This window comes from Mytilus californianus, unplaced genomic scaffold (assembly GCF_021869535.1).
Source record: "Mytilus californianus isolate M0D057914Y unplaced genomic scaffold, xbMytCali1.0.p SCAF_12, whole genome shotgun sequence".
Lineage (NCBI taxonomy): Eukaryota > Metazoa > Mollusca > Bivalvia > Mytilida > Mytilidae > Mytilus > Mytilus californianus.
The window spans coordinates 51,615,803-51,687,891 of NW_026262604.1; the positions used below are offsets into that span (position 1 = coordinate 51,615,803).

Genomic DNA, 72,089 nt, shown 5'->3' on the forward strand with positions numbered 1-72,089 from the left:
TCCTGTCAATATGCACATCTACATAGTATGTCCTTATTATCTACACAGTTTCATGAAATTCTGTTGTGTGGTTTGAGAGGAGTTGCGATGACAAAAGGTTGCAGTAGTATATTGGGCAAATAAGTTCAAAGGGGCGTAACTCCTAGAAAAAAAATTGAATCGTAATTTCCTGTCGATATGCACATCTACGTAGTATGTCCTTATTATCTAAAAAGGTTTCGTGAAATTCTGTTGTGTGGTTTGAGAGGAATTGCGATGACAAGAAACAGGACTGACGGACTGACGGACAGACAAACAGACGGACAGACGGACGGACGGGTCAAAAACATTATACCTTCCGCAACTCGTTGCGTGGGGTATACATACTCAACCAAGAGCAATGATAAACTTTTAAGATTGTAGTTTTGAAACATTTTTAAGCATGTTTTATAAATTAGTTTTTCATCAGTTTTTAAATGGTGATACAGATTAAATGACTGTTTGAAAATAGCTCTAGTATATAAAAACATTCCAGAGTGACATTTAGACATCTGTGGTCAATCAAACATTATTACGTATTTTGTGGCTATACATTTCTTATTAGTAAAACGTTGTAACATAATGTCAATTTGTAATTTTCAGACATATATATCTCTGAATGGTTCTCTAACGTGTTGATTCTCATTATTAACTTAAGTGGCCGATAGAATTGATCGTTAGCTTGATTGGTCGCTAACTTGAGTCTGGTTGCTTCATTACATGTTTAAATGCCATTTCCAGAAAAAAAAAGCAAAGCACAGATTATATTGAAATAAAACGAGTACCTTTGAAATGAAAATAGGCCATTGGAGATTACTCAGCGCCAATGAAATATAACTTTGTACTTTAAAAAAGGAATGCAATCGCCATCGAATACTCGTTATGCCATATTACAAAAAGACCCATAACTGTTATTTCAACACATCTGTCAAAATAGATTGACAGACACATCTGTCAAAATAGATTGACAGATTTTTTTCTGTCAGTTTATACTTAAGGTGGCTGGGGCGTCTTAATTAAAATTGACAGAAGTTTTTAATAATTTGTCAAAATGAAGTTTTTATCATGCTTTTTTCAAAAATATAATAAAATGTATGGGTCACCGGACTTTTTTTCTCGCGACAGGTTGTGCAAAATTGTCAGATTTTGTATAGATTATGCATGGAAAATCAAATTTTGTGTGATAAAAAGAAAACTACCTGATAGAATTTTAAGATATAATGTGAGATGATAGCTCTTATAACATGCTTTCAGATAAGAAAAAGAAAAAATGGGGTCACCGAACTTGTTTTCTTGCTACAGATTAAAATAGGTAAATTCACAACACTTTCTATTATAAAAATTACTTTATCTGAGTTATCTCCCCTTATTTGGCAAAGTTGAAAAAAAATTAATCAAACACAAATAAGGTGTTTTTGAGAAATTACAGCCGTAATTATGATAAAACACACATTTTTTTATATTTACATCAAAAGTCTTACACATAAATTATATCTACTCTCAAAATTTGCACATTTCATCAAAGATCTAGACCAACGTTATCTGCTTCTTCAAAATCCAAGATGGAGGAAGACACCCGAGCCACCTTAATACATATGCAATAAGTTCATGTTAATCTATGTACCCCCATAAGGCTAGAAATGTTGTTTCTAATTTCATATAAAATACACATAAGGTTATCTTAAGTTGGTTTAGCAATTAAAGATAGAAACAGAGATATTTGTTTATTTAACTGAAAAGTATAAAGCATTTTTTAAACTATGCTAGCATACATGACATATGAAGATTTTTCATGAGTTCTTGTATTTTATAAACATAAAGTTTTCTTTTAAGATGAGGAAATGTACTGGCTTCTTGCAACAGTTTGGACGACACGTGTCGTCACGGTGATAACTGTGTTTAATAATTACGTCAATAACGTATTCTATGGCTTATTGTTGGCATGGTTCAACCCACATTGTCCTGGAACTGGTTTAACCCACATTGTCCTGGAACTGTCCAGTAGTATTATACTTTCATTGGTAGATTAAAACTTATTGTCTAACAAAGCCTGCAAAGATCGCGGCTTGTCACATATAAGAAGCATATAGGGAAAACTTTAAAAGGTTCAGCAATTGAAAATAGAAATTTTTAAATTATGCTAACATATGCAGATTTTTCATGAGTTCTAGTCGTTTATAAACATAAAGGTTTCTTTTGAGATGAGGAAATGTGCTAGCTTCTTGCAACAGTTTGGACGAAGTGTCATCACGTTGAAAACCGTGTTTATTCATTACTTCAATAACGTATTCTATTGGCTTATTGTTGACATGGTTCAACCCTCCTTGTCCTGGGACTGCCCAGCTTAATATTATGCCTTCATTGGCATGTCTGAATATATTGTCTAAAAATATCTGCTCATATTCCTTTGGTATATGCTCGGCTACTTCAATGGAAACGACCCAATCATAAACAGGTAGTCCAAAATGTGGAATTGTAAGGTCCATATATTTAACATTTCCTTTGCTTTCCTCTTCAGTAAATGGTCCTCCATCGTATGAATCGTACGACTTTATCTTTCCTAATCCCAAAAGTTTTGTTTTATATTCTCCAGTTCCATCACCAAAACTGGCTACACTTTTGCCCTGTAATAAGTCCGACAATGCCGGAAGTAATGTCTTGTCTGCTCCCAGATGTTGACCTCCTCTGCTACAATATCCCCCGGCCGCTGCGGTACCTCTCTTTCTCTACAAAAAAAAAAACAACACAAAGACAATTAGAAACAATATGTTCACATATACGTTCCGCTCAACCTCATGGAAGTAAAAATGGTCACGATAAATAAATGAAAAGAAGTTAACCGGATAAATAAACTACATATCTAATGAGTTTGTATCACTTATCGTGTATACACGAACTATTGTCAGCAATGGCCGCTCTCCAAATCCGAGCCTATATCGACCGCGTTAATCTTTTTATTTTAAGTTTTCCCTTTTTAATTTTAGGAAACTTTTTGTAATTTTCAAAAGAATTTGTTTCCATGTAAAATTTGAAACTCGACCAATCAGAATCATCATTTCTCTTTGTGGCAAAGATTTTTGTCTAAGAAAAGAAAAGAAGCGAAATTTTTGAAAAAAACTTTACATATGAGCTGCGTCGGATAGAAATCGACCTTATGCAAATGAATATCAATACATCTGTTGTACCTTCTTTCAAGTAGTAATAAAAAACTCCGCTTGGGCGCAGCTTGATACGACCGCAGAGGTCGAACCCTGAACAGTTGGGGCAAGTATGGACACAACATTCAAGCTTGATACAGCACTCAATTTGGATTGTAATTAAATATTTGACACAGCATAGGTTTCTGACACAGAATGAATGTGGTCTAAGAACTTAAAAAATTTTAATTTACCTTTTCAAACCATATCATTATTATTTGCTTTTATATATAAATCAGAAATAACCAATTTAAAATGGAAAATTTTAAAGAAAAAAAAGGAAAAAAAATCCCCCCCCAAATTTTTGGAACCCCCTTATGATTCATCACCCCCAAACTCAATCCCAGCCTTCCCTTTGTGGTATGGTACCTTGCAGTACAATTTCAGAGAGATCCATACACTTGAACACAAGTTATTGTCTGGAAACTAGAAAAATGCTTGTTTTTTGGCCCCTTTTTGGCCCCAAATCCCTACACGTTTAGGGCAATTACCCCCAAACTCAAACCAGCTTTCCCTTTGTGATATGGAACCTTGTAGTACAATTTCATAAAGATCCATACACTTACACACAAGTTATTGTCCTGAAACTAGAAAAATGCTTGTTTTTTTGCCCCTTTATGGCCCCTAATTCCTAAAATTTTGAGGCAATTACCACCAAAATCAATCCCAGCCTTCCTTTTGTGGTATGGTACCTTGCAGTACAATTTCAGAGATATCAATACACTTGAACACGTTATTGTCTGGAAACTAGAAAAATGCTTATTTTTGGCCCCTTATTCCTAAACGCTTTGGGCAATTACCCCCACCTCAATTCCAGCTTTCCCTTTGTGATATGGAACCTTGTAGTACAATTTCATAAAGATCCATGCACTTACTCACAAGTTATTGTCATGAAACTAGAAAAATTTGTAAGGGTTCCGCGGAACCCAGTGTCTCGCCTACTTTTGCTGTTAATCGCAGGCTCAACAAAAATGAGAAAAAAAATTAATAAAAATATTCCTCTCTATACAATCATTTGAATGTAAGTAGCTTCTGTCCAAGTTTGGTAAAAATCCAGGATAATTTATGAATCTAATAAATGTTTTAAAACCTTAAACTGAAGACTGTATGTAATGTTGACTGGAAGAAAAACTAAGTCCATTTATAAGTAAAATACGGAAAAAATGGAACAAAATTTTATCAAAATTTACTTCTAGATACTAGCTCTTGATCATAAGCAAGCTTCTGTCAAAGTGTGGTACAAATCCAGGATAGTTTAAGAAAGTTGTTAAAATTTGAAAAACTTTAACCACAGAGTGAATGTAATGTTAACTGGCAGAAAAACTAAGTCCATTTAAAAGTAAAATACGGAAAAAATGGAATATTTTTTTTACAAAATTTACTTCTGGATACTATCTTATGATCATAAACAAGCTTCTTTCCTAGTTTGGTAGAAATCCAGGATAATTTAAGAAAGTTATTAAAATTTGAAAAACTTTAACCACAGAGTGAATGTAATGTTTCCTGGCAGAAAAACTAAGTCCATTTATAAGTAAAATACGGAAAAAATGGAATTTTTTTTTTTTTAAATTTACTTTTGAATATAATCTTATGATCATAAACAAGCTTCTGTCCAAGTTTGGTAGCAATTCAGGATAGTTTAAGAAAGTTATTAAAAATTTGAAAAACTTTAACCACAGAGTGAATATTTGTGGACGCCGCCGACGACAACGACGACGACGACGACGACGACGCCGACGGAATGTAGGATCGCTATGTCTCGCTTTTTCGACAAAAGTCGAAGGCTCGACAAAAATGCTTGTTTTTGGCCCCTTTTTGGCCCCTTATTCATAAACGCTTTGGGCAATTACCCCCAAACTCAATTCCAGCTTTTCCTTTGTGATATGGAACCTTGTAGTACAATTTCATAAAGATCCATGCAATTACTCACAAGTTATTGTCATGAAACTAGAAAAATGCTTGTTTTTTGCCCCTTTTTTGCCCCTAATTGCTAAAATTTGGAGGCAATTACCCCAAAATCAATCCCAGCATTCCCTTTGTGATATGGAACCTTGTGGTACAATGTCAGAGAGATCCATACACTTAAACACAAAGTTATTGTCATGAAACTAGAAAAATGCTTCTTTTTGGCCCCTAATTCCTAACACACAAGTTAAGTCTGGAAGTTACAAAAATGCTTATTTGTGGCCCCTTTTTGGCCCCTAATTCCTTAACTGTTGGTACCATAACCCCCAAAATCAATCCCCACCTTCCTTTTGTGGTATTGAACCTTATGGTAAAATTTCATAGAGATCCATTCACTTAAACTAAAGTTAGAGTGCAAAAACCAATGTGTCTTCGGACGACGACGACGACGAAGCCAAAGTCATACCAATATACGACCACAAATTTGTTTTGCGGTCGTATAAAAATCACTCTATATGCAAAGTGTGTAACTGTTTGAAAATTGATATAACAACCCTACAAATCAGACCAAAATTTGTCTTTTAATCTGTATTGCAATGTTCCAAAATCCATCAAAGTCTTATACATGTACATGTATACGTGCACTTGCATAAGGTCGATTTCTATTCGACGCAGCTCATATAATGATTTTACTATTTTTTGGTTCGATTTGGCGTCATAAAAAAGAAGAAACACATATGGGTATATCAGATATCATATATATAATATATATTTACATGTTATGGCAGGTGTTGGACATCAATATATCAAATATTGTTATTAAATCGATATTATATTTTTTTCTTCTTCATCAGCCAAAGCAATATCAGTAAAATAAAAGTAAATACTTATCAATTATGGACTTTTGATGAGGTCATTATAGGATTAAACACATTTTTTCTAGAGGTTATTGATGTGTAAACTGGGGCGATTTACTCACAAACTTTCGGACTTTTATGTTAAGTTTGTGAGTCAGCGACCCAGTTTACACACCAATAACCTCTAGAAAAAATGTGTTTACTCCTTATAATTCTTAACCCAAACATTTGCAATTTTTAATTCACAATTTTTAATACATTGGCTACTATTTACCATCAAATGCACAAATGACATTTCGTAACTAAGGAGTGAGCCGCCATTTTGACTTTCTGAAATCCGTTAACATATTAATGTTCGATTAATGCAATAGAATCTAAAACGACTAACAATGCCTCCAAAACTTCATTTTAAATGAGATATTATTTAAATTTGTAACGTACAAGAAACAGAATAATCTTCCTCTTGAGAGTTTTCATTCGTATGACGTCAAGTTTTCCCATGACGTTAATGCACCAAGCTCATTCACGAATTTCGCGGAATTTTACTTTATTGTAAATTTATACAGTTTCCAAGCTTAATGCATTATTTGTTTTTATTATTCATCGGAATATAAATAACAGTTATGAATTTGTTTTTTCAATCTCAATTTGCTTGACTGACCCCTTGATCCCATGCAACTGCATCGCGCATGAATAGATCACAATGAAGGTTACGAAAATAGTTTCGGCAATATGATCTATCGAAGTATAAACCAAGGGAAAAATGCTAACAGACCAATCCAATTCAATTATTTATAGATATGCAAATCATATAAGAATTATTACGTTATATATGGACCTGTCCAGATCATATTGACCGAGGACGCCTTAGATCCTCGAGGGTATGGATGGGGTTACAGAATAGAGAATAATTGGCCAAAAATAAATAGAGAACAATATAGGCCATAAATATAAAGAAAGAGAATAATGGGGTAATAAAATATAAAGAATTGAGAAAAATTGTGAAAAATATAGAGAAAAAGAGAAAATTGAGAAAAAATAGAAATAACGGACCTCGTCCATCCCCCCCCCCCCCCCCTCTTCATGCAGACCTTATTAGTTTTTAATATAAAAACATTTTAAATGTGACATATTTTTCATATTTATTTACCTCACACTGAAGTATCCCAATCCTTTTACTCAATTTATTTAGCATTGCCGATACTGCATTTCTCTGTTGTCTAATAACATCTGTGATATTAGAATTGCTTTGCACTGATCCGATAACTGGTAACACATTTAAGGCACTATCCTGCTCGAATCTTTTGACGTTCACGTTCGTGTCACCTTGACTAACTACTTGTTCGTTGTTGTCACTTTGAACAGCTGTGTCCTTGCCTCTTCCGACCACCAGGTAGAATACATTAAACCCGACGAATACACACGCTGCCAGTATGAGTACTTCTCGTACGTTTAGTTTCGGCATGTTGTTCCACGTTGAGTCTCTGATCTGAAATAAGAAAGAAATAGACAAATGATATATATACAGCTATGTATGTATGAATAAAAGAGTTGCCGTGTTTATGTATATGAGACAGTCACCCAACAACACAAATAACAAATAGACATGCAGCCGTCAACATTGCACGTGTTCACAATACATTATATGAACATATACAACATAGAACATACAAACATGTATAGTCGACCTGAACTTAACAGAAACTTGGTTTGTCACCAAACAGTCATATTCATCTGTTAGAGGATATAGAACAGAAACTTGGTTTGTCACTAAACAGTCATATTCATTTGTTATATGATATAGAACAGAAACTTGGTTTGTCACTAAACAGTCATATTCATCTGTTATAGGATATAGAACAGAAACTTGGTTTGTCACCAAACAGTCATATTCATCTGTTATATGATATAGAACAGAAACTTGGTTTGTCACTAAACAGTCATATTCATCTGTTATAGGATATAGAACAGAAACTTGGTTTGTCACCAAACAGTCATATTCATCTGTTATAGGATATAGAACAGAAACTTGGTTTGTCACTAAACAGTCATATTCATCTGTTATAGGATATAGAACAGAAACTTGGTTTGTCACCAAACAGTCACATTCATCTGTTATAGGATATAGAACAGAAACTTGGTTTGTCACTAAACAGTCATATTCATCTGTTATAGGATATAGAACAGAAACTTGGTTTGTCACTAAACAGTCATATTCATCTGTTATAGGATATAGAACAGAAACTTGGTTTGTCACTAAACAGTCATATTCATCTGTTATAGGATATAGAACAGAAACTTGGTTTGTCACCAAACAGTAATATTCATCTGTTATAGGATATAGAACAGAAACTGGGTTTGTCACCAAACAGTCATATTCATCTGTTATAGGATATAGACAATGTTTTTTTTTATATTGTAGATTTCTCTAATACGATGCGTTCCATTACAGTAAGTTTTTTTTTCATTTTTTCACTCTCTCTTTTCCTTAATTCTTACTCCTAATCAATCTTCTTAATCCTTATTAGTAAAAAATACAGCGTAAAAAGTATTTCCGAAGCAAAGCACACAGGCACTTTTGTCTCTGTATTTTTTTTGTACATATATACCTTAATTTCATTTTAAGGTATATATGATAATTTTCAGAGACAAGTGCCTGTGGCTAAGCAGTCAATATTAAAGACATTGTTTGTATCTATAAGATTGTATGTCCTTTAATAATTGCATTTGTACCAGTAGTGTCAACGATATCTGCATTAGTATGGAAAGCCAACGGGGTCAAAATTCTGAATTCGTAAATTACAAAAGTTACAAAACATCAATATACGAATTTCAGCGTGTCTGTGGCAAATATTTAAGTGACGTGGTTATAAATGAAGAATGGAAAAATAAGAAATAGTATACGAATGTTAGATTTAATGAATTACAAAGTAGCAAATAAAGAATCTCAATGTTCCAAATGTTGAATTTCAAGTTGCAAATTGACAATTTACGAATTAGGTATTTTGAAATTACATAGTTACAAGTGGCAAATTGACAATTTACGAATTAAGAATTTTAAAATTACACAGTTACAAGTTAAAAATTGACAATATACGAATTAACAATTTCGAAATTACAGTTACAAGTTACAAATTGACAATTTACAAATTATAAATTTTGACCCCGTTGGCTTTCCATACATTTGCAATATGTTAAACTTTTCTAAACGTTTTGTATAAACTCTTATTCTCGCATGTTTTATAAAATTATTAGTGAAGTTTATGTATCTTGTCTCAAATTTACGTGTCTTAACACATCACTAGTGGATCATAAGCTGGCAATTATTGCTCATAAAAAATTTCCAACAATGGATTATAAATTTCATTAATAATTCAAAACATGCAAATAGTGGTAACATTTCTCTGAATTCAGTTAATCCGACACCCAATCAAACCCTTAGGATATACATGTGCAGTGGCGGATCCAGAGGGGGCGTAAAGGGCGTACGCCCCCCTCCCCCTTTGGCTTGAACTTTTTTTTTTGTAAAATAACTAATCAGACTAGACTTCGCGATCTTTGCCATTTCCCGTGTATTTAATTTTTATGCGACATTTCTTTACGTATGAAGATATTTTTCGCTCGTATTTACTGTAATATATTATTGATTATGTCAAAGTCATGTGATTCGCTACAGTGGAGTTGACCAGTACGTCGAAAAAAAAAACGTCACTCAGTCATTTTGAAATTCAAATTACAGTAACACATTGCTTAGGCTGAGGATGACAAGCATGACGCCTTCAAAGCGACAAAGTATTGAGCAAGAACGTATTGATTTCTATTTCACAATTCCACCCAACAGAAAGTAATACTCTTAGACTATTACACTCTCATGAAAAAAAAAGTTCGAAAGCAATATTATTTACCTACGAAAACATGTTTAACCCCACACGCCCCAGCCCATTAATAACATTGCTGAATAGTGATCCCCAGTCAGTGAGCTCTAGATATAGATTTAAAGTCTAAGGTACGGACCATTTGATTTGAGGGGGCAGTCTGAGATATTTTAGAGAAAATATTCTGACCCTGATTTTTGCCTTAAACAAAAATGCTGGCCGTATATGGATTGAAAACAATAATCTTGTCCACTTTTTTGCTATTAGAAAAAAATATTTTCAACAAAATTGTTTAGCATTAAATGAACATGATGAATAAATAAACTGTTAACACAGAGATATGTCTTGCCTGTTTGTTATTTTGATAATGCAAATGTTGAAATTAAAATAGCAATACTTTAACATGCAATGTATGCAAATATTCAAAGTCAATGTACCATGACTGAAGGTACAAGGCTAAACAATCTCCATGGAAATGAGATGTGCCAATGCTAATACAACTGCATACCAAATACCATAGACTTATCATGAGTCTTTCCCTTTCAACAAACCTAAACACAAACATTGACTTGTAAACTATGTAAAAGTTTTAAAGTCAATGAACCATGATGAGGGGGTGGGGCTATATAATCCATGGAAACGAGACTTGCAAATGCCAAGACATTTGCATACCAAATATCATTGACTTAACAATAGCGGTTCATCTTAACTGACTGATCTAATCACAAACTAAAACATGTAAACTAAGCAAAAGTTTCAAAGTCAACAGACCATGACTGAGGGGGCGGGACCAAATACCCGGTAATTTCCATGGAAATGAGATGTGCTAAAGCTTATACAACTGCATACCAACTATCATTGACCTACCACTAACGGTTCCCCTTGAACTGACCTAATCACAAACTAATACATGAAAACGAAGCAAAAGTTTGAAAGTCAATAGACCATGAATAAGGGGGCTTGTTCAAATAATCTTCATGGAAATGAGATGTGCCAATGCTTATACAACTGCATACCAAATATCATTGACCTACCACTAGTGGTTCCCCATAAACTGACCTAACCACAAACTAATACATGTAAACGAAGCAAAGTTTCAAAGTTAATAGACCTTGACTGAGGGGGCGGGGCCAAATAATCTCCATGGTAATGAGACGTACCAATGCTAATACAACGGCATACCAAATATCATTGACCTACCACTAGTGGTTCACCATGAACTAGACCTAATCACAAACTAATACATTGTTGACGCCGCCGCCGCCGCCGACGCCGGAAACAGCATACCTATGTCTCGCTTTTTTACTCCGTCAAGGCGAGACAAAAACGGGCGTAATTTTTTTTTGGGGGGGTTGCATGTGAATCCCATATCTGACCGGAATGTCTGTTTCGCCTAACTGATGTACTGAATACTTTTTCAAGGCCCGACTGCAACCTGTTTGCTGGGTGTGGCCTATATGTCTCCATGTGTCGACCGTCATTCACAACTTCATTGTCATTTCCGACTCATTCGTAGCCTTTGGTTGATTTGTAACCCTGCACTTCCCTTGTTGGTTGAAACATTTCATCCAAACATTTGGATAAAAATTGCTTGTTTGTCTTTCTTCGTGTCGGTCGTATTGTAAATTTCATTGAATAGCCGTATATCTTGTTTACAACAAGAAATCTGTGAGATTATGCTAACTAACCATACAACAAACGAGAATTTTCCATGTCCATTTTTTACTGACAAATCCCACATCAAGTATATTAATTAGTACATAGCTTTGGATCCATCCAATCATTTTATAATAGACAATTAATGGAGAAAATACGGCACCAAAAATGTCCAACCCCTACGCTTTAACTATAAAATGCATTTTACACTTATTTTATGTTTTTTAGCTAAAAAAAGGTCCAAAGATTTTTCGCCTCGCTCAGCTCGGCGAACTTTAATACTACGCCCCCTTTCCAAAATCCTGGATCCGCCCCGGCATGTGTGTTAAGTAAAATAAGGCCAAAGTAACGTAATAATAAGCATGTCAACACATATTTTATTCTGCCAATATAACGAAATAAGAGAACTGCTATATTATAGACCACGATACATGATGGGAAATTGGTACGTAAAACAATATTCTTTTTATTATTAATTCTGTCAATTTTAAAGAAACGGCATTACTGGTTTGAAAAAGATTCAAAATAAAGACATCGGGATATTGAATCCAAACTACATAATATTATATAAATAAACTTGATATTTATTCCTGTGGGGACCTTGTAAACAAAATCACTAAATATCCAAGGCGACTCAGGGTATCGATCTGTAAAGTACAAACTATGGTACATACAAATGCTTTTTGTTATTGTCTTATTAATGTCTTATATTGTATTATGCTCCTTGTGAGCACATTTAATGGAAATAAAACATCTTCTTCTTCTGTAGATTAACGAGAAATAAGGTAATGCAGTCTTATAGTTACGGATGGCCGATTTAAAATAAATAAATAAATAAAATAAATAATTTAAAGCTGATATTAATCAGAATTTAAAGCTGATATTGACCGATATATTATAACTTGAATAAAATAAAAAGATCCACATGAGAACTGAACATTTGTGTCAAATAGTATCTTAAATAGATTTCAATACAATTTTCGCGTTGAGTTACTCGTTCAACTTACAATTTTGGAATGCTCATAATTTTTTCTAACATTTTCCTTCCCTCTTCAAAATGATGTAATAATTTATGATAGTTTACAACAAAACATGGTTTTACCTGGATAAGTGTGGATCGATATTAAATGGAACAAAATTTAATTTTATAATGTCAATAGTTTGTTATAACAACACTCAGAACGCACATATTGCTAGAATTAGACCAAAGTTGTTTTCCACGTGTTTAACGTACGATCGCTAGGGTCGCTAGTAATTTTTGATATTATCAGTATGAGGTAAAACAAAATACCAATCAAAGCGCTGTAAGCGCTGTAGGCAGTTAACCAAAAACCAAGGTAAAACGTAATTATGAAAACTAAGGCAGTGTTGCTTCAATTTTTTTAAGATTTGAAAGAACAAACTTTAACATTCGTATACTAGTATTGTACATTTATGTTCATTAAATGAACTGATTATTAAGGCAAATTAATTAATATTTCATCAAGGTTTTCAAAAGCAACTCATATATCAATGTAAATGACCCCCATCTTCACCCCCAAGTGCATGATGTTACTCCATACCAATTTTGGAATAAAATGACAGGTGATTATAAAACAGTTGGTCAAACATTCTCGGGCTTTACACTGATTGAAAGATTTATATGTTTTCTTTAAAATGGGCCATAAATGAAAATTATTATAGGCCCAGAAATAATTTAATAAAAAATTAAAGTAAATTCAATTAACCTAGACTCATTTTTGCATCAATAAAATTTTATAATAAACAAGAAATAATTGTAACAGGATGCCGTTACGAAGTCTCCCAATCAAAGCCCCCATAATTCGTCATTCCCATGGTCTCCTAACATTGGGCAAAGTCCAGTTCATTTTGGTTTGGTCTAGTAAAGTGATATGCATATGTGACACCTAGGAGATTGACCCTGTATGTCATTCAAATCTTTTTGAAATGATGAACAGGAATAAATATGGTTTAGGTGTGGGTATCTCGACCGTTTACAAGTTCTCAAACAGGAGGGGATTGGGTGTCCCCATGGACTCCCCCTATATTTCATATGATTTGTTTTATTGTCCCATACTTGAATATATATGGTTTAGGGGTGGGGATCTCGACCATTTCCAAGTTTTCAAACAGGAGGGGGTGGGATGACCCGAGGAACTCCCCATATATTTCATTTGATTTGTTATATTGTCCCATACATGAATATATATGGTTTAGGGTGGGGATCTTGGCTGTGTACAAGTTCTCAAACAGGAGGGGGTGGGTGTCCCCATGGAGAGACAGAACGAACATCACTCAGATGGAACAGCTGGGTTACAGCAACAACAGCAGCTAAAGACCGTGTAAAATGGAAAAAAAAATGTATCAGGGCCTTAAATACCGACCGGCATGAAGAGGATAGGTGAGGTGAGGTGACACTAATACGGTCAACTAAAAGGGTTTAGCCTTCCTTTGTTGGTTGTTTGTAGCTCGTTATACGGCTTTGGGAAGGCTTAAAGGTGGAGAAAACTGATCGGATACATACTAGTATATACATGCAATGTATAGTTTACTGTTAAACATGTAGTTGTACTATACTGTCTATTGCTACTAAGAGTTCATGCTAATGGCAAAAACACATTACATTGTCATTTTTTTTATCAAGAGCAAGTTAACGTGTCATGAGGTTAACATGAGGTTTAATACAGTATACCTTAATTATAAGAATTGGCTGCACGACTCCTTCCGCAAAAACCATTCCCGTAATATGACTTTTGACAAAACAAAATTGTAGTAAGAATGCAGCGACTCATTTCACAAAAAACTTACGAGAAAAAATACTCGTGCAAGTCATGAACATTTCAGTATAACTTACGATCAATTTTTGCTGTAAGATTTTTTGTGAAAAGAGCCCCTGGAAGAAATCTCCATTTTTATATTTTTCGATTAAAAAAATATTTAAAATTTCGAGTTATGTAGTTTGAGAAGTTGTATTGTACAGTTATAGTTGTAATATCTTATTGACGAATATTATATTACATTTAGCATGTCTTGTGTGCCCAACTTCCACGGAGAACAATCACTTTATGGGATATCAACATTCAAATAAGGAAAATAATTCGAAATATTAAAGAATATTCAAAACAAATCTTGAACATTAACAAAATAAAAAAAGGGGTTTGGGGGGGGGGGGGGGGGGATTCGCAAAACCCCTGTGCAGCATGTGCATAAAAAATCTTCATGTTACATTTCGCCAGGTCCTAAATTTTCACAGCATGCAGTGTTTTCATTAGGGATGTAAATGTTTGAACCGGTTTGAATATGCCATGTTTCCGGTTGAGATTACACAGTTGTACCCTACCCTTACAGTTAAGTCTATAGAACCCTCATCCCTTCTACAACACCACTTGGTTATAAATTTCAATATTCCATACACAAGGACAATATTCCGTACACAAGGCCAATATCCCATACACAAGGACAACATTCCATACACAAGGACAATATTCCATACACAAGGACAACATTCCATAAACGACAATATTCTGTACACAAGGCCAATATTCCATACACAAGGACAATATTCCGTACACAAGGCCAATATTCCATACACAATACAACGAAATAAGAAAACTGCTATATTATAGATCACGATACATGAGGGGAAATTTGTAGGTACACCAATAATTTTCATTAATTCTGTCAAATTTTAAGAAATGGCATTACTGATTTGAAAAAAAGATTCAAAATAAAGACATCGGGATATTGAATTCAAACTACATATTTTATAAATAAACTTGATATTTATTCCTGTGGACTTTGACCATGTAAGCTAAAACACTAAATATCCAAGGCGACTCAGGGTGTCTGTAAAGTACAAACTATGGTACGTACAAATGCTATTGTATTGCGTAAGCATGCAAATGTTCCTAATGGGCGTTAACAGTCAAATACACTTGATCACGATGGTGGTTTTTGTTTAACTTCCAGTGGCAAATATTAATAAAATTGAGAATGGAAATGGGGAATGTGTCAAAGAGACAACAACCCGACCATAGAACAGACAACAGCAGAAGGTCACCAACAGGTCTTCAATGCAGCGAGAAATTCCCGCACCCGGAGTCGTCCTTCAGCTGGCCCCTAAACAAATATATATACTAGTTCAGTGATAATGAACCCATATCAGGACGAGAACATGTAAATGTGATAAGGTCTCATTGTAACATGGCTATTAAATATTGTAATATTGTAAATCTATCACTTATGTTGTGTTTTTTTTATATTCTGTTTTGTTTTTATTTTGTTGTTTATTGTTTGTTTAAATTTGTATTGCCAGAAACATACTGTTAATGTTTAATGACAATAAAATTGATTTGATCTGATAAGAATACGAATCCTGCTTTGTACTAGACCGACACGTTGAGCCAGAATTTTAACGTGCTTGTTCATAATGTATACGTCCACAGGAAGACGTCATTGTACCCAGACACATTATTCTAACTCTGAATCGACCTGTATTTGCTCGTACTCCAACAAGCTGCGTTCTTAGTGGAGAAACAGCAAATACCAGTTTTGTATTTTTTGGTTTTACCCAATATATCTTGCACTCGCCACGAGAATACAACGAGAGCGGCAGTATACGCTGACGTCTTGTCCATGTATGTATATTTGTATGAAATAACAACCTGGCCACCGTTTCACAAAGCCTTCTTAACTTACGACCACCGTATCATTTTACGATCCGTTTACGTGTGGTTCTACGTTCCCGTTACGTGTGTTTCACAAAGGCATCGTAAAGGACTACTAAGTTGATCGCAAGTTACGCACTGTGTATCATCGTAAGTGTATCGTAAAACGGAACTCTAGCTGTAAACAGGAGGTGTGAATCGTAGTTTATTTACATCGGAATATGGTACACTCTTCTTTCACAGATCGATGAGTCGAGCATGCCGATGAGAGCGGACGTGAAAATGTTTGCAGAGAGAATCCTTCAACATCATTGAAATTGTTTTGCCAAATTGGTTTCATGGATAAATATTGTTATCCTTACATCTTATATTTTATGTTTTGGATTATATTTTTTTGTTGAGGAAAGTTTCTGCAGATATTTTCAGGTTTGTTTGAGACATGTGGTCAGATGGAATCCATTAGTAGTTTCCAAGTGGGAAACTATCAGACCAATCTATTTGATGTCTGAGGGTTTTAGCTGTTGTTCCCCTAATGGATCGGTAGTTTCTTTCCGAGATGCTTTATTGTAGGATTTTCGGCTTTCCTCTACCAGGAATACAACTGGGCATTTAGCGGTATCGGTTTGGAATCCAAGTATGTCCTTTCCGGTTTCTCGTTCGTTGCCTTGGCATTTGTGCGACATCCGGGGTGACCTTATCCTTTATTTTGTATATAATTGTTTTTATATTTTGAATTTTTATATTTGTGAGGACGAGCGAATCAGGTGAGTGGGTGTGTTCGTATATTTTTCATTTGTAGACGAAACACAAGCCTTATATCTTTGATGGGTTACTTCCTTTGAAATTCAATAATACTTTTTTTCTTTGTATCGGAAATTTGAAATAATAGAGTGACGAGACGTGTTTATATCTGATCAACGGATTAAACGAATTTTTTAACAATTATTTGATAATGTCTAAAGTTATTATAGTACTGCAATTTTAGAGGAGATATGATTGATTGATTGTTGTTTTCTGAACGTACAGTGGCAAATATTTCATGCAGATTTATGACCAAGTCTGAAGAGAAGAATTTTCAAACAAGAAATAAGAAGTTGCATGCGTTGTCGTTGAAAAAGAATTAGAAAGTCCAATAAAAATAAACAAAACCAGTGTATATAATGTGTGAATCCTGAAATACCATTTTCACTGTATCCGTTATGAATTTCTAATGTAGAATTATAAATAAACAGAAGACAAATTCATGATTTTTTAATAGAATAAGAAATAAATGTGTACTGTTTTTATAAATTCATGATTTAGGTATGAGATGCGGACGGGTTTTCATTAAATTCCACTATGCTGTTTTCGTTATGCGATTCATGTTTACTGTCGAATAATGATACTAGACTTTCATTTTCACTGTAGGGGCGATTCATTTCTATTGTACATGCGACGCATTTTCACGGAAGGAAACTAATTGATTTTCATCATATAACGTCTTAATTCAGCCGACTCTCTAACAAAATTTATGAAGTCAGAAGGATTGATTATATGTGACCCGCCACGACATTTCCAGGCTTATGGAGGTAGAACATCATTGTGAGAAAAACGCCGTTAACGATATGTGACTAGCCACTTCCAGGCTTATGAGGGTACATTGTCTAAAATTTGCTTTTTGTATATTTATCTAGAACATTCTGAAGCAAAAAAACTCTGTCATGTTATTATGACCTATTTTTTGTAATAACAATGAAACGAGTCATTTCGAATACCGACACGATAATGAGACTGTTCGATGACGATTTTTTCATTATCGAAGACACTAATTTATAAAATACAAAATTATTGTATTTTATTGGCGCTTAGTTATCTTCAACAGCGTATTTGAATAAAAATTTCAAACGAATTAAATTTACAACATTACAAACAGTTCTTAGCTCTATTTTAGAAAATGTAATTTAAACTTGTTAAAATGAAGTTAGTATAAAATTTGTCAAACAAAGCTTTTAGAATTCCTTTTTTTTAAATTTGTCTTTTAACTTAGATTTATGATGCATGTCTCTATACATAGTATGCGACGCGTAGCAGTTTATAAGTAGTTGTTCTCATATATGCATTTGATACGGTTCATTTATGATGCATGTTTCTATACATAGTATGCGACGCGTCGCAGTTTTTAAGTAGTTGTTCTCATATATGCATTTGATACGGTGCATTTATTATGGATATATTTTAATGAAAGAAAGTATTTTTAAAAAAGCTTCTCTCCCTGTGCAATATGACTTATTAAACTCATTAGACAGAGCAATTTTTATGACTACTTGCATAATTGTTTAATCGTATTAAATTCTGTATCAAATTTATATTAATAATAAAAGTTTCAAGATCTTTAATAGTGAAAACGGGTTAAAATTATTTACTTGCATTAATATTGATATAAAAACATCCAGTTCGTTTTTTTGTGTTTTTTTTGTAGATCTAAGAAAAAAAGCAACTCTGTTACACTAAAACAATTGACTAATTAAAATTGTCACATGGTGTCTTCTTATGTCGTCTGAATTACAATGTAAGTTATTGATCTGTAATTATGATTCATTTTTTTGTGACATATCCAACTATCGCGGTCATCACGTGACTTTTACAATTCAGTTGTATATCATTAATGGCCGATTGATTATCAATGAAAATGAACGGGCTACATAGATTAAACAATCATACCTTTTTTGTTACATTGTGTATTTTACCTTCCAACCCCGCGTTTTATGGTATTTTCATTTTTAAAATTAAAAATATTTTAAGTTTCAGTTCAGAAATATGATTTCTTGCTTCAAATTAAGTTTGAAAATGGAGGTGACATAACCACACAGCCTCCGTTGACTTCTTCGTTAAAACTCAATAAAATTGCAATGGGACCTTCTTATATGATCAATTTTCTCAACTTATTATTTGTTAATAATATCCTTCCAACCCCTAAAAAGATCGACAACACATTCATTTAAATGAAATCGAAACCCAAATCAGTTTAGGTAACAAACTTTTTGCTTCAAAATTTGATTGAAAAGTTTACATTTTGGCATTCGTTAACAATATTTTGAAAATGGCGGCCGATGTCGGAAGTGAACAAAGACACGACATGTATTTATTTAGCAATTAATTAAAAAGTAATTTGTGAAATATTTATTAAAGTATGTCTTATTGTTTTAAGAAGTTTCTTATTTCACCTTTAATTTAATATATGTATTAGAAATAGTCTCTCGCACTCAAAACAAAGATTTATATGCATCAACCATGCATTGTTTACATTGACCATGTTGACAGCGTAGGTCGATTTGTTAAAATATATATTGTTATATTTTTACGATGAAAATCAAAAAACTGTTGGATGCATGCGTTTTCAGTTTTTGTCTTACCTCAAAGCAGCATAGAATCAAATATTTTGTCTTTTTGATAAAGTGGATACATGCTTTTTGTTTTGATAAAACTTCGAAGTTACGAAAAAAAATGGCGACCAAACAATTTTCAAACGTAGACGATGTTCGACACTAATTTTTCCCATGCAAATAACACAATTTAATTTCACTGTTTATATTGCAATTAAATATGACACTTTATTGTCACTCTAATAATACCCAAGGACATAGCTTGATTAAGGAGATATTAAGTCATCAACGTGATCAAAGAAAACAAACACGGCACCTAATCACGATGTAAGATCATGTAAGTTTTGACAAGACTTATGTAGATTAGTATGGTCCGATTCTTATAGAAATTATTTTATGGTATTATTTTATATTAATAAAAAAAAACCTCGAAACCCCGAGGTGAAATGTCTATATTTTTCAATTTTCTAAATCATTCATCAAACGGGTTACCAGTAAATTTTTCATAATCCTAATTAAACCAGTAACATGCAGAGTTATCGAACGTAATTATGACTGATATAGTTGCATATGAAAGAGAAAAAAAAAGTTAATATAAATCATCATGAAAATGTGAATATATAAATGGGATTTAATGTTATCATGGGGAATTATTTATCAAATTTAAAGAATAAAGATACATACATTTAATATATAATTAAAGAACCTTAGTGAGCGCACTCACATACCCCACGTCCCCACATTGTCACTGGAGAAATAAAATAACTGTAAGAAAAGAAAATTGTATAAGAAAAAAAAATTGAATCATAATTTCCTGTCGATATGCACATCTACATAGTATGTCCTTATTATCTACAAAGTTTCATGAAATTCTGTTGTGTGGTTTCAGAGGAGTTGCGATGACAAACTGTTGCAGAGGTATATTGGGCAAATAAGTTCAAAGGAGCGTAACTCCTGGAAAAAAAATTGAACCGTTATTTCCTGTCGATATGCACATCTACGTAGTATGTCCTTATTATCTACAAAGTGTCATGAAATTTTGTTATGTGGTTTCAGAGGATTTAAGATGACAAACTGTTGCAGTAGTACATTAAAGTAAATAAGTTCAAAGGGGCGTAACTCCTAGAAAAAAAATTGAATCGTAATTTCCTGTCGATATGCACATCTACATAGTATGTCCTTATTATCTGAAAAGGTTTCATGAAATTCTGTTGTGTGGTTTGAGAGGAGTTGCGATGACAAAAGGTTGCAGTAGTATATTGGGCAAATAAGTTCAAAGGGGCGTAACTCCTGGAAAAAAAATTGAATTGTAATTTCCTGTCGATATGCACATCTACGTAGTATGTCCTTATTATCTACAAAGTTTCATGGAATTTTGTTGTGTGGTTTCAGAGGAGTTGAGATGACAAACTGTTGCAGTAGTACATTAAAGTAAATAAGTTCAAAGGGGCGTAACTCCTAGAAAAAAAATTGAATCGTAATTTTCTGTCGATATGCACAACTACATAGTATGTCCTTATTATCTAAAAAAGTTTCGTGAAATTCTGTTGTGTGGTTTGAAAGGAGTTGCGATGACAAGAAACAGGACTGACGGACTGACGGACGGACGGACAGACGGACGTACGGGTCAAAAACATTATACCCCCACAACTCGTTGCGTGGGGTATAATAAGTGACGTCCTCGCTAGTAAGTTTTTTTTATAGTAACAGTATGAGGAAATAAAAAAATACCAAAAATAACATATTTCAATATTTAAGATACTATTATGTATTAGTTTGTATTTGTGTTAATAAGAATACTTATGATGGGCTTTGCTCATTGTTGAAGACCGTACGGTGACCTATAGTTGTTAATTTCTGTGTCATTTGGTCTATTGTATTGACTATTTTATCTTGTACGTTTAGAAAGCCAAATGAACAATTTGAGCATCGAAACTGAATTAATGCATATAAACAGGACAGTCATATCCCCGCACCGACAACTTAATTTGACAGTAACACTCAATGTGGTTCTATATTTTGTTCATTAAAATGTACGTATTGAGTTACTAATTTAACTTACAACATAATGTTTCAACATTAAACATCCCTTACATTTTATAAGGGATTATGGGAATGTGGTAGGATTGCAAATGAGACAACTATTAATAAAGACCAAAATGATTAATATTTGTATTAAAAAGAAATATTCATTGGTGCTATTTAATTCAGACCTTGGTGCTAGGGGATTCAGATTCAAACAGATAAAGTTTTACTTTTATTTTCTATTCATCAAAATATTTCCTATAGTTGTGCTATGGAGCATACATATATACCTTATTTCAAATGGCACAATTTCCATGATTGCTTACTTTTGTATCATAATTTCTGTGTCATTTGGTCTCTTGTGGAGAGTTGTCTCATTGGCAATCATACCACATCTTCTCTTTATATATATGTGCTAGGCCATCAATTGATTTTACCTTTTAAAATAGCATACACTAATACATTTTTTCAAAAAGAACGTTGGACGTCCCAAAACCACCTGGAGACGGACTGTAGAGACAGAACGAACATCACTCGGATGGAACAGCTGGGCTACAGCAAAAACAGCAGCTAGAGACCGTGTAAAATGGAAAGAAAAATGTATCAGGGCCTTAAATACCGACCGGCATGAAGAGGATAGGTGAGGTGAGGTGATACTAATACATTAAACTAAAAGGGTTTAGCCTTCCTTTGTTGGTTGTTTGTAGCTCGTTATACGGCTTTGGGAAGGCTTAAAGGTGGAGAAAACTGATCGGATACATACTAGTATATACATGCAATGTATAGTTTACTGTTAAACATGTAGTTGTACTATACTGGCTATTGCTACTAAGAGTTCATGCTAATGGCAAAAACACATTATATTGTCAATTTTTTTATCAAGAGCAAGTTAACGTGTCATGAGGTTAACATGAGGTTTAATACAGTATACCTTAATTTTAAGAATTGGCTGCACGACTCTTTCCGCAAGAACCATTCCCGTAAAATGACTTTTGACAAAACAAAATTGTAGTAAGAATGCAGCGACTCATTTCACAAAAAACTTACGAGAAAAAATACTCGTGCAAGTCATGAACATTTCAGCATAACTTACGATCAATTTTTGCTGTAAGATTTTTTTGTGAAAAGAGCCCCTGGAAAAAAACTCCATTTATATATTTTTCGATTAAAAAAATATTTAAAATTTCGAGTTGTGTAGTTTGAGAAGTTGTATTGTACAGTTATAGTTGTAATATCTTATTGACGAATATTATATTACATTTAGCATGTCTTGTGTGCCGAACTTCCAAAACGCAAAACCCCTGTGCTGCATGTGCATAAAAATCTTCATGTTACATTTCGCCAGGTCCTAAATTTTCACAGCATTGCAGTGTTTTCATTAGGGATCACTGTGTATCATCGCCACCGGAAATTGGGTACTAACGAAGCGGAGAGAAATGGAAAAAAAAGTAAACAAGGTAAGAATTAATTCAATTTAAAGCATTTCTACTGATTTGACGAGGGTACCGCTTAAGAAATGATTTTCTGATATATAATTCTTTAAATTATTAGTCCGATAAGTATAAAATTAAGACAAGATTTTGTGTTATACTCAAGAACTTGCCACTTAGTACCTGAAAATTTCGAGGTCGATCGTCCTCTGTCGCCCCATTGGCAAGATATTCAACTGTTTTTCATTATTTTTCCAGACACTTTTTTTAGATTGTTATAGTGTGGCATCATATTTACTGAAATTTGTTGTCAAAATGAACGTTTTTAAAGAATATAGACCATAAAAAATAAAGTCTAGGGTACGGCAACTTGCTCATGTTGACAAATTTACTGTATGGCAACTTGTTTTCAACTGAATGGCAACTTGCTAATTTCAAAATATTTATTTGCCGTCTTTTTAAAGAAAATAAAGTATTAGGTTCAAATATCTAATTATGCATTTGATAAAAATACAATTCGCTTGACACCATTTAAGATGTATACATAATATAAGGCTTGAACACAGTCCTATTACATCTTAAACATACCTGATGTATACAATATGAATACGGCATATACAAAAGCTGGCAAATGTTGTAACTTTCGGAAAGGCATGTCACTGTTTTACTGACCCGTTGTTCTGCCCTGACGTAGCGTTAAATGTTACCCATGTCCGTCCGACCCGTCTCTCCCGTCCGTTCAGAAAGTCCCAATAATTGGTTTCCGTTCTCTAACTTTAGTATGCCTTAACCAAATGTTTTAAAACTTACACGAAATGCTTATCACCACAAAACACAGACCAAGTTATAAATTGGGTAGCGTCACTGTTACCGTTCTTGAGTTATGCCCTTTTATAAATGAAAAAAAGGTAAAGCTGTCGCTTCTGTTCTCAAACTTTAGATTGCCTCAACCAAATGTTTTAACCATACAACATTAGTCAGCATTTGCATATAAGTGATGAACATTTCGGGGATGGGTTGTGGGTGGAGGGAAGGAAGGAGGTAATGGCAGGAAAAATTTTCCGCATTGAATATTTAGAACCATTAAGTGAATGAATTCTCTTTCAACTTTCAGATAAAATGAAATATAAATGAATTATCATTCTCTGCAAAAAAAAATGTTGTATTACTACACCACGGCACCATCTTAAGGGAGGTTTGAGTGCTCACAAACATGTTTAAGCCCGCCTCAATATATATGTGTCTGTCCCTAATCAGTAACATGTAATATAGCGGCTGTCGTAAGTTGCTGCCTGACATATTTGTTTATGATTTTGTCATAAATCAGGCAATTTTGATACGGTATGGGTTTTGTTCATTGTGAAGTGTATAGTAACCAATAGTTGGTCAAATCTATTTCATTTGGACTTTGTTTGAAAGTCCTCTCAGTGAAAACCATTCCACGTCTCCTTTTTCAATTAATGTTATTGTCTTATTTGTAAAAGGCAGATACAGCCAATATATTAGAATAAAGAACATTTATTTTCTAAAAATAACTTCATCTCTATATAGTAAGAAATGAACAAGCTCGGTGGCTAACACTGTTTAAATTAAAAAAAATATATTAACCTTAGATTAATCATTTTTGGAAAGAATGAAAGAAGAATCCGATACAAGGGATACAAATCCGGCTGTGGCTACGGCATAAACTATTTATATAAACTTTCTACTTGAGAATAAAGATGACCTTGTATGAAGTTTTTTTTGGTTGTCATCTTAATATTATATACTTATTAATACAATTCACAAAAGCTAGCATCTTCGACTTGTAAGTTTAAAGAATTATAATGAAATAACATCTAATAAGGACAGGTTGAAATATTTTTGAATCCTGATGGTGCATACTCATAAATTCTTTTGGAAAAATCCACGTAAATTTAAATGTTGATTTGATAGCGTTCATTTATTTATTTGCCCTCGTAAACAGTTTTGTTAAAATACCGAAAATCGTGAACGAATAAGTCGGGTACACCTTTTTACATTCAGGCGTGCTTAAGTTGCTCTTTTTTCTTCTTATTAAGAAAAATGATTTTAATTTTAGCATCTATCTGAAGATTAGATTATTTACACACACACAAAAATATGGGTTACTGTTGATTTTGAAACTCTATGAATTCACATTTATATTCAACCAAACAGATAGGCCGAGATCCATACTTTAATAAGTTTCAAAACAGAGAAGGTGTGTTTGAAAATAACTAATCACGTACTGCTATATCTTTTAAGGCAAATGCAAGTCTTACATGTATTAATTATATAATTTTAATTGGCACAATATCACATTAAAATTTACTGAGAAATATTATACATAGTAATCATGAAAATGTACTACTGTAACAATGAAAATTCGGATGAATACACTCCTTTTCACTACCCCTCCATCTACTCATTTAAGTTTAGGCCAAACAGTCTTAGCAACAGTCTTTTATTATTTTTTCAATAAGAAACAAGGAAATTAATTCGAAACACAATTCATGATTTATTTCTCCTAATTTTCAATGAAAACAAAGTATTTTCTTCACTTTTCTATTAACAAATTATTCATTTCAGAAATTTAAAAAATAAACAATAAACAATGTTGAAGACTGTACCTTGACCTATAATGGTTTACTTTTACTGTATAAATTGTGACTTGGATGGAGAGTTGTCTCATTGGCACGCATACCACATCTTCCTATGTCTATTTAACCCAGCACATTCTTTATGTGTCTGTCCGAAGCCACGAGCCTGTAGTTTGGTGCTTGTCGTTGGTTCATCTCTATCATATTTGTTATTTTTCGTAAATTGTTTTGTTATGAGTTAGGCCGTTAGTTTTCTTGTTGAATCCTTCCACAATTTTCATGTCGAGGCTTTTTCTAGCCGACTGTAAGGTACGATTTTTCGTTGTTGAAGGCCAACCGATAGCATATAATTGCTTACATACACTTTATTTGACCCTGGTGGATAGTTATCTTATTTGCAATCATACAACATCTCCACTGTTTATATTTAAAAAAAAAACAGCACCAACAAAAGATGAATGGTCGTTTTTTTTTTATTGAACTTACAAAATTTCACCCTGACAACAAATAAGACAACAGTCGTTAGAATTATAACGATATATGAATGTATTTAGGATAATATGGTTGAAAAAAACCTTTTTGTCTTTAAAAACACAAAGTCAAATAGAGGTATACGCAACGACGACTTCTGAACGAAATTAACGGCATATATTTTATAATATTTGATAAGTAGTTTATTTTGTATATTTGTAAGCCGGTAAAGCTTTGATACAGCCAACATTTCGTCACTTGATATTATTTAAACAGTGATTAATTTCATCTTTAAATTACAATATATTGCAAGACGCCGTACAGACAAAAGTTGTTATTTTGCAATTCGCCGTACAACGTCCTGCAATTCGCCGTACAATAAACAAACAATGTTTTGGTCCATATTCTTTAAAAACATCTTTATGACAACAGATTTCAGTCAATATGATGTCACACTATCATAATCTAAAAACGTGTCTGGAAAAATAATGAAAAACAGTTGAATATCTTGCCAATGGGGCGACAGAGGACAATCGACCTCGAAATTTTCAGGTTCTAAATGGCAAGCTTTGGAGTATAACACAAAATATTGTCTTAATTTTGTACTTATCGGCCTAATAATTTAAAGAATTATATATCAGAAAATCATTTCTTAAGCGGTACCCTCGTCAAATCAGTAGAAATGCTTTAAATTGAATGAATTCTTACCTTGTTTACTTTTTTTTCCATTTCTCTCCGCTTCGTTAGTACCCAATTTCCGGTGGCGATGATACACAGTGGGGATGTAAATGTTTGAACCGGTTTGAATATGCCATGTTTCCGGTTGAGATTACACAGTTGTACCCTATCCTTACAGTTAAGTCTATAGAACTCTCATCCCTTCCACAACACCACTTAGTTATAAATTTCAATATTCCATACACAAGGACAATATTCCGTACACAAGGCCAATATTTAATACACAAGGACAACATTCCATACACAAGGACAATATTCCATACACAAGGACAACATTCCATACACAAGGACAATATTCCGTACACAAGGCCAATATTCCATACACAAGGACAATATTCCGTACACAAGGCCAATATTTCATACACAAGGGCAATATTCCGTAATACAAGGACGAAAGATAAACATTCTGCAGAAAGAAGAGAAATAATAGAGAGATAAATTTAGTTGATATACACAACTAAATACATATATTTTCTTATCGTTCCGCTAGAATAGAATACACGGAATACCATAGCATATATAATACCAGTTTCTTACTATAAAAAGTCTCATTACTTACGTTTTTCAACTTTCATGGAATGTACTATCGACCGCGTCCGCCATCTTTTTGAACGCCTATAGTTGATCTGTTGTTCAGAATACGGGTAGCGACATGGTTTTATGGGTGAATAGGTTTTCATAATAGCGATCAAAAATAGTTGTAAAATATTTAAATGGAAAGGTATAAATAGGATAAAGGTAGTTGATTGAATGTTTTATGAAACAATAGATGAAGTAAATATTTAGACATTTTAGACAATTTGTTTCATGATTTTTTTATTTATTTTCTTGGCATATTTATTCTCATTGTTAAGTTCGAAACCGAGGTTATATATATTTTATTTTGTGTGGCTGCTTCTATCATCTATGAAGTGTATCTCTTTGTGCATACTATATCGATTTGATTTGATTTTGATTTTTGGTGTTTTAACTTCTTTTTTAAGCACCGCTTTTGGGCTATTTCGTGGCGGCCAGTTTTTATTGGTGGAGGAAGCCGGAGTGCCCGGAGAAAACCACTGACCTTCGATAGGAAAACTGACAATCCTAGTCAATTAAGATTGGAGTCATACTATATCGAAGATCAATAAATAAAACTATTCTGCATATTTTAACACGATTTTGACTTATGGATATATGAAAGAGTATTAAGTAATTAAATGATTCGCATTAGTGATTTTATTAATTGACATATCACTAGGATCGATAAAATGACATTGTAAATGTTAAATTCATCATGGATATATCAATTCAATTCAATTCTTTATTAACCAAATGTTTTACAAGACAAGACAAGACAAGACAAGACAAGACAATATTTTATTTAAGTCTCACCTCTTCATTATATAAAACATACAAATAGTTAATAAAACAACATCATAAAACATACAAGAGCCACTCTAAAAAGAGTTATGAGAGACTATCTAAAATGTATATACATTATTTACACTGAAATTAGCTATATAAAATACATTTTCTTTTCAATAAAATGTCATTGCAGATTTTGGCAGTATAAAAGTACATATTTTCATCTGTGAATAAAAATATAAATTTATCGTCATCAGACAATTGCATAAAATAACATTACAACATATAGGTACATGTATAATCAATATATACTAAATATAGATTACAAAAATATACGATCATGACAAAACAGACAGAAGTATTAAATACACAAAAAATAAATACTTATAAATATAATTCCAAAAAGCAAATATATGTAACAAATGAATTACAAATCAACTTACTGAAAACAGTCATTTCTGAGCTTCAGTACTCTAAATATATATTTTCCTTAGTTGCACAAGTCTAGGAATATATATAACCCATAGAGATAGATATAACTGGACCTTTTTAATAATCCATCTAATTGGCAGTGTTTGATTTAAAGTCGTGAAAGAGATTAGAGCAATGGGCGGATCCTTGCTTTTTTATCTTACTATAATAATAATTTACAAGATGCTGAGATGACCAAGTGTTGGTCGATGTTTCTCTGTTGCCGTAATACTCTATTTTCCGTTTGTTTGTTTGTTGATAAGATAAGATAATTTTATCAACCTATCATGGTGCCCAAAATTTGAGCTATACAATCAAATGAGTTACAAAATAAAGCACAGTAAATGATTAGAATGATCAGAATGATTAAAGTACAATTAAACAAAAACATGTATACACATTAAAACAAAGTAACATAATTATAAACCATGTTATTGACAAAACATTAAGTTATTTTGGAAGCCACTGTGACCTGGAGAAATTACATTTCTTAATCAATTTATAGCCCTAGGCCTATGGGAGACAACTCCTGATCGATTTTATTATTATTTTTTTCAATTTTTTCAAACAACATTGATATTTTCTAAGAGTTTCTTTCGTTCTTCAAAAAGGGAGTGCAATAATTTAGATAAGTTTGAAGTAACAAACAAATCTTCAGATGAAAGAATCCAAACAAATTTCATTAATCAGATAACTTAAAAATTTTTTTAATTTAGAATTTAAATTAGACAGATGTTGAGATCTTGTATCTTTAAGAACAGGACACTTTAAATGGAAATGTAAATATTGTATAATCGAAGATCATACATAATTCATGATTACAAAATCACATTGCTTCCTCCGGGACTCGAACCCCGGGCCTCTGTGTTCAAAGTCTGAGCTCTAACCGACTGAGTCAAAGAAATACTTCTCTATCGAAACCGCTTACGCCTAACTACGTATCTACTAGTCAAGGGAAACAATCCTGTCACAAGTATCCTTAGATTTTTAAGACCAACCTACCAGGCAAAAAACTCATTTAGATGGCATTATGTTGCTGGGATGCTGTATCATTAACATAGAATACATTCGCGCGATATCTTTTTGCGCCAAAAATGAACTCATTTGCGGCACAACTTATTTGCGCTAATGCTACTTCTGCGCCACTCCATTTTAAAAACTACAGGTATCATTTGTGCCAATAAAAAATCATCTAATTGCGCCAATTTAATGAATGTATTTATTTTTACTTATACTATATATATATATACATATATAATCTCAACTAAATGATTGACTTCCCTCCTCCTTTATCCGGGCTTGGGACCGTCAGTTTTCAAATTTTTCTTTTCTAAATGTTCTTCGTCAATTTTGAAGAGCTCTGAATTAATTATTTTAGAAGGTCGCTCAGATAACATATCAGTTGCTCTTTGTTTGCATGCTGTTCTCAAAATCTGTCTTTCTAGTTTCTGGGTATTATTTCCATGTATATGATTTAATTTCCCACTCAAAATAACTGTACAAGATTCATCTGTAAATAGCATAGCACAACACGACTTAACTGTAGGATAAGTGTATCTGTCATATGCCTTCTTAATTCGGGTAAAATTGAAGTCATTGAAAGCTCCATTTCTTTACATTTGGACTTCAAGATAAACGTTGTACTTGTTGAATAAATTATATATTGTTTTCAATGTTTTTGGTTTCATTCATTTAGATATTTATATAGCGCTTTTACATTTGGCATCCATTGTCTCCGTTTAAATCAGTTCACAAACTAGAACAAGCTTTTGGTCTGCATCCCCGAATCTCCAGCAGAATTGCTCCTGCTACACTTTCCTCTATTAAGAGAGTTAATGAACAGCTATATGTAAACAGATTAAATTACAAAAGTTTGCAAAACAGGATGACAAAATATAATATTACAATATGTACCATAACTATAGTTATGTAATCATATATTACCAAAGAAAATTTCAGGAAAATTTGTCTCACTAACGATGGTTCATGCACTAGCACGTTAACGAATCGTCGTTCTCATCAATCTGCTATATTCAGCCTCACAGTGTGCAACCTGTACGCTGCAAAGCTTTAGAAAACTGTCGGTGTCGATATATTGACTGTTGTTACGTGCTTGCCCAAAAGAATGCAATTAACTGTTCATTGTCGTATGAATAAAGTTCAACAGATAACTGTAATGGCCATGTTTAGTTATGAACTCCCACCACACATCTCTGATTTATTATAGTACATGTTACATGTATGATATAGGTAAAAAATATACAGGTAAATGTGGCGCAATTTGATTCCATTTATTTGCACAATTAATACCATCAGAAAAATAGAGATTGGCGCAATTGATACCTTTTCAAAGCTGTAATTTGCGCAAATTGATTCTGCCCATACTTTAAATCTTGTTTTCCACGATCGATGTATACAAGTTTGTATTACATGTAACAGTGGAGTATAAATTAACTATATATGTCAAAAGATATTACTGTTTTGGATGTTATGATGTATTTAATTGACGAAGATTAGATAGACACATAAATACGAAAATATATATAAACTTCTTTACATAATGTTTAATTCAAGTGACTTTAATATTTCTTGTTGGAATTTAAAAAAGAACGAGTTTACGCCATTTGTATAGACAAAATCCCAATAAATCTAGTTCGTTTGACACTAATTATGGTATCAGCAACTAAAAGAGGTGTTTCCACCGACACTAATATTCGGATTATAGTTCTTCATAATCTAATTATGTTCATGTACGACCACGCGAGTTAATATAGGTCTGAATTTTAATCAGATTGTGTTCTTCCATTTATTTAGTCCCATAGTTTTAATCTTCATATGTAGAGTTAACACAACATACTATGAAACCAGTACAGGAAAAGCTCTTTTTGAAAACCTCTTTAATTCCCCGTTTGTCTCTGGTGGATACACGAAGTTGTCTTATTTACAATCGTAATATATCGTTTTTTTTTGGTTTTCATTTAAGGGTTCGTTGTTCGTGCTGTGTAATGCAATAGAATGTGTCCCCATGCTTTTGCTTTCATAATTTACAGCTTGTGTTTGTTTGCTTGTGAAATAGCTGTCCCTTTTCAAATCTAATTTTCACATGTGTGCCATTTGTATACATTTATTACCGTGACACACTCGTCATTTGGTCTTTGGTCTCTGGTCAATAGTTATCTCATTGACAATCAGACCACACCTCCTTATTTCTATATGCGAATGGCCAATAATTTAAAATGAGGGGCACTCCAGATGCAACCATAAGATTAATATTCTAATGCATGCATTTTTTTCTGCTTTACAAAAAAATTAAAAAACCTGACATCTGTACTATATTGTTAAAAATCCGAAGGTTGGGGCAAGGTTGGTTTTTAAGCTACAATGAGAGGATGTACCGGGCGTAGGAACACCTTTTGAAATGCCATAGAAATTTCATTTTCAGACTTCTACCTCAAAACGTGGTTGTTCCAAATACATTTCGCTATTGATACTTGACGTCACACTCGACTAAGTGGCCAAAAAAAACCTGCACAATTACGGACAATAAATTAAAAATCTGCATATTTACTGACAAGAAAACCCTGCACAATTACGGACAATAAAATCCTAGAAGTTCACAGTTACCGGCTAGAAAAAAAACCCTGCATAAACATGGTTATTGTAAGATTTGCCATATGCATTGATATGGATTAAGAAATGGTTATAGCTGCAGTGACATTTCATATCCAAGCAAAATAAGATGTTCAGCTTTCAAAGAATCACCATTCAAAGAGAAACATGTATATTTAAGGCAATGTTTACTTGTATTTTAAACTGTGTGACATTCCTTGATCTGGTGCAAACATTTTTAATGGAATTTGTATCTCTGGATTTATAAATGATACATACCGGTATTTATTTTTCGATATTCATCTGTTGTTCAATGAGCTCTACATGTAAATGGAGACAAATTTCATAAAATCCAGAAATACCGGTAATCTATCGAGGACAATAACACTGTCTCCAATAATTAAAAATATTGGGTCAAATACGACAAAATACATCTCAATGACCTCATAGTCACGAAAAGGAAAAATTATGTCATTGAACAGATGTATTGCAATAAAAAATATTCCGTATCCGCAAATGATATAAAACGGTTTATATTTCTGTTTTTTTTTTCGAAGTTTGAGGACAAGTTCTATCCAACATTCTACCTACAAGGAATATTTATTGATTTCGGTTTCAAACTCCAGAAGCGTTAAAAATAATGACCTCCTTGTCACCCTGAAGATAAGTCACACCGGTTCAATATGTAGAACATTTTGCATTCTCATAGAAGTTTAATTTGTCATCGCTATTTGTGTACAATGATAGGTGAACGTCAAATGGGTCGGTATCTTTTGCCGATGATTTGTTTTGTTTATCTTGCTAAAACAGGTATGTATAATTGTAATTAGTAAACGTAGAAGATAAGTATGATTATATAAGAGGAGATGTCGGATATATATGTCAACAAGACAACAACCTTAACGTAAGTCGTCATGCATTCCCGGTCATATTTTAAACTGTCGTAAATTAGTATTAATCAAATAAAGCTATATTATAAGGATGAACTTGTGGTAGCTGATGCCTTTTAGAATATAGAGACATATTTAATAGTGTCAGACCACGGTTTTACTAATGTCATAAAGTGAATCAGTGTCATTTTAGATTTTAGACTATTTTTAACGAAGTATCAAAGTGAATAACTTTTAATATCGTCCGTGTACAATAAGCCCATCGTATTTTAATATATGCAATTGCGTTTTATACTGGGAAATAACAAAGTGATTTTAGCTGTATAAGTCCGTGTAATATAAGCCCATTGTGTATAATCAAGAAATTGATGTGCTCCTAACCACAGGAGGAAGTTACTGAAAGAAGAAGAAGACTTGTCTGCTTAAAAAAATCCAAGCTCCGATTGTGTTGCCAAAAAGCAACGAACATTAATCAATAATGTCTCGATTCCCAATTGGAAAGGACTGTGAATATGTATATTCTATATATATTATTCTGGAAAAAACGTTGCTTATATATTTGTGATAATATCAAACTAGAGTATGGGTACAATATAGATTACCTGAACTACATATCCGTATAATTACTCCATTTTATCCAATCATCTCATCAATGACCGCTTTTGTTCTCTTTTTCTTTTATTTATGTCTATTGAAAATTGAAATTAATAGCAAATCTTTTTATAGTTTCCGTTGAAGTAATTTACAACTGTCATCATTCCGCTGACCTAGAGCTTCATTTTTTTAGAAAATATATCCTCATGGCTTGCGAGTGATGTTTTTGGCACATGTTTGTGCAACTGCGTGCTACAGCTATATAATGTATAGGAGGCTGTGAAAAATCACCAACTATTTTTTTTTTATATATTATATGGTTTGTTTTATTTCAGCGAGTGGTGCCAATGGCTGTCAAAATGGGTGGGAATCTTTCAAAGACAAATGCTTTCTGTTCTCAGAAGATCAGAAATCTTGGGGTGATGCAAAGGTATTAAAATCTTTTTAATATATACAAATCAGAAGATGATTGCTAATGACACAACTCTCCACCAGAGACCAAATGACGTAGAAGTTAACAACTATATATATAGGTCACCGTACGGTCTTCAACAATGAGCAAAACCCATACCGCATAGTCAGCTTTAAAAGGCCCCGAAATATTTCGACAAATGTAGAACAATTCAAACGGGTAAACCAACGGCCTGATTTATGTTAAAAAACAGCAACAAACGACAATCACTGAATTAGAGTTTTTTTTTTTTGGCTTACTCATAGCTAACGAAGACACGTAAAAACAAGCTGGCGTAGATCGATGTATATTAAAGTCATTTTAGCATATGGTAGCACCGACGTTTACAAAAGTTATCATAACATATGACCACACATAGGTTATTACTATGTAATGGGTAGTAGGGTAGGGAAGAGCTGCTCGAATAGGTCACCATTACCATAAGGTCGAGAAATTAAGATGAAACATATGACAAGGTTGCTGATTAAGTCATATTAAGTATAGAACACTATTTGTTCACAGATGTCACGAAAACCACTCTCGTAAATGCAACAGATAATTGTCAAAACTATTTATAACTCTGTCAAATAGCGTGATCATGATAGCTATAAGTATATTTTTTGTCAAAAAATATATTATATTTAGGTATGTACTTTTGTTTTTCAAAATATATGAAAAGGGTTGGATATTTAATACCTCAGCTGCCCACTTTTACCACAAACGGATAAAACCATTTAACCTTTGAAAACAAAGTAAAAACAAAAATACCGAACTCCAAGGTAAATTAAAAAATGGGAAGTTCATTAGACCTAACAAAATCAAACGTTTGACTATATCAACCAACCGAACGAATAGAAAACAACTGTCATCATCCTGACTTGGTACAGAAATTTTCCGAAGAAAATGGTGGGTTGAACGGGGTTTATAGCTAGCTAAACCTCCCGGTTGTATGACATTTGTTTATAGTTCCGTTATATTGACAAAATAAGGTGAGTAACCCAAACAGACAATAATATGGAACTAAGTGCAAAGAGCAGGGGTTCAAATTAACATTTGGTACTGGAAGGTCCAGGACCTTTGACACTCCAAACTGAAAGGTCCACAACCTAAATTCCAGGTCCTATTTTTACTTGAAATATTTCCTAACATAGTAAGATACAAGTAACAAAATTAATGTGCTGTTGGTGTTAGGTCAACTTGTTTCATTGTCAAAGTCACTGTTGTATAAAATATTTAATAACAATTGTAATTGTCTTGTATATTATAAATTCAGATAATCATTTTTTTTGTTATTGAGGAGGGTGTCACCATGGGTGGGTGTCTTGTCTCAACTATTGGTAATTTATTACTACTTAGTACTTAAACCTTTTTATAAAACAGTTCAAATTCAAAGCTCTTTAAGCAGAGACGTATATACATGTGTATATATGTCTCTGGTTTAAGTGTATCATATCTAGTTGCACTATTATAATGCATTAGTTCCTCTGTGAAAATAAGATAAGAAACTTCCAGATTTGTACTGGTCCTTTAAAATTGAGAAGACATTACCTCTTGGAATTGAAGTAATACGTTTACACTATACAAAAATCTACATGTAATATCAATATTTATTAATGATAAAGAAAATTACTGTCACATTTTTTTGGATTTTGAGATGAAAATTTATGAACTAAAAGTAATTTTGAGTTTCTGTAAAAAAATATTTCCTACTTTTTCTTTCTTTTCAATATATCTTTTGGTTTTCAATTCTAGTGTTTATATTTTATCATCATAGATGTATTTTGTCAACTGCCTGGAATTATTATTTTTTCATTGTATTTGATCGGCAAACCCGGAATTACCCTTATCCGCTCGGAATCGGTTCCTTTTTTTGTTATTTTCTTAATTTCCGGTTTTTATGGCATCCCATGTTTTTCAATGTTGTTTTGTCAGTCAGATACGATTTTACTCGGATTTACACATTACTAGTTGGCAATTTTCGGTATAAAGCTAGCGGTTGAACAAAATGAACAGCGCTGTCATGAATAATAATGATGAAAATAAATTTTGAGATTGTTTGGAAATTTTTGTTTAAAAAGGTCGGCAAAGATTATTTTTATTTTCTTTCAAACCGAAAGTCCGTCGAGCGTAGCTTGTAACCAAAACGAGAGTCCGACTGCAAAAATGGAAGGTCGCGGACCTCGGACCACCGCTAATTTGAACCCCTGAAGAGAAAGCGGAGTGGTTGGTATGGCAATGCACATGTATAATCTAGGCAGGATAATTTTTTTTTTTAACTTCAGTAAGATTTTTTTTTATATATATTTCTATAGATAGTATTATACATTGCATTCTTATTTCAAAACACAAAACAGAAGACCAAAAATACCAAGAACGACACAAACAAATTCAATTTGAGGCTGCTACTTTGGCTGTTCTTCACAGTTCAATTACGAATTCCATACTGCAAACATCATTATCATCAATGTTTCTTTTTATTTCCAGAGCCATTGTAAATCCCTAGGAGCACAATTAGCAGAACTGAAAGACTTTGACACAAATGAATTTGCAAAACATTTTCTCAATCTCAAGTACCTTTTTCATGATGGTGAGAAATATTTGAAATAGTACACTAAGTCTTTATATTGATATTTTTCATCAACCGTCTACGATTCTTAAACTATCTTGTGAGCTGGTCCCTGTATAGCAAGCGGAGTCCCTGTCTAAGGAAAGTAAAAGATGAACATGACGACAATGTATGAGAAAGTCAATTTCTTAGAAGTGCTCTTTTTAGAATTGATGAATTTTATATCAATAATGAAATGTATACCAAGGCAGGAACCTGTAATTCAGTGGTTGTCGTTTTTTGCTGTATATCATATTTGTTTATCTTTTATTGTTTTGTACACAAACCAGGCCTTAAGTTTTCTCGTTTGAATGGTTTTACATTTGTCAAATCGGGATGGTTTCAAAATTGCTATGTGGTATATGTTTTGCTCATTGCTGAAGGTCGTACGATGACCTGTAGTTGCTAACTTCTACGTCATTTAGTTTCTAGTGAAGAGTATACACGTCGCAATCTTCAAAATCGCTTATCTAAATACACTACAATCGCTAATATTTTTACAAATAGTAGCCCTTTGTTAATTTATGTTATCATTGCCATGTTGCTTACTAGTCTCTTCTGTTACCTATTTTAACATAGGACTCGGACTTCTTTTAAACTGAGTTTTGTTGTGCGTATTGCTGTGTGTTTCTTCTACACGGACTAGAAGTATAGGAGAGGGCTGAGATCTCACAAAACGTGTTTAACCCCGCCTCATTTTTGCGCCTGTCCCAAGTCAGGAACCTCTGGCAAATATTTATGTTTAGGGGCCAGCTGAAGCCCGCCTCTGGGTGCGGGATTTTCTCGCTGTGTTGAAGACCCATTGATGGTCTTTGGCTGTTCGCTACTCTTTGGTCTGGTTGTTATCTCTTTGACACCTTCCCCGTTTCCATTCTCATTTTGATCAGATATACCTTCGCTCATCTTTGACATGTTCCTAGTTAATCGGAAACGGTTGAATAGTCTAAAAGACACAGAATAGTACACGAAAGGTCAAACTTAGTTTGTCAAAACTATTAAAATGCATTTTAATATGTAAGTGCAAATTAAACCGAATTATGAATGAGAGCGTCATCGTCTTCGCATTTATACTTCTGTTTTCTGTCCGTCTTCTTAAAAGACGTAATAAATTGATGTGGACAAAAGAAAACTGTTAAAACGCATTTCAAAACCATGACACAATACCCACAAGACAAACACAAGACAAAGATCCAGCGCTTTCATTGGGTCCGGATTGGGTCCTTTATTTCTTTATTATTGAATTGTTTAGACTTATTTATTCTCTATTCTTAATATTTTGCACCCCATTATTCTCTATTCTTTATATTATGCATTCCATAATTCTTTATTCTCTATATTGTGCAACCAATTATTTACTCTTTATTCTTTTTATTTTTGCACCCCATTATTCTCTATCCCTTATTTTTGCACCCCATTATTTTCTATTCCTTATTTTATGCACCCAATTATTCTCTATTATTTATAGTATATACCCTTTATTCTGCACTCCTTGCCCATTATTCTGCAGTTTATGTCCATTATTCTCTATTATTTATTGTTTAATATGTTCTTTATTCTGCATTTGTTGCCCATTATTCTCTATTCTTTATTGTCTATGTCCCATATTCTGCACTTTTTGTCCATTCTTCTGCAATCTCTGGATTTCAATATGAGTATGTTTAGATCAAGAATCGTATACAAGAGACGAATTCAAATTTGAATATTATTTCATTATTATGATCTGGTTGCACATGTATCAAACGGTTGCAATGGACGGAATTTAAAGTAAATCCTTAAACAAGATATTCTCTCATCGTCCAATTACAATCACCAACAGTACAGAACCTTATAACCAACTATTGAGTTGTTGTCCTTTATTACTTCCCCTTAGACAGATGTGTCTTATTATATATGAGGGTCTGCATTCTTTATTTTTTAGGCCATTTTTCCCTATTCGTTATACATTTTCGTCTTGCGATTCTTCATGTACAATCGACAAGAAAGATATCCGATCTGCAAAAATGCCAACAAAAGGGGATTACAATTATTTAACAACCACGTGTGTAGAACATATTTATGTTCTGATAAAAAATTCATCTGCTTTTAAGTAGGTAAGTCTTGTTTAATGAGGGACGCATTTTGCTAATCGCATCATTCTGGAATATTTAGTGAATGTCCTGCGTGAGCTTTGATTTGTTTGTCAAAACCCGTACAAAATAAGTAGTAGGATTCCACCTAGAAACTAGTAGGAATGTAGTAGGAATCTACCTAGAATCAAAAATTATATATAGAAAGTAGGCGGACAGGGAAAATGAACAAAATTCTGACTGGATTTTTTTTATATTCCCGCTAGCAAAATCCTAATTTGTAGCTGGAATTTTTAAAGGCTGTATGGATTTTTTCCTGTTTTGAAAATCTTTAGTGGGAAAAAATATGATTAGATTATTCATTTTTCCTACTACAAGATTCCTACCAGAATTAATATATTCCTACCAGATAATCTTTCTATTTGGAATCTTTTTAAGTATCTGAAACTGGATTCCTGTTTGCTAATGACACACATTTTGCTGTGTTTAATGCAACCAAGTTGGGGGGGGGGGGGGGGGGGGGGGGGGGAAATAATGAAAAGTTGTGTTGAAACACAGTGCTGCAAGGTTCAAACAACTACAATATAGAATGTTAGAAAATATGGCTCATGTAGACTGAAGGTAATTTTAATATTTTTAAGTGAAATTTGTTATATGTCTGCCAAATATATTGAGTAATCAATTAAACAATAGTGCATAATTTTACTCATCATTTGTTCATAACTCTTCGCAACATGTTTGCTAATCTACAAGAACATGTACAATTTCTAGCTTGCATATATTGCAGTTTCCTCATACATTTCAAAAGTCCATTTTTTTTAAAAATGAATATATTCCATGCATTTCCTTTGTTCTTTGTAGTTAAGATTCAAACTTAATTGATTGACCCAGTTGTGTATTTGTTAATCTACACTTACATTTTGTGTATTTTTAGATTCCTACTAGAACATTATTTTCTGGGTGGAATTTTGAAAAATTCCTACCAGGTTTTCTAGTAGGAATTTTATTTTTCTGCCAAATTATTCCTGCTAATTTGCATATTCCAGGTAGGAATATACAATAGGTATTACTACTAAGAAATTCCTGCTAATTTAGATAATTCGGCTATTTTCTGTGTGGATTCCTACTACTGTCTGACTAGAATATAACTCTTTTCTGGTAGGAATTCAATGCAATATTCCTAGTATATTCCGTGTACTTTCTGTGTGGAATATTTCATACAGGAAAGTTGAGATTATTATAACTGCTTATAATTTCAAACTATATGACGTATAATGATTACTTTTGAAATAACTTAATTATACAAAACTGTTAGTTTGTCAGTTAAAACTAGTCAAAGACACTTGGCCTATAATTTAGTATGTCAGACGCGCGTTTTGTCTACATCAGAATCGTCAGTGACACTCGAATCAAAACAGTTGGATAGGTAAATTAAATACGAAGTTGAAGAGCATTAAAAGCGAACATTCCGAAAAGTTAGACAAAAGCCGTCTATGAAGATCAATTTGATTGGCTAAATGACATAGACTAAACACAAGTAACACATGTCATGCATGTAGCTAGAAATTATAGCAAAACATATCAATGACAAAAAATAACAATTATCCAATACATTATTTTTCTAGAACAAACAAGACACAATTTTTTCATCGGTTTATCGGACCAAGACCATACAAATATTTGGAAATGGGCCAGAAGTGGTGAAACAGTTGATTTTACCGACTGGACCTCCGGTGAACCTTCAGGAGGAACAGAACATTGTACTGTTTTATGGGGATACATTGGTTATTGGTGGAATGATGAAGAATGTCAAAAGAAATTCCAGTATATTTGTGAAGCTGATAAGACATTGCCTGTTGTTGGAAAATGATAAGAAAACTTTTGTCCGCTTTGTTTATTTATTGTTTAAATAAGTTTTTTCCGTTCACAAAATCGTGAAGAGTTAACAAAAATAATTAATAAAACGTCAATTAAATTTCACAACCAGGACATGGTTAACTGCAACTAATAATGAAAGAAAATAAAACTATAAAGTTCATGCGTCCGATTTCTGTTTCACCTTCATAAGGAACGCACAAACATTAAGATTTGAAAAGCCAGACACTTATGTTTGGAGCTAAACAACCAAAAAAATAGATCTTAAGGATGTTCGCTACTCTATTTCAAAATAACAACCTTTTCAAAAGACTGTTTTAAATTAATAGTTTTTAAATAAAGAAACTAAAAAAGCAGAAAAAAATGAAGGGTCCGTGTGCTTGTTTTCGAGATATAAGCCATTGAAAAATTTGGCGGGAAATAATTCTTCCTAGGCTTTTCATACATTAAACATTGGCACCCTTTTTCTTTCAAAAATTATGAAAAAATAACAAGGATTTAATTGCATTTTTTCATGTTTTTTTTTAAATATAATTATGTAATAAAATTATGAAAAGAAAAGTAGGGGTTAGCGGGGAATTTTTTTTAATGGCACTACATGGATAAAATCAGAGGATTCCGAATATCTGGCAAAAATTCAAAAACAAGAGGAGCGAACATCCTTAATATGATAGTCAAATACATCTATGGTCATCTATGAGATTTGACCAGTTTGAAATGAATTTGTTTTAATCACGAGATCAAAATCCTGAAGAAGATGACACTAATCAAGTGCAAAATTAATATACTTTTGATTTGTTTTTAAATTGTCAACATATCTACATAAATATACAAAAAAGACATTTAGAATTCTGCGCTTTCAATTGTTGTTTAGGACATTTTATAAACAAAATTGCAAATTTTGGGTAATCATCTCCAATGTTTTCCTGGGTTTATCATACAGCTTTCCTGACTATCGTACCGCAGCACAAAAAATTCACAACTTTTATAGACCCAGGACGTTTAGAGCTTGAAATAATGTTTAAACATATGTAAAATATTGAAAACTGTAGGTTGCTCTCTAGATGTCTTTTGGTTAAGTTTGCTGTCTTATTGACGCATACCACATACATGTATGTCCTTGTATCCTTGCTATACATGTTTTCACTGTGTTAAATGGTTTCTGTCATATTAAAACTTGACATCAGTTTGTTTGACATTTTACCATTTTAAGAAAAACAGGTATCTTTGTGATATATCGACATCTTTTGTTGATTTTGAAAGGCATCGTGGTTTGATTAAAATATAACAAAGCAATGGTATATAAAAAAGTTTTCTTTTGTAATAATGTAGATAGGTATTATACATCAATGTTATAGGCAAAAAAAGTATACAAAAGAAAAAGACTTCTAGAGTTTTTTTTATTATAAAATACAGAAATAAACAAAAGTTGTAATTAAGATTTCTCTCTCAAAACTCATAGTCGTCCTCAATATGTATGAAATATTTGCCACTGGACGTTTAAGGACCAAGAATCAATCAATCAAAACTCATAGCGAGGGAAACAGTTTGCAGTTTCCGATCAAAGTCTACTTTTGTGTTTCCCACTGTGTGCAGAACTAACCATCAAGGTGGCTTGTGCCTCCAAATTCAAATCGGTTAAAGAATTTATTGATGCGATGAAGGCTGTATGTTTATCGTGAAAAACCTTAAATACACAAAAAAAAAAAAAAAAAAAAAAAAAACACAAAAAACACGTGATTTATTATCGTGAAAATTTAGGTTTATAATGAACTTGTCATTGAGTACATAAACATTCCTATCTACAATGTGACCTTTTCGATACGATTTTCATTATGAGAAATAAAAGGACGTACGAGGGCAACACAGTGTGACTGAGGTTGGGCACATTTTCAAACAGAGAAATATTATCGTTCCAAATGGGATTCTTAACAATAAAATGAGAAAATATTTCCTGTATCGATAATTGAAATGAAGTTTTGTCCGTGTTTCTTTTTGCTTGTATCGGCCTAGTGTCTGTTTACGAGGTATGCTTTCCGTTAGATCTATATATTTGTCCAGTGAAGGGTCAAGAGTAATAAACAATTATCATCTTATCGCAACTACATTTTTCATTTACTGTAATATGTAGTTGCGATCTGATGTGAATCAATTAAATAATAAAAAAAATAATTGTCTTACACTATGTTTTCTTTATTTTGTTTTGTTTTGATTTTTTTCTTTATTATGTTGGAAAATGTTGAACGTAAATATTCCATTTATTCTTGGCGCCGTGATCGGCAAATAAAATATTTGCCTGTTTTTTTTTTGTTTTTTTTTTTGTTTGTTTGTTTGTTTTTTTTTTTTTTCATCGGTTTTGCTATAGTTGTCTTATCATGACAAAATATCGTCATGATTAAACGTTTGACCAATATAGTCATAACATTAATACAACTAAATGTAAATAGGTCAGTCGAACTTTAATTCCTTTTATCTATAAATTGTAGTAAGCATTGCCCAATACAGACATTGTTGCAAATTTACAACGATTTTCGGAAAGTTATTTAAGTTTAAAACAATTCTTATCCGTTAAGTACTTTTGGAGGTGACTATACTGAAATATTGCCTTGGTGCAAAGACCTTTGTATGAAAAACCTAGGTTTTACAGTGAACCAATAAACACAGAATTGTCATTTCATTTCTAATTCTTTGTTTTACTTCCATGAAATGTGACTTTCATTTGTTTTTACACCATTTATTTTTCTTTGCAAACATTAAAATTGAAAACAAAACAAAAAAATCAATGAGACTTAATACCGAAAGTATACTTACCATATGAGCAACTCGACGGATGCCAAAAGGGAAGCAGGGTCTTCTTACTATTCCGGGACACCACAGATCATCCCCAGTTTTTGATGGGGTTCTTGTTGGTCTTTTGTTTATTATGAAGTGTTTGTACACAGTCTTTGTTTCGACGTTTTTGTTTTATTTTCCCATGGTTCTGTCGGTTTATCTTCCATTGATGAGTTTTACTTCACCCTTTGGTATCAATGGCCTCTTTTTAAGGCCGTAATTGCCCATTTGCTATATAAGGGAAATGTCAGAGAAATCGAGATAATTACCTCATGACTATTTTAACTTCAGAGAAAACGAAGTATTTGCCTCATTACAATGTAAAGAAAAGTCAGAGATCGAGATAATTTTCTCATTACAATTTAAGTAATAGTGCATGTACAATGTAGATGCCTCGTTACCATGTAAATAAAACGTCAGGGAGGTCGAGGTATGTCTCATTTCCATATACAGAAACGCCAGAGAGATAGAGGTTATTTTCTTATATCTGTGTAAAAGAAAACGTCCCAGATACCGAGATAATTATCTCTTTACAATGTAACGAAAAAGTCCGAGAGATAGAGGTAATTGTCTTATTTATATATAAAGAAAACTTCAGAAAGATAGAGGTAATTGTCTCATTCTCATTATAAGGCCACACCAATTTGATTTTTAGTTCTTCGGACAAAAGCTCCAAAAAATATGGGGCGAGCGAGCGAAATTTTTTTGATTGTATTTATTTCTTGAAATGAGTTTTGTTGAGACGGGTGCTCTACAAGTGGAGCTAGCGGTATAATTTTTTTTTAAATTGTGCGATTGTACATGTTAAAACTGGGTTACTTCAAAGAATAAAATGCTCCGCTGAGCGCAGCTTGATACGACCGCAGAGGTCGAACCCTGAACAGTTAGGGCAAGTATGGACACAACATTCAAGCTTGATACAGCACTGAATTTGGATTGTGATTAAATATTTGACACAGCATAGGTTTCTGACACAGAATGAATGTGGTCTCAGAACTTAAATTTTTTTAATTTACCTATTCAAACCATATCATTATTATTATTTGCTTTTATATATAAATCAGAAATAACCAATTTAAAACAGAAAATTTTAAAGAAAAAAAAAGGAAAAAAAGGAAGAAAAAAATCCCTCCCCTAAATTTTTTGAACCCCCTTATGATTCATCACCCCCAAACTCAATCCCAGCCTTCCCTTTGTGGTATGGTACCTTGCAGTACAATTTCAGAGAGATCCATACACTTGATCACAAGTTATTGTCTGGAAACTAGAAAAATGCTTGTTTTTAGGCCCCTTTTTGGCCCCAAATTCCTATACGTTTAAGGCAATTAACCCCCAAACTCAAACCCAGCTTTCCCTTTGTGATATGGAACCTTGTTTTACAATTTCATAAAAATCCATACACTAACACACAAGTTATTATCATGAAACTAGAAAAATGCTTGTTTTTTTGCCCCTTTTTTGGCCCCTAATTCCTAAAATTTTGAGGCAATTACCCCCAAAATCAATCCCAGCCTTCCCCTTGTGGTATGGTACCTTGCAGTACAATTTCAGAGAGATCCATACACTTGAACATAAGTTATTGTCTGGAAACTAAAAAAATGCTTATTTTTGCCCTCTTTTTGGCCCCTTATTCCTAAACGTTTTGAGCAATTACCCCCAAACTCAATTCCAGCTTTTCCTTTGTGATATGGAACCTTGTAGTACAATTTCAGAAAGATCCATACACTTACACACAAGTTATTATCTTGAAACTAGAAAAATGCTTGTTTTTTGCCCCTTTTTTGGCCCCTAATTCCTAAAATTTTGAGGCAATTACCCCCAAAATCAATCCCAGCATTCCCTTTGTGATATGGAACCTTGTGGTACAATGTCAGAGAGATCCATACACTAACACACAAGTTATGTCTGGAAGTTACAAACATGCTTATTTTTGGCCACTTTTTGGCCCCTAATTCCTTAACTGTTGGTACCATAACCCCCAAAATCAATCCCAACCTTCCTTTTGTAGTATTAAACCTTATGGTAAAATTTCATAGAGATCCATTCACTTAAACTAAAGTTAGAGTGCGAAAACCAATGTGTCTTCGGACGACGACGCAGGACGACGACGACTACGACGACGAGACGCCAACGTCATACCAATATACGACCGCAAAATGTTTTTGCGGTCGTATAAAAAGGAGGATAAACATGCTCTTATGTATATAATTTAAGTTGATGTATTTGTGCCTGTAGTACAGTCTGTACCATACCCAACCTTTTGGTTCGCTTTGGTTTAGTATAATTTTGATTATTTTCGTCAAATAAGCTTTGACTGCGTGAATTTTCATTTAAATTCATACATGTGTATATATTAAGGAAGCATATCAGATGCAGTTTAGCAAGAGGAATTATGTTAGTTGGGTAAATGAAATGTGTTGAATACAATTAAAATATGTGTATGTATTCCAAAAAAATGCCCATGAATAATATTAAATATCTTTTGATATAGTTGTTTTCATTATATGGTAATGATTGTTTATTGGCTGCTTGACATCCAGTTGGAACTATTTATCAGTAATAGGATCAACATAGTGAGTGAGGTGAATATTTCAACAACATCCTGAGTAAGATAATTATATTGCTATGCATGCAGATCTCAATGTATTAAAACATTTAATCCCGCTGCAAATGTTTGCACCTGTCCTAAGTCAGGAATCTGATGTACAGTAGTTGTCGTCTGTTTATGTAGTTCATACGTGTTTCTCGTTTCTCGTTTTTATATAGATAAGACCGCTGGTTTTCCCGTTTGAATGGTTTTACACTAGTAATTTTTGGGGCCCTTTATAGCTTGCTGTTCGGTGTGAGCCAAGGCTCCGTGTTGAAGGCCGTACCTTGACCTATAATGGTTTACTTTTATAAATTGTTACTTGGATGGAGAGTTGTCTCATTGGCACTCATACCACATCTTCCTATATCTATTCCCTTAAAATACATTTAACCATATTCACATGCATATTCTGACTTAGCAAAATACTTTTTCCTTTTGCCCCTGAAACCTGCAATTAATGTATTTCAAACTGGAAGTGGTTGCACCAATAACACATACCTAATTATTATTAGCAGGCCATCCCAATACCACCACTTTGGTCTCGTATGTTGGAACTCTTAAATTTTCCCTTACTAAAGAGTTCTGATTGCATGTCAATAGACTAACAAGGGGATATGGAGTTTTCATTAAAATAAGATAAATCTGTCATTTTTTCAAAAATTCATGTGAATTTAATATTAATTTCATCCAAGACAGATAGCTCTAGATACCAATGTCTGTTGTAGTCCGAGATTACTCTGACGTCCAACGGCTGTTTTGCCAGTCAAGCTCGGGCCGTGGGACAACAGCCCCCGCAACAGCCCCCCCCCCCCCCCCCCCCCCATCTTGTCTGGCAAACAGCTGTTGGACGTCGGAGTAATCTCGGACTATGTCTGTTGAAACAATGATCGGGGATGACAATGGTTCTAACACGTACTGATGTGATCGTGGTCATCTAACGAAAGATTTTTTTTATTTTTGTCTCCTAGAACAGGTAAAACGAAATGCATTTCAAATAACTGTGTGTTTAATAACTACGTGTCCTCTGCAATGATCTGACACAACTTCATGTTGGCATCCCGATTTTTGACCTTTTATTTACAAATCGATTTATCACACGTGCGTTTGAATCGCTCGGAGCAATATATGCACGAGAAAAACGTCTAAGAGAAAACAAAATGTCAAGGATAAACTAATTTTGGAGCGGCATTCGGCCCAAAAATTGGCGGAAGCGGTAATTATTTTTTTTTTATTGAAAAGTCAATTTCTCCAAAACAGGAGTGGGAAAATCCAAAGAACTATTAATCAAATTGGTGTGGCTTAATGTAACGAAAATGTCAGAGAAATAGAGATACTTGTCTTATTTCTATGTACAGAAACGTCAGATATATCCCGAATCCAACATCAAAAGTCAAACAGAATAAATGTTCAGAAAGAAATTGAACATAAAAAGTAAGTAGACGTGGTATTCTTGCCATAAAGATAGATATAAGCCAAAGACAATGATGCTTTATATTATCAATACAGGAAAACTTAAACAAAGTTTATTAACTATGTTGATCCATTTAAAAGTTTTACGGACACCATTACGAGTTTGTTGACCGTTAGGGAACACCAGTTTCACAGACACCGACGGTTATGTGTCAATTGTCGTAACAACAATCCCGTCCTCATTTGCTCGATTTAGACCTACCGAATAAGAGTTATCATCGGGTTTGTACGTACATGAGCAACACCACGGGTCCCACGTGTGGAGTAAAATCTGCTTACTCGTCCGGAGCACTTTGAAGCACCACCTTTTTTGCGGGGTTCGTGTAGCTCAGTATTCAAAATTTTTACTGACATCATTACGAGTTTGTTGGCCGTTATGGAACACCAGTTTCACAGACACCGACGGTTATGTGTCAATTGTCGTAACAACAATCCCGTCCTCTTTTACTTGATTTAGACCTACCGAATAAAAATCATCATCGGGTTTGTATTTACATGAGCAACACGACTTGTCCCACGTGTTGAGCAAAATTTGCTTACTCTTACAGAGCACTTTAGAGCACCCTCTCTTTTCGCGAGATTCGTGTAACTCAGTATTTAGTTTATTATGTTGTGTACTGTTTTTTTTTTTATCTTTTCGCCGTTTTTCGTTTTTCGTCATGGCATTGTGAACATAAAAAATAAGAAAATGTGGTAAAATTGCCAATAAGACAACTCTTATCTTTACAACTATAGTTCACCGTACGGCCTTCAACAATGTGCAAACCCATACCGCATAGTCAGCTATAAAAGGCCTCGAAGTAACAAATGTATAACAGTTCAAACAAGACAGCTAACGATCTGAATTATTTACAAAACAATGAACGAAAAACAAATATCATATACAGCAACAAACAACCACTGAATTACAGGCTCCTAACTAGAAACAGGCACATGTAGAATGTGGCGGTTTTCAACTAGTTTGTTGGCGTCAAAGCCTCTGGATTATATAAACTGTGTATATAAACACAATCCACCAAAAACAGATGCAAAACTTCGTAAATATTTTTAATGTGCAGATCTCTGTGTATTGTATAAAATCAACACTTGATATAAAATTTTACGCTTATTATAATAAATTGATAGATAAAGCAAAATAAGAGGGAAGTACTTGATAATGTGAAGATTATGCATAAATATCTTTATTTGGAAATAGCTATCCCTCATAGTAACACAACTTTTAATCACTACTTGTTTTATCATTAGTTCAATGTAATAAGGTTAAATTGATATTCTTTTTTTGTTTGCATTTAGAAAACACAACTTAAGAGAAAGTTTATATAAACAAAATTTAATATAAATATCTATTATACTTTTATATCTATTTATGACTTTTGTTTGAACGTATAGATAAAATAAAAACAGAACAAACCTTCAAATTTTTCCCTTTTGGTGCCCCATAAGGACAATACTGAGATTTTTGGAAAAGTCATTAACTGATATTTCGTTGACCCTATTTATCCGAAATTGTTCAAAGGAATATAATGCTTTTAATTCTAGTCTCTGTGAGTATTTACTTTGAATAAAAAATCTTTAAGCATTCGGGTATTCGTCTGTAAAAATTGTACATTGAATTAATATGCTTAATATTAATTTTATGTAAAAATGTCGGACTCTTTTTATATTGAAATTTATTTGTTTCTTTTCCCTTTTTTGACGAATTTTGGTCACTCTAGCTTATTGAAATATGTTGTAGGACTGCATTTTAAATATGCATTTTTCCGAGCATATCTCAATCAATCAATCAATCAAGCAAGCAATCAATCAATCAAGCAGTCAAGCAATCAAACAAGCAAGCAAGCAAGCAAGCAAAACAATGACATTTGATATTTTTTTTATTAGCAAACAACACACACGCATTTTGATGTGTAACATAAGGTTAAATACAATGTATATAGATGGCATGACAAATGAACATTAACATTTTAAAGTCGAGTCATGTTATTGGTTTTAAAACGCTAAACAGTGTTAATCATTATGAATATAATTACAAAACATTACGGACCAATATGAAATAGTTCCAATAAAACTTTTATGATGAACAAGCGAATAGTTTTGTATAGTTCAGTATAAACATGATAAAAGAGGGTCAAAAGATACCAGAGATACATTCAAACTAATAGATCGAAAACAAACTAACAACGCCATGGCTAAAACAGAAAAAGACAAACAGACAAATAATAGTACACAGGACACAACATCGAAAACTAAAGACTAAGCAACACGAACCCCACCAAAAACTGGGGGGTGATCTCAAATGCTCTGGAAGGGTAACCAGATCCTGCTCCACATGTCGTGTTGCTCATATCGATTTATGAATTTCGAACAGCGATATACTACTGTTGCCTTTATTCATGTTATTAAAAACCCAGTAAATAGTATAACATGTATGCAGTAAACCTTCAAACTGGACAATGTTCGGATAGATATTGTGTGTTCTTATGTACTTAAGTATTTCTTAATGATTTACAGATTAGTTGCGTCTTTTTGAATGGAATATCTGCATTTTGGTATGATAATGGTAAGTTAATAGTACATTCTAAGAAGGTCGGGAAAAAATCAATTAATTCTTAAGACAAATAATAGTACACAAGACACAACATAGAAAACTAAAGATCACAATCTTTATGTGATTACCTAGTTTTGGTTCTTTTTATTTAATAAGAAAATAAGGATATGTCGGTGCTTTGCTTTACCGCCAATCAGCATTTCATTTAAGCACAAATATCTTTCAGTTGCGCCACGAACTATATTTTGTTTGGGTCATTTATACAGGTGTGAATCATAAGTATATGTAGAAAAGAGACTGTTTATAGTAACTTTAAAACATATATTAAATAAAACATATTGGTCATCAATCTCTACATCACGTACATCCGCTCTTTTTTTCGGTAAACCAGGATAATCTTTAATATTTTTTCAGGAAGGTCACAGTTGCTTTTTCTGATTCTGGTTCTTCATTACTGATATTCGAACGTATGTTGATCTACATCGTAGATGTGTTCATTCAATTTTTTTTATAATGATTTATTGTCCACATCGGTTGTAAGTCTAGCTTTTCAAGGATGTTTTTTTTTTGACACATGATCAAATATGGGATAATCTTTATTATTATACCTCAGTAGCGCTATTTCAAAAGTACGAAATATTTACACTAATTAATTTAATAATTCGTTTGCGGACTATTTTCCAATCGATAGTTTGAAAGACATTTCAACACCAAATTATTGTTTCCAAATGTTTCGCAACTGTAATTATAACATTTTATACTGTACTTCATTTTTATCTCAAAAATCATGTCATTGACCAATTGCGTTACCTTTTCGCTTTAGAAGGTAAAACAAACCCTTAAAAACGACTGATAACTGCTTATTTATAAATGTTTCGTCGTCATTTTATAGGGCTGAGTGTTTCAAAGTAATAAATTATTCAGCAATGTTTTAATTTGAAAAAAAAATATATATAATATACTTGAATCATGACAATTATATATGAGAACGAGGTCCTCAATAACAGATCTAGAAGATTAGTCAATATACATATAGATTTTTACATTCATGCTAGTGAATTATTGAACTTATTCAATAGAGTTAGTTTAATTATCGAACTTTAAAATTCGATAATTCAACTATCGAGATTGAATAAATCCGATGATATACGAGTAACTATGTATGAATCCTAATAAAAGTTTTTAAAAAAATGAAGGGGTTTAATTGATCAAGGATTAGAGCAAATTTGATATGTACAAATAATTCCAAAATCGATATTATTCTTTTAGACTTCCGCATTTTGGCAGAATTACAAAAATCCACTTTGACTCCATTCTCCAAAATTCCTGTAATTATACCCTGAAAAAGAGGAAATAGCACAATATCATGCAGAGGGATGGATCGTGGTGTCAATCACCCAAATAGAACTTCTTAATGGGGGATTTAAAGATTAGATTATAAAAACACTGCATTGTACTATAGGCTCAAATTGTCAAACATGGACACGATTGAAGTGTATTCCCTTCCAGACAACTTGTAATCATCAGTTGAAGTCTTGGGGCAACTTTTTGGCTATACTTTATTTATGTATCTTATTTATTTATTTGTTCACATGTTATATAACACTGACTGATCAGCTATTTTACATTCTTGTATTTGATAAATAAACATGAGTTAAATTCAACCATAGAGAACCTCACTCGGAAAGCAATTTTAGAATCGCACCTCGGCGATGTCTTTGAAACGGGAAAAAGAAATGGATAAACCTCTATGAATGTGTTCCAACTAGTACTTCAATCGAAAGGTTTTTTTAACAGTGAATCTAAATTTTTTCAATTATTTGTTCAAGGTCCCACAACAGAAGTTCCATCAAACATATCTACACGTAAGTAATATAATTTTTACAATAGATACACACAGATATTTCAATTTTATATTTATCTAACACAGATTCCATTGTGACATATTAGCTATATATATAGATTTTACCACTGCATCGAGTGTGATACGATATTTATTCACTCGAGACAGTTAAATTTTAAAATTTAAAACGCGAGGCTCGCCGAGCGTTTTAAATATTTAAAATTTAACTGTCGAGAGTGGTTAAATATCGTATTACACGAGATTTGATGGTGGAATCTGTTTCTCTAATGATTTTCAAACAATACGCAGGCAAATTTGTTCCTTCTTTTCGAATGATCTGTAAAAATTTGTTTATTTTCTATGTGACGTCATCAGTTATGGTCGCCTTTTTTCATGCCGTCACAATAGGAAATTCAGAGGACAGCAAGAAAATTGAACGTCATAATCGGATTTTAACCAATAAAGAACTGAGATCAAACGAACCACACGTTGATTTTTTTTATACAATGAGTGCAGAAAGGGATAAATTGACGAAGAATTAGAGAAATATATATATAGTATCATATGAAGGAAACCAATAAGCCAATATTTTTTTCTTTTTCTTTTTGACCCAAATTAATCGAGATGTAGTGATAATGTGTATTGATACAGACAAACACATTCGTCTTATTCTAGATCTAATGTAAGTATTTATAGATATATGAAATTACTTCAACACCATGTTTAAAAATATCGTTAATCACAAATGGTTGAAGTCTAATTGCTATTTTAAGTCTTGTAATTGGAACAGGCGGTGAAAAAATACAATAATGCGTGCCGAACTATGGACATGCGACTGAAGCTACCAAGGGTACATTACTTCTCTACTCATAAGTTAGATGAAAACCGTCGATGGCATGTAAAAAAAAACAAACGACGTTTTAAGACAAACAAGCCCACGTAACACTACATAACAAACTAAAAATTGAGCATCACGAACCCACAAAAAAACCGGGTCGGGGGACTGCTCAGGTTTTCCAAAAGAGTAAGAACATTCTGCTCGCACAATTTCAGCCTACACTTTCAATTGTAATTTTTAGCTCACTGTAAGATACTTATATAAACCTAAATCGACATATTGTTTTAGCAATTAGACTTGTTGGAGGCAGGTTTCCATGGGAAGGACGAGTAGAGATTGAATACAACGGCCAGTGGGGTACAATATGTGATGATATGTTTGACATAAATGATACCACAGTTGTGTGTAGAATGTTGGGATACAATGATACTGATGGGTAATCAATATTTATAAAAGTCTAACAAGTGTTGATCGCATTGCAAAGATGTTCGATATAAAAAAGAAGATGTGGTATTATTGCCAATGAGACAACTCTTCACAAGAGAATAAATTACACAGATAGTAACAACTATACAATGCTCATTACAGGTATCATTCAGCATTTATACAAATACAAAAAATAGCTCATAAACAATATTACACATATTTAAACAAATTCTTTTTAACACTTTGGCTTTACACATTTTTTTATATTTTGTATCGTCACATTTAGATCCCTTCCAGAGCAACTGAATTCATCTCTGGATCTGAGTTGTGTATGTGGTGCTCAATCTTTAAGTTTTTCGGTATATTTTTTTTATTTTTGTCTGTCTTTTTGGCGTTTTTCTTTACCTTTGCGTTGTCTGCATATTTTTGCTTAATGGTTGAAGTCGTTCTAAATCCAATCAACTGCAATCGTGATATTTATTTCAATATTTTTTTCATTGAAATTTAATGTTTATTTCATAACAACCTGATTGGAATCCAGGTCATATGTCCAAGATTCGCTTACAAGCATCTGGCCACTACTTTCTACTATATGCTCTGGTATATATAACATCAGCCAATGAAATTTCATCTTTTATATTTTTAAGGTGTGTATCAATACGACAAAATTTGAGGATCTTTATATTTGCGTATGCTATATTGCTTTACAGATCAATAGAATACTACAGTAGGGCTCATTTTGGAGGCGGGTATGGTCCAATTATTATAGATGATCTAGACTGCTCTGGAGAAGAAGATGATGTATCTGAGTGTAATCGCACACCTTGGTTTAAGAACAATTGTAACCATGATGAAGACGTCAGTGTCAACTGTGGAGTAGGTTCGTAGTATATATACATATACATACATATATGTACATGTACTATACTTACTTTCGCGTTCGCTTTCTTATATCTATTAGAGCTTATACGAGTCATGATATATTCGTTGTTTTGTATCGTATGGGCTTTGCGCATTGTTAAAGGCCGTACGGTTACATATAGTTGTTAATTTCTGTTTCATTTGGTGTCTTGTGAAGAGTTGTCCCAATAGCAATCATACCACATCTCCTTATTCACAATTGTAAGAGCTTTTTATCCACATGACATATGACAGTTATATAACAGTAAATAATGCAACAAACTTAAAAAATGAAGGCTATTAACAACCTTATAAAATATTTAAGCAAAAAGCTAAATTACCCCGGGCCTATTTTTGACATTTTCAACTTGTTTATCCTTCACAATGACGATCACTAAGACGCTTGCTGAACGTTAATAGTGCAAGGATACAGGCTACCCCTCTATCTGGTAAATGACGTCATAAAGGCGCGCATAACTGAAGACTTTTTTCCGGTGAAGGACAAACTCGAAAGTTTTCTATTGGTTTAAAATATTTAAGAAATAATTCATTTGGGGTTGGATTGTCGGGCTGGCCATTGTAAAATGCCACTGTCCAATGCAGGAGGTTTGTTGTGTATCGCTTCCAACAAGTAGTAGTTGTTTTTTGGGAAACCGTAAATAGATATTTTAAAGCTGTATCGGTTTCATTCGTATAAATACTTACTTGATTACAGATTTCTGTTATTTTTAACAAGAAGAAGGAGCATTACACTTATATTTTAATTAAACTATATAACGAGAGATGATAACTATCGTTAATGTTGCTGTTACAGTGATAACATATGTTTATGTTTTCAGACGTTCTGATGTAATGGTAAACGTAAACGTTCTTGATCAATGATCTGCATAAGTTTTTGTAATGGCGTCACTGAAAAAATATACACATTTAGTGACGTTAAATGTTAATTTCGATACCTAGCCTACAGGAGTTGTCCTCATGCTTTCCTGTTACATTTCACTTATAGCCGAGGTAGACAAACAACAAGTAAAACAATTGAGCCAGGTAGAACCAACCATTGTGCTTGTTTGAAATATGCGTTATTACATTTATGGTACCAATGTTATTGTACTGGTTATGCATTGCAACAACTAACGACTCATAAGTAATGCTTGAGATCAAAATATATGAATGTACGGAACCTACTAAAACGTTTAAAAGTGTAGAAAATTAAAATAAATCATAAATCACACGAACAGAGGTATGCTAGAGAGAGATATATTCCTTAAGTTAACATGAGTTTGGCATAATATAAACAGCACATTTAGATTTTGGTTACCTACTTTGTGGTAGGACAACCAAGTACTCGATCAGTTACGAGCAACACAAAGAAGTACAATCAAATATATACTCGGTGCAATATTTGGTGGGGAGGGGTGGTACTGTTTGCCGAAGATTCAGTCATGTATAGTCAGCATTGAACACTTAACTTTCCCTCTAAATTGCACCGATTAAAAGCCTGAATTTACTTATTTACGTTGCTCTTGCTTGACCAAGTACCAGGATGTCTTACCACAGAGAAGGTAACCTGTCGAAAAAATATGATGCCGGAGTCAAAAGTCGGTAATATGGTCTATTACATGTATTATGTGAAGGCAAAAAGGATCATGAGGACAATATCTATAAATGAGTCAACATAGCCGAAATTATCAGCCGAGTTACTAAAAAAGTTCTTGTACTTAAATGATGATGTTTACTCTTTTTTATTCTTCTTTAACAGAAACTTTAGAATATAGAGCGAAACCATAAAACCTTTTTTTTTAGATATACCAGGAGGTCAATTGACTGAGAGAGTTGGGCCACTCCTTATATGAGTTGCTGTCGCGGATAGCATTTTTGTTAACACGTTGTGTTACTAAGCATTAAGTGTTTCTAATTTTGTGGACTGTTTGTCATTGTACTTTCGTTCATGTTGTTGTCTGTGGATACTCAACTTATTATACAGATTTCCTTTTGGAAAACAATCATATTGAAGATATCACTCTAGGTTTTACTTTGAAATTTTCACAAATAATTCTAAAGTGTAGAAACATAAACATTGTATCAGAAACTTGTTTATATGAATCTAATGTTTAAAGGTAACAGATCCGAGCAAACAACAAATGACTGGAGTACTTCAGTAGGTAAGATTATTTAAATGTAACGTTAAGGAGACAAGTACATACATCTTTAGATTATATTTCAGAATATTATTTTTATGTTACCTTTATCATGCAAGATTATGCAAATGTGATAACAACTCGTGTATTAGCATAAGGATTTAAGTAAGATTTTGTTTCTTAAACATGAAAAAACATATCGTATCTTTTTCCCATTGTACTACATGTAGGTTTATATGCATCAATATTTAGAATAGATTTGAATAAAGTCTAATCGAAAGCATTTTTTGCAATATTTTAAATTATAATTTGTTGTCATATTATTGATTGATAAAACTGCACATTGGTTCTTCACAATTTGATAAATGACGTTTGTTGTAAATGGGAATGCAAACAACTAGTTATTAAACATATTTGACTTCCAAGACTTTAGTATATTTTGAGAGTCAGGTTCCTGATAAAGTTGAAGGAAAAAGATCTAAACATATCGACACCTAGTTAAGTATGCATTTTATTTCCGTGTATTCTCTCCTTTCTAGTGAGAAGTTAAGCTAGTTATAAACTTGGTTGAATCCATCATTTTCAACACAAGGAAATGAATGTACTAAGTCAGGAATATGACAGTTATTTTTCCATTCGTTTGATTTGTTTGAGATTTTGATTTTGCCATTTGATAAATGACTTTTCGTTATGAATTTTCCTGGAGTTCGGTATTTTTGCTATATATTTTTCTATTTTAGACTCGTTAATCACTGAAGAATCAATCACAAAGCCTCTCTTTTCAGGTATGTATTTCGTTATAAGTTAATATTTCTAATTATTTCAAGATTTTAAATTGTCCTTTAACAGAAGAAGATATATTATTCTTGAACAGTCTAACACATTTAGGCGAATGTTTATGCAAAACTGTGGTAATGAATTGATGATATGACAGACAAAGTATTCAATCAGTATCAGAGTCGTTACCTCAAATGACGCAGATTGATTAATACTCCACTACAAACACCATTTTAGGTTTTTCAAAGGGTTCGAAGTTTATGCTTTACGTGTGATTTTTTAAAGCTACTTATGTTAAAGCTTCAGTGGAACATCATACACAGTCAAAAGCTAGGCATTATGCATAGCAGGCTAATAGATATGGTACGTAATAATTCTACCATTTAGCGTCACTCTATACATCAGCTACCGTCACATTTAAAATTAAATCTTTAGATATGTTTCATGATAAAATGGTTAAGCTGAAACAGAATTAAGACAAAGGCTTAAACAAGTCTGTTCCCAAACATATTAGATTCTAACGTTAGAAAAATGTAAATATCTAAAATGTAGCAGTGAAATCAAATGCAAAAGTAGCACACTAACATATATGAATAGCTTGATGCTGAGGATGTCGATTTGTTTCTGACCTCCATTTAGTTCCAAGTCAGGAATGTGACAGTTGTTATCCATTCGTTTGATGCGTTTGAGCTTTTGATTTTGCTATTTGATTACGGACTTTCCGTTTTGAACTTTCCTCGGAGTTCTGTATTTTTGTAATTTTATTTTTTTCATAGTCTCAATGTAAGTTTAAACCTTATAAGTTAATTCTTCAATAGTGTTTTTGGAAAACTTAATAATAAACTGTCATCATTGATGAAACACGTTCTTAGTTATCTATGACAGAGCATTTATCTCAGATGGTGCCATTAAAACAAAATACATATATGGATTGGCGATATCTGGCCACAGCTTTTATTCATAATATAGATTCATATAATATATATATATATATATATATAGATAGATAGATAGATTGTATGTAAATAGATGAATGGTTGGTTACCTGAATATAATATGGCAACCTTGCTAGATATATGGAAATGTAAAGATGCACCATGGGATACACGGGTGCTTTAAATTTAGAATGCACCGTGGGATACACAGGTGTAAATATCCAAAAACCTAAAATGTCATAGCTAAAATTAAGATTATATGCAACGAATTCTGCGATTTACTTGGAATCTATTTATGATACTTAAAGTTCAAATAAAGTCACTAGTGTGAACGGCAAACAAGTCAAGATCATCACAGTCTAATCTAGATTACCACTTCCACAGACAGAAACCTGAAAAATAAATACAAAAGAGCAGTATCTCGCACAAAAAAGGAGTTGGAGGGCGGGTTTTCAATTTTACCACTAACGGAATAAACAGCTTGCTTGCTTGGAATTTCTACAAAGGACTAAATTACGCGACATAATATGACGTCACTCATGTTTGGTAAAGCTAAAACATGAAACACTATCCGACAGAGACCCCACCGATACCTGAATTTAAGTCTATTTACTTGATTTTCATTATCTCAGATGGTGCCATTAAAAAAAAATACATATATGGATTGGCGATATCTAGCCACGGCTTTTATTCATAGTATAGATTCACATAATATATATATATATAGATAGATAGATGTATATGTAGATAGATGAATGGTTGGTTACCTGAATATAATATGGCAACCTTGCAGATAGATTCTAGATACACGAAAGTGTAAAGATGCACCGTGGGATACACGGGTGCTTTAAATTTAGAATGCACCGTTGGATACACAGGACGTGTAAATATCCAAAAACCTAAAATGTCATAGTTAAAATTAAGATTATATGCAGCAAATTCTGCCACATTGACGGAGGAAAACAGAGACTCTGTCAACCGCCATAAAAAGGGCGGTTCGCTGCAAAGCTGTGAACCAGATAATTATGCTAGATAATCTCTTTGTTTTTATGCGAACAACTGTTCGAAAAATATTTACATGAACAGGTAAAAATAGTAACCAAAACTACAACAAGCCACAATATAGATGATTGTATCTGTATTTGTATATCATTTACTATATTATTAACACGGAAAAGTGGAAGCACAGTCTTTCTTTAGAATGAAATGTTCCATTGCACTTTGCAAAATGTTTAACCACAATTCATTTCCTAAGGGTGACAAATGAACACCATCCGGTTGAAAAAATTTCTGATCTGCTCGAATATCTTGGTATTTTATGTAGTAACCCCCACAGCTAATTATAAAGGCAGCAACAGAGTTGTTAATTATATAGCGACACAGGTCCATTGCTTTGCGGTCATCTAAATGACGCCATTTCAACTTGGTCAAAATTTGAAACCATACTAACTTAGAGTTGGGGAACTCCTTCATAATCCATCTGATCACGTTCTTTATCTCATTACGCAAAAAATCTACTCTAGAACTTCCTATGTCATTACCCGCTACGTGTAATATTAAGAAATGTGGTGGATCCTCATATTTTTTTATTGTTCTGAGTTGACTTCACAATCATGCCACCCTTGCCCTGCCACCACAAAGAGGCGTTCAACCGACCTAGACCTAAGTTAACCCCACCTGGACGATCTCGAGCTGCTACAAAAGCGTGCTTTACTATAGAGGATCCAACTATCCAAACATTTACAGGATCTCCTACAATACTTATATAGCAATTTGCTACATGAAAGTATTAAGTTACATATATAATACAAATACAATAAACAATTTAAGGCATAATAGTTGAAACTAAATTCGTATGTAACCCTTGTAAGCATTGGAACTCCAGCAACCCAACCTCATTATTTCACAATCAGATACCCCTTCCATTGACAAGGTGGTTGCTGCCCCATTACGAAAAGAATGGGAACTATATCTGGTTTTATCAATACTAGACAAATTAATAGCCTTTTTTGATAAAGACACGAACTGATACCTAAATAAAGGACTACCGTCAAAATGACAAAAGAGAGGAACCAAAACAAGGGGTCTCAACTTAATAAACTCACTTACCAATTTAAAAGGATAAATCATCAAATCTGACTGAGAATTAGTCCAAATGTTTGAACCTTTGCCCAACTGGTCTGTTTTGGACGAAGAAATGCACACCTGAAGCAAACCACTTGAAAACTGTATGTCTGATATCTGTAATGTATGGCTCTGTAAACTATTGGTAACAACCAATTCTCCTACCCTAAATAATCCATGAAAAGCAAGTGAAAAGGCAGTTTTAAACAAACTTAATTCATACTGAGTTTTACAAACACAAGATAAGGAAAAAATGATAGATTTCAGCATGACTCTGGTTATTTGTAAACGTAAATCGTTTTTCTTAGGCCTTGAGCGTTTAATACCTTCTTAAGGCTTCCAAACCACACATTTTGCGACACATCCTCATAATTGTTAACCTTACTAAAAAAAAATTTCTTGAACAAGTAAGCAATAAAACTTAATAACTCACAGAGAGGAATAGGCCATGTATTCATTAAACCATTAAGAGATCTAAACTCGTAAAAAAAATACTGCCCTCTTTGGTATACCTGTAATGTACTGGGTGCTACGAAACTTTCGATCAAACTGGTTACTAAAGGTCTGAAATAACAGTCATAAATTCTAGTGGAATTGGAGTAGGGTAAATATCTGCTGTTGGGGCCAAACATCTGAAACGATCCATCTGAAAACGAGAAATGGCATCAGCTATTTTATTTTCAGAACCCTTTATATGCACAGCAGTAAACTGAACGTTATTAAGCATGGTTATCAACACCAGGGGACGAATAAATTTCATTATTTACTTGTCCTTAGAAGTTCTCTTGTTAACTATACTCACTAGAGCAAGGTTGTCTATGTTGAAGCGAATTTTCTTATTACGTAACAAATCTCCCCATAAATACAAAGCAAGAATAACTGGAATCAACTCAAGCATGGCAAAATTTTTCAATATGGGCGAAGTACACCAAATTTGAAGCCACTTTAACTGAGCCAACTTACCATTAAAGAAAGCCCCACAACCTAAATTTTTATTACCAGAACTATCGGTGAAAAGCTGCAGAATATCATTCGATAACAAAACTCTTTCAGGGAAAAAACACTGACCATTGAAAGTGTCTATAAAACTGTAACCAATGTATAGCGTTAGCTTTAATCTCTTTATTTATTCTGACCTTTTAGTGATGCTTTTTACACTTAACTGTTGCAATGAGATCATAAAACATACGTATAAAAGCTCGGGAAGAAGGAATTGCTCTTGCACAAAATGACATTAAGCCTGTGATGGATTCCAGCTCTCTCAACATTATCGTTTTCCTATGTAATAAAGAACTCAGCTCTGATTGCAGTTTTTCCAATTTCTCCTGAGGAATAATAACCATCATATGAACAGTATCAATGACAAAACCCAAAAAGGGAATGATTGTAGCAGGTCCAATTGTTTTATTTTCCGCAATAGGAACCCCAAATTCATTGCAAACCTTGCTGAAAGCTTCCATTAAAATACTACAATGGCCAGTTGATTTGGCACCAATAAAAATAAAGTAATCTAAGTAATGATCAACTGAATGTAACCTACTCAAATCCTCGACAAGCCACTTAAGAAAAGACGCAAATTTTTCAAATAAATTACAACCAAAAGGAAGAGATTTGTCTATGTAAAAGTGGCCATTAAATTCAATTCCAAGCAAATCAAAGTCTGCAGGATTTACTATTAAATTCCGAAAAGCCGACTTAACATCAATTCTAGCCAGTTCTGACGAAGAACCGCATTGATAATTTTTTTTTCTAAAATAGTGTCTAAAGGAGTGTAATTCACCTTGCAATATACCTGATCAATATATGAATTAACACTTTCACCTGGTGGGAACGATGAATTTGTTATTAGTCTCCAACTACTGTCTGATTTAGGCACAAGACCTTTAGGATTTATACGGAGGGTTGAAATGGGCATAACTTTGAAAGACCCTAACATTCTGCCAAGATTTACCTCGTCTTGCAACTTGTGTAAAACTTCATCACAATTTTGTTCAGCTGAAATTAAATTTTTTTTTGAAAAAGAATGAATGCGTGTGCCTGTATACTGGAGTATGACTCCATGTAAAAAACCAAAACGAATTTCAGCAGCAACCACTTTGTTCGGGTAACTTACCAAACACTGCTTCTAAACATTAATTCTTATTGGGGTATGCCCCTTGTCCCATAAATGCATTAGCAGGTCTCTGTCTTGGGTTTGAACCAGTTTGCCTAAATGAGAAATTATGTCTGTTTGAGGTCTATGTGACCTGAATATTGGATTAGCATAAGAAGGTCTTTGATTATGCAATGCAAATGTCTGCCCATTAGGGCAGGTTATAATAGGATGACCTGCATTGGAACGAATAAAAACATGCTTATAAAAACAAGCTTGCTTGAAACAACTACCCTCATAATTAAAAGCATAACATTTCAAATTAGACCCAGTGTTCATGTTAACTGAAGTACTACCAGTACTATAATTTTGTTCTCCGTACTATCATTAATATATATCAACCATAATTCGGAATCAACTGTATCCCGGGAACCAGTAGGGTCAATGGCTTTACGCAAACGAAATTGTTCGTCATAATGCTTCCAGCCTAAGTTATTACAACGCTTGGCACCTAAGCGTATAATACTCATATATTTGAGCAACTCCTGAAATCTCCCAGGATGAAGATTACAATAAATACTAGTAAATATTATAAAAGCTGTTGTCCACACCACAATTCTAAAGATTTTTGACTGGTTTGGAGTAGACTGCAAGACAAGCTGTCCATTTTGTACAACTAATTTTTGAGTGTTTGTATCTGGCGGCATGTTTTTTGCTAATAATATAGCCATATCTATGTATTCACTTTTATAAATTTTGTCCTACATATTTTGTGGTACGTTTATTGCGATATCTGTATTCATACCGTATATTTGATTTGGAATATACATTTGTTATATATTAGATGTACATGTAGGTGTCAAAGTAATGTACTGATTTTGTAAATCTGACTGAGTACCTTGCACTTGTTCATTAATATCTGGTTGCTGCGTGAAGCTGGACACTGTGTTTGTACATGATGATGTAGAGCTCTGTGGGCTTGCATAAATGGCGCCTGATGATAAGTCAGTTCCTAAGTGGGTTGAGTGAGCGATGGAATCAGTTTGGTGACCTAGCTGTAGAAACTGCGGGTGCCATTGATGTCTGTGTCTGGGGTCCAGTTGTGAGGATTGAAGCCTTTGTGGAGGTGTTCCTTGGCCGAGCAAGTGTCTTGTGAACTCATGAAGTTATAAAACGTGTTGTTTTCAATTTTTTCTTGTCCTTTACGCTTCCTTGCTGCTCTTCTCATTGTACTTTTACATGTTGACCGACTCGAACCTCGGCTCAGTTTTTAATATCAAGTGTGTAGGAACACGCAAAAACTTGTAGCAGGATACATAAACATATGTTTACTAAACTCCAGAAACAAGCTATCATTTAGATATGACGATTTGGGCTACTGCTTGCTATCTCTCTGTAAGATTTCCAAGTTTCAAACTTAGTTTGATTTTGTATCGAGAGTTGCACTTCCGGTTTTGAATATATGAACGTTGGTCCGTTCGCCCTAAAGTAGGTATCTCCCTTCGCCCCAAAGCTGGGTACGTCTCTTTGCACCTTGGTACGTTAATATCCTTTGTAGGGATATTTTGTTGATGATTGCTATGGAAGATCTGGATACACATTTCCCGATAAATACCTTTTAAGGAAAATTTAATAATAATTCGGGAGCTCATCAGATAACGCTTGCCTCATATCACATACACATTGATCCCGTGATCTACAAAGGTTACATAAACTATAACAGTTACTTATCTGTTACAGCGTATTACGCCATCACACAACAGTTCTTTAAAAGCTAAACGTAATATAAAAACATATTTAAACTCGTCGTCATAAAATATGTATCACTGTATGTAAACCAACCAGGCTGACTACAAGAATTCTAATTTAAAGTAAACTAAAATACAAGGATGAAATCATTATTTTGATCTGCAAAACTTAGGACAATATTATATCTCATTAGTTATATTTGTTAAAATAAAATAATAATGGAAAACGAATAATAGAATTCAGCTCTTTCGCCGCATGTGTTCACCACGTGGCGATAATTTCTGATGGAATATGGTCAAAAATGACGATATAATGAATTTCCTTTCTAAGACTACTGCTAATAAACATTGGGTGCATGAGACACGTCAATACCATCCCATACCAACACTACTTTAGAATAAAAGAAAACTTTCTAAAACCTTGATTTTTTCAATTTTACCGCTAACGAAATAAACAGCTTGCTTGCTTGGAATTTCTGCAAAGGACTAAATTACGTCACAGAATATGACGTCACTCATGTTTGGTAAAGCTAAAACATGCAACACTATCCGACAGAGGCCCCAGCGTTAACTGAATTTAAGTCTATTTACTTAAATTCCATTAAGTAACATTTAGTTTTAAGACTGATAATGTCAGTGATCCTCTCGAATTTTTTATACTTCGTTTCTTTTTTAACAATAGAAATACGTTTAAAATATGAGTTCATCATTTCAGTTTACAGAAAAGCTTTCTCATCGAATAGTGTACCCTGTAAATATATTTTTGTATTCTAAGAAAAATACTTTGATGTCATATATATTGGCAAATCTATTGAATGTTTTTACAACATTAACGGACTCCGACAGCATCGATCTTGCACATGTTACAATTTCATGTTACAGTTGTTGCAACACCTTCGATACACTCTAAATACAGGTAACAGTAGTATACCGCTCTTCAATAGTCACAAATCGATTAAGCGAAAACAAATCCGGGTCACGAACCAAAACCGATGGAAATACATAAACTATAAGAGGAAAACAACGGAATAACAGAAACACTGAACTGCTACAAACACAAACGCCAAAACACATAGAAATATGTATGTGCAGAGTGGTTAATTAGCTAATTTGGTGTTTAAAGTTATGATATTGATATAGGAATATCGCCATATTCGTTTGCAAGCAAATCTTTAAATTCTTACATTATATCAAATATGCTTAATTGCAGTCGTAATTTTATATTTCTTCCAGGAGAAACTAGTGTTCCATATACAAGTAAGTTTTAACTAACGTGTCGCAATTTAAATCACGCGGTCTTTAGATGCATTAGGAATACTTAAGCGTGTGTAAAAAAAATGTATAATTATATAATAATAACAGATTACAAAACAATTATCTTACAAAGGTTTATTATTCACTCTAACGCGTGTGTAACAAAAGCCTAAATATAACAATGTTACTGTAGATTCATTTATTTTCGTGGGTACCAATTTTCGTGGATTGACGAAAACTTCCAATTTCGTGGATATTTGATTTCGTGGTTTTGCCAAAGTCTGCATAAATTCTTAAACAAAATTTGTAATTCGTTCGACATTGGAATTCGTGGTTCCCGGGTAACCACGAAATCCACGAAAATTGTTATCCAACGAATAATAATGAATCCACAGTAATCATAAATGAATAACACAACTTCTAAGAATAAGTATTTTTTCTTTTTTCTTTACTTTAGTCAAAGTTTTCATGAACATAAGAAAAAAAAAATGATCTTCTTAAATTACTTGTACATTAGTGTTTTGTATTAAAAAAAACCACAGAAACAATACGTGAGGTGACCATTAGTTGTTAACTTCTATGGCATTTTATCTGTGGTGGATAGTTTTCTTACTGGGAATCACATCACATTTACTTATTTTTATATTATTTTGCAGATGTAAGGCTAGTTGGTGGTAATTATTATTGGGAAGGACGTGTTGAGATATACCACAATGGAGCCTGGGGAACTATTTGTGATGACGGCTTTGATATAAAGGACGCCAGAGTAATATGTGCAATGTTAGGGTACAACAGATACGGGTAATTCAATCTAGCTACTCTTTAAAGTTAAATCAATGTAACTTCAATAAGATATTCGGGTATTACTGATTTATTGGAAGGCGTTATTGTTATGATGTTTCAGATAGGAAATCAGTCATTTTATAAACAATATTTGATATCGTTGTTCAAATAATAGTTACACGTGCAACACAAAGCAAATTTGAAATGTTTTGTATGATAAGCCGTATGCTAGTGTTAACGTTTATATAACAGAAGCTTTGAAATAACCTTGAGAAACCTCTAATATGGCAGTAACATAACATGTACGTCGTTGTAATGCGTTTACATACCTCAGTTAATATTTTACGCTCGTGTAAGTTCACACTTTACAGACTTAATTAATAGGGGTATGCTCCTAACATAAAACTTGCAGAGTTAATAGGAAGAACGATAGCAATCAACACTTCATAAGTTTTACAGCCAAAATCACGAATTGATCTCAACTCACTAGCGACATATTTTCGCGGTCTTAGATAATTAGATACCAGCATAGTCGTCTGATCTAAAATTTTATAGATTATGTCCTATTCCCGATTGCGACAGTTTGACTAAGTGTGAATTCGCATGATGAGTGGTGAGGGCAAAGCAGGATATGCTTACCTGGTCGACGCAACCGTTTTCGCTCCATTTGGTACACATGATTCCCTCTATTGTTATGTGTTACCTTGATTTGTCTATATCCAATCGATTTACTAGATCTGAACATTGGTTAACTACAGTTGCCTTTATCTAGCAAATACGCCAACACTGGCTACGGACAGGATGGTATTAATCAGCAAAACGTCTGAATTTTTTTACAAAATTAAATGAAGTACTGTTAAAAAGTATAAAATTAGGCGATCATTATACATGTTATAAAACATTTTGATTTTGTATTTTGTTCGTGGTCTAAGTTAAATCACGAATGTAATGTAACTTGCAAAACACAGAATGTTGTATACCGTCTTCAGTGTCGATGTGGCATGCAGTATATTGGCGAGACAGAACAGCCATTCAACAAACGCATGAATGGTCATCGAAGTGACTACACCTGCAAGCCCGACCTCCCCGTAAGTCGTCATTTGAGATCACCTGGGCACGGCCAAGCTGATCTCAAAAACCTTACAAATACAATCATAGACCACAACGAGGGTTGGTCAAGGGCCGAAAGACTTGCTCGGGAAAGGTTTTGGATAAGAAAGTTAAGGACAGTTTCCCCAGAGGGCATAAATGAAAAAAACATAGAATTAGTCACTCATTTTCCCTACCATCACTCATTTTCCTGGCATCATTTGTTTCCAGTTACTCCGTCCTCCTTACTTGACCCTTACAGTTTGAAGGATTCTATTGGAATTTTTTGAATTTTACTAGTTTAAATACCAGGGTTCTTTTCATTTGGTAGGGATGTACAAGTACGCATCCACGTCCATTTTTTTAACCTTATCCCAAATTTACTATTATTTTTTCTTTTCATAATAAAACTGCTATTTATTTGGGATGATAAAAGCCTCTGTTTCACATATTTTACCAGCTTATATCGATCAGTGCTGTTTTTTTTTTGGGGGGGGATGTATTTATACGCAGTTGTTGTAACATCTTAACTGACGTCATTTTGGAATTTTAGAGTTGTGCCAGTTCATATCTCTAATTACTATTTTCATTTTAGGCATCTCTTTGAGTCGTTTTTTGGAAATTTTAAAAGTTTATTAGCGTCTCTACATATGATGTTCGGATGAAACTGTTTCACTTTTTTTATTGTATAGAATTCAAGATTGCTATAGTTTAATAATCAGATTAGATTGATCTGAGTCATTTTACATCGTGCTCATACTGATGAAGGATATCTGTTATCCGAAATATTTATAGTTACATTTGTTCGTTTATTGTCATTTTTTGGTGATGTTGTACCCTTTTAGACTGGTTATATATTATATTTTGTAGTGTACTGTATCATATTTATATGATCCATCGCCCCGTAAGATTTATAGTTGGCTATTAGTCAGTCATTTAATATTTTTACCTTTTTTGTAGTCTGCATTGAGTGTGTTCACTCGATCCGATATTCTAACTGCATATTCAATCATGCATTTGCAATTTTATTTTAAGAAATTAAGATCTTTTACTATCAAAATTATCAAAACAGAACATCATATTTCAAATTTAGAAATCTACATTTATCAAAGAATTATTCCGAAAGGGTTAGTTTTAAAAGCTTCGCCACTTACAACAGGAGAAAAGTCAAACTGATTTTTCCATAGATGGAATAACATTCTATACAACAGTTCTTTTAGTCTGATGGATCTTTTACGCCAAGAAGCAATTCATCAAGTAAATTATTTATATAAACTTCGTGATAACTTGCACTGCCGATCTCGTGAACAATTGTTGGTAATATCAAACGTATTGAATCACAAAAGCTCCACGTCAAACAGATTAACAAATTTAAACGTGATGGTGTGCAAATTAATCACCATTTAATCAGACCTATTAAAAATTCAAATAAAAATAAAAAACCTCGCAACCGTAGATTTCGAAGAAAAAGTCAAATTCCGGTCAATTCCAACAACACGGTTGTCAATTTATCAACAGTCTCTTTATCTGAGGACGAAATTAAAGTCATATCTAAGGGTTTAAATTTTTGCCCCACTCCCAGTAACATAGATTATATGAAACTGGAAGATGACCTTAATAACTTTGCCAGAACCCTCAGAATCAAAGAATATTTTGGTAACAAGGATAATGAGGAAAACTCAGACACGTCTGACTCGGAGGAAGAAATCAGAATTCCGCATTTTAAAAAGAAGAGTTCATGGATTCCAAAACCTAGTAAATCTGCTACACTGGAAGATGTTATCGACAAAATCAAATCGGATGTTGTTCATCTAGCTAGCAACAAGTACTCGTCATTTTATAACACCTCTTCTGACGAGAAAAAAGCCATACAATCGCTGAGAAACCGAGATGATATTGTGATAAAACCAGCAGACAAGGGAAGTGCCGTTGTGATAATGGACAAAGCTAACTACATCGCGGAAGCAGAGCGTCAGCTCTCTGATGAGAGATTTTATAAGAAGCTTGACTATGACCCTCCTTCCGAGTTTAGTTCCAAAATTATTACTGCGTTACAAACCATGCACGATGACGGTCACATAGATGGGGATACAATCGGATATTTAAAACCAGAGAACGCCAAGCCTGGTCGATTGTATCTTCTTCCCAAAATACACAAGGTTAACAACCCTGGTAGACCCATTGTATCCGCAAACGGCCACCCGACTGAGAAAATCTCGGAATTCGTAGACTTTCATTTAAGATCTCATGTAGAAAATATTCCTTCTCACATTCAAGACACAACAGATTATCTTCGTAAAATGGAATCCATGAACCCATTTTCCTCCGGAAACCCTCCTTATCACTTTAGACGACACCTCGTTGTATACCAACATACCTCATGATGAAGGAATACAATCGTGTAAGGAAATATGGGACTCTCGCAATACCTTAGAACCACCTACCGAATGTTTAGTCCAGCTGCTCACTCTGGTTCTGAAATGCAACAATTTCACCTTTAATGGTGAACATTACCTTCAGATAAACGGGACAGCGATGGGGACGAAAATGGCACCGTCATACGCCAATATTTGCATGGGAAAATTAGAGAAACAAATTATTTCAACATCTTTATCCAAACCTCTGTCTTGGTTCCGTTTCATCGATGATGTTGACATGAAATGGATTCAAATTCCAACAAAAATTGGATGATTTTATCAGACATGCAAACAACGCACACCAGTCAATTAAATTTACATATGAAATTTCCGACTTCAAAATATCTTTCTTAGACACTACTACATCTATTAAGGACGGTGTCATATCAACAGATCTCTACTGTAAACCTACAGATAAACATCAATACCTTTCTCCCCAAAGCTGTCACCCCAAACACTGTACAAAAAGTATCCCGTACAGTCAAGCTCTCAGAGTAAAGCGGATTTGATCCTCTGAGGAGGCTGTCACTAAACGGTTACAGGAACTTCGCGGTTTTTTGACTAAACGAGGTTATAAGAAATTGGACATAGACAAGGGATTTGCGCGTGCTAATAACAACAGCCGCAATGACATATTACAGTACAAACAGAAGAGGCCCAGCAAAATAGTTCCGTTTGTTTTAACATACAATCCCGCCTTTACTAACCTTTCACGTTTGATCCGTGCCAATTGGCAAACTATTGCCAAGCACCCAAAATTGTCCAAGATCTTTCCCAATCCTCCTGTCTTAGCTTTTCGGAGACCAGCAAGTCTGAAAGACTTATTTGTGAAAGCTGACGTCTCTTCTAATAAAAGCTGTTCAACTGCAGGATGGTGCAAGTCGTGTGGTAACAGACGATGTCTGACTTGCCAACACATACTGAATACTCAAACATTTACTTGCCACTCCACTGGGTCTGTGTACACTATATTTTGTAATGTAACTTGCAAAACACAGAATGTTGTATACCTTCTTCAGTGTCGATGTGGCATGCAGTATATTGGCGAGACAGAACAGCCATTCAACAAACGCATGAATGGTCATCGAAGTGACTACACCTGCAAGCCCGACCTCCCCGTAAGTCGTCATTTGAGATCACCTGAGCACGCACAAGCTGATCTCAAAAACCATATAATTACAATCATAGACCACAACGAGGGTTGGTCAAGGGCCGAAAGACTTGCTCAGGAAAGGTTTTGGATAAGAAAGCTAAGGACAGTTTCCCCAGAGGGGGCATAAATGAAAAAACAGAGAATGCGTCACTCATTTTCCCTACCATCACTCATTTTCCTGACATCATTTGTTTCCAGTTACTCCGGCTTCCTTACTTGACCCTTACAGTTTTAAGGATTCTTTTGGAATTTTTTGAATTTTATTAGTTTAAATACCAGGGTTCTTTTCATTTGGTAGGTATGTACAAGTACGCATCCATGTCCATTTTTTTTAACCTTATCCCAAATTTACTATTATTTTTTCTTTTCATTATAAAACTGCTATTTATTTGGGATGATAAAAGCCTCTGTTTCACATATTTTACCAGCTTATATCGATCAGTGCTGTTTTTTTTTGGGGGGGGGGGATGTATTTACACGCAGTTGTTGTAACATCTTAACTGACGTCATTTTGGAATTTTAGAGTTGTGCCAGTTCATATCTCTAATTACTATTTTCATTTTAGGCATGTCTTTGAGTCGTTTTTTGGAAATTTTAAAAGTTTATTAGCGTCTCTACATATGATGTTCGGGTGAAACTGTTTCATTTTTTTATTGTATAGAATTCAAGATTGCTATAGTTTAATAATCAGAATAGATTGATCTGATTCATTTTACATCGTGCTCACACTGATGAAGGTTATCTGTTATCCGAAATATTTATAGTTACCTTTGTTCGTTTATTGTCGTTTTTTGGTGATGTTGTACCCTTTTAGACTGGTTATATATATATATATTCAAATGTACATAAAATTGAGAATGGAAATGGGGAATGTGTCAAAGAGACAACAACCCGACCAAAGAGAAGAAAACATCCGAAGACCACCAAGGGGTCTTCAACACACCTTGAAAATCCCGCACCCGGAGGCGTGATTCAGCTAGCCCTTTAAACAAAAATTTGAACAAGTTCAGTGATAATGGACGTTATATTAAACTCCGAAATATATAAATGAACTAAAATTAAAAATCATACAAGACTAACAAAGGCCAGATGCTCCTGACTTGGGACAGGCGCAAAAATGCGGCGGTTTAACATGTTTTGTGAGATCTCAAACTTCCCCCTATACCTCTAGCCAATGTAGAAAAAACAAACAAACAGCAATCCAAAATTCCGAAATGTTTTGTCAATTAGAGTTTAGGAAATCCTAGGGTAAAACATTTTTAGTAAACAGTATTTGGTCAATTAAGCAAATTTTTATCAATTAAACTATAAATTTTACTAATTTAACATTTTACATGTAGAAGCGTTACAGCATATGGAAATGCTGCCTTTGGTCAAGGGTATGGATCTATTATGCTGGATGATTTATCCTGTAATGGGTATGAAA

The 72,089-nt window shown here is 33.4% G+C and overlaps 2 protein-coding genes across 4 annotated transcripts; one reads left to right on the forward strand and one right to left on the reverse strand.

Annotated features, from left to right (window-relative positions):
* Positions 1-1,727: 1,727 nt before the first annotated feature.
* LOC127721971 (uncharacterized) lies at positions 1,728-27,465 on the reverse strand. 3 transcript variants are annotated; one of them, XM_052228817.1, is made up of 3 exons: positions 27,361-27,465; positions 7,128-7,466; positions 1,728-2,744 (listed from the first exon to the last, which is right to left on the reverse strand). In XM_052228817.1, exons 2-3 carry the CDS (start codon positions 7,440-7,442, stop codon positions 2,154-2,156), a joined length of 906 nt encoding a protein of 301 aa, XP_052084777.1. In that variant the 5' UTR covers positions 7,443-7,466; positions 27,361-27,465; the 3' UTR covers positions 1,728-2,153. The 3 variants fall into 3 exon arrangements, with proteins under 3 accessions (XP_052084777.1, XP_052084776.1, XP_052084779.1); XM_052228816.1 differs by having other exon boundaries at positions 7,128-7,461; positions 27,361-27,455; XM_052228819.1 differs by lacking the exon at positions 27,361-27,465 and adding an exon at positions 12,516-12,579.
* A 5,460-nt stretch (positions 27,466-32,925) lies between these two features.
* LOC127721973 (perlucin-like protein) lies at positions 32,926-42,441 on the forward strand. The gene is made up of 4 exons (XM_052228823.1): positions 32,926-33,035; positions 34,045-34,139; positions 36,645-36,747; positions 40,457-42,441. Exons 1-4 carry the CDS (start codon positions 32,966-32,968, stop codon positions 40,699-40,701), a joined length of 513 nt encoding a protein of 170 aa, XP_052084783.1. The 5' UTR covers positions 32,926-32,965; the 3' UTR covers positions 40,702-42,441.
* The last annotated feature ends 29,648 nt before the right edge of the window (positions 42,442-72,089 follow it).

Coding starts and splice junctions, on each gene's coding strand:
- LOC127721971 (XM_052228817.1), bottom strand. CDS start 7,442: ATGCCGAAACTAAACGTACGAGAAGTACTCATACTGGCAGCGTGTGTA. Junction 2,745..7,127: donor TTGGGATACTTCAGTGTGAG/GTAAATAAATAT, acceptor TTTTTTTTGTAG/AGAAAGAGAGGTACCGCAGC.
- LOC127721973 (XM_052228823.1), top strand. CDS start 32,966: ATGATAGGTGAACGTCAAATGGGTCGGTATCTTTTGCCGATGATTTGT. Junction 34,140..36,644: donor AATCTTGGGGTGATGCAAAG/GTATTAAAATCT, acceptor TTTTATTTCCAG/AGCCATTGTAAATCCCTAGG. Junction 36,748..40,456: donor CAAGTACCTTTTTCATGATG/GTGAGAAATATT, acceptor TTATTTTTCTAG/AACAAACAAGACACAATTTT.